General features: G+C 42.6%; 1 protein-coding gene across 6 annotated transcripts; it reads left to right on the forward strand.

The window, feature by feature from the left end:
* The first annotated feature begins 19232 nt into the window (after positions 1-19232).
* LOC126647142 (uncharacterized) lies at positions 19233-35522 on the forward strand. 6 transcript variants are annotated; one of them, XR_007630510.1, is made up of 4 exons: positions 19233-19763; positions 27152-27215; positions 27892-27975; positions 34120-35522. XR_007630510.1 is itself a non-coding variant. In XM_050329083.1 (3 exons), the coding sequence occupies exons 1-3, from the start codon at positions 19319-19321 to the stop codon at positions 34376-34378; spliced, it is 768 nt and encodes a 255-aa protein (XP_050185040.1). In that variant the 5' UTR covers positions 19233-19318; the 3' UTR covers positions 34379-35522. The 6 variants fall into 6 exon arrangements, 4 of the variants coding, with proteins under 4 accessions (XP_050185040.1, XP_050185042.1, XP_050185043.1 ...); XM_050329083.1 differs by lacking the exon at positions 27892-27975; XM_050329085.1 differs by lacking the exon at positions 34120-35522 and having other exon boundaries at positions 27892-28272.
* The last annotated feature ends 36567 nt before the right edge of the window (positions 35523-72089 follow it).

Below are 72089 nucleotides of genomic sequence, written 5' to 3' on the forward strand. Positions count from 1 at the left end.
CCCTCCAGGCAGTTCCTAACCCAGCACAGAGTGCCCTGTCCAAGCCCTGGGCTGCAGCTTTTCCTGGAGTGTGACCTGGGAGACGGTGTCCAAGGCTGTGCTGGAGTCCAGACAGACACATCCCCAGCCTGCCCCTCATCCACCAGGCAGGTCACCTGCTCATAAAAGGAGATCAGGTTGGTCAGACAGGACCTGCCCCTCCTAAACCCTGTGCTGGCTGGCTCTGATCCCCTGTCCATCCTGTAGGTGCTGTGTGATTGCACTTAAGCACGAAGAGCATCAGAACTGCTTCAGAAGGCCTGTCACCTGTTCTGCACACTCTGCATCACTCAAGAGGTACAAGATGATGGAACAGAGGCTTGGGGCAGCTCATCTGACCGTAACACATTTTGAACTTCCCAAGGGGGAGTTCACTGGGCCTGCAAGTCAGGCAGTGTAGGTTTTATCACACACAGGGATCCAGGAGAAGCTGGGCTGTGATGCCATTACTTTGCTGATGAGGGTGCCAGGTTATTGCTTCTCTGGGTGTGGTGCCTGGCCCATTTTCGCGGCTCAGTTTGACAGTACACATCTTGAAGAAACAGGAAGAAGGACGAGGCGGGCAGAGCCAGATTTCAGCCAGGTCTGAAACTGCCTGAACAAAACTTATGTCCTCTTCTGGGTAAGAACATTTTGTTTTCAAAAGAAGCATTCTGGCATGATTTCACTACTGCTTCACATGGGACTGTTTTATGGAATTGGGACAATTTGTGGCATGATTTTTATAGTTAGATTTGCTGGAAAATAGGAGTATGAGGTGGTCAGAAGCGGTTACCACCTTCAAACTCTGCCCCCATCAAGGCCCCTGGTGGGAGGAAGATGACCAACAGCAATTTTGACAATAGTAATGCTCTTGAGTGTGCAGGGTCCTCACCATCTAATAGTCTGCTGAGCAGCAGAACACTCCTCTCCTGTGGGGCCAGGTGCCCAGCTGGTGTAAATTAGCTTCCTAGTGCTGCCATCATTTGTCTCTGCCAGTTTACATCAGCTGAAGGGTTTGTCTCTGGGACCTTCTTTACCTGAAGGCAAACAACACTCCAAGAAGTTGTCAGAAGCCTTAGACCTTTCTGTTTTTCTTTGCCCATCCATCCTGGCAGCAAATCTAGGTGCCAGCAGTCTGCTAGGAAAATGAGTGTTGGTTTTGAAAAATACAACTGTAAAAGCGAAGCGAAAGCTCCCACCTATCTCTTCCCCCTTCTCATTCCCACAAGGAAGAATCTCACCATCCCCTGGAGGGAGAAGGCTTGCTGGACACAACCCACAGCCCAAGTGGGATGTTTCAGCCCACCCAGTGAAGGGAACAGGGGTCTGACCAGAGCCAATGCACAACATTTTATGCAACTATTTTGTGGTGGGATCTAATGGCTTGGTATCTGGGACATCTGCTGGAAACCAGACACCCTTTGTGGGAGTCTGTGCAGCTCAGCCAGCCTCATGCTGCTGGTTGCTGAAGCCACAGCCCTGGAATGCTTCTCAGGTCTGCTTAAGGGCAGGAAAAAAATGATAATAATAAAATAAAATTTAAAAAAAAAAATTTACTTTCAACTGGTATCAATCAAGCTCAGTGTTACTATATTACCTTGTGCAAAAGCCAAAAACCTCCACATGTCTTTCTGCTTCCCCAAATCCTATTTTTGAGTGAGGAGGCAGGGTGAAAGCATGCTTTTGTCAGGACCTTGTGATCTGTAACCTCTAATTAAAGGGGAGTCTGATCTGTATTAATAGCAAAACACCCTCCCCACTCTCAAACACATTCACCGTCATTCAGCTGCTAGTTTCAGGCACTGGTTCCTATACGGCAATACGATATAAATATACACTGAAATAGCCCCAAAGTCCTTTTTATTTTTTTTTTCTTCACCTTTAACTCTCATATTAGTTTCACAGCTGATTCTTAAAGTCTGTTTTGTGATCCGAAATCCAATCCTTAGAGTCACTGCCTTTAACCCAGGCATCCATGCTCTTAAGCCAGTCTCTGTCAGCATCAGCGGATGCTCCAAGCACAAAGGGTGGGCAGGCAGGTAGCTGGTTTTTCAGATCGACCCGCTAAACTTTTGATGAAAGAAGAAAAGCTTGTCACAGTCTAACTCCTCTTCTGCTTGCAGAAAAGACACTTGTCACTTCTGCCTGCAGTGAGATAAAACACACAGATATTTTGTGTTCAGGGATAATGCAGTTACAGGCTACGATAAGATAAGTGTGCAGTCAAGACTTACAAGTCCTCCTGGGCCTTTCTTGTGTTATCTGAAGCAAATATTCAAAACAATGTCAGGGGATTACCTGTGTAAGAGCTGCAGCACCCAGCCCTGGCCTGTAGGCTTACTTACCCACGGATATATTCCTTTATATATATGCATATATGCATTAAGGAGAGAATAACCTTCAAATTCTGCTCTGGACATCTTGTAAAATTCTTCAAGAAATGGCATCTTAATGTCTCTGTGCTGTTACAAAACTATTTTTTGGGAGAACGGGTCTTAGCTGTTCAGCCTCACAGTGGCTGCTTTGGCTTCATGACTCAACAGAAGCCTGGCTTCAAGCAACACAACTGAAGGGCAGAGGGAAATACGTTGTTTACCTACCACAGAAAGAAATACTCTTCCATCTTTTCACTTGCTCATCTGTAGAGTGAGGATTTGCATCGTCTGCAAATCAGCCAGGCTGGAAGACCACCCAGATGATCCTACAGTTAATACCCTCCCTATGATCCATCCCATATACTTTGTGGCTGAGGAGATGGCTCACTGGCCTCTGAGCAGCCTCTGAGAGCCCTAACCTCAAGCATACCGCATCTTTCTTTGGCAGGACAGTAACGTGAGATTGGTTTGCTCTTTGCTGAATTCCAAATCCAGATCTGCATCCTTTGTTCCAAACTATAGTTTACTAAAGTGCAGTAAAACATATGTCATAGGCTATTTCAGATATATAATAACCAAAATGTAGCTGGAAAATCAAAGAAAATGGAAAACAGCTTATTACACTCAAATATCCGACAATTATATGTGAATCTTCCATAATACAAAGTTAAGAAAACAGGAGAGGGCAGGCAGAAACCCCAAGGAAACATAAATCGTCAGGAAAGTAGAGGGGAGGATGGCAGGAATCTGGCAGAGATTTCAGGCCATCCACTCTTTTTCTTAGGACAAAATCACTATCTCTATCATTCACTACAAATGCTTGTATTATCTTAGAAGAGAGAAGATAAACATCAAACACCAGTAATGGGGATTCCAAAGCCTCTCCAGGCAATCTGTCCCAGCACTTCACTATCTCTGCTTTTAATGTCTTGCCTAAGTCTTTCTTCCCTTCCTTTGAGTCTGTTTCTTCATGTCATATCCACCAGGGACAAGAAAATGAGTAGGAATCAATTTAGAGAAATTACACTGTGTTTTGAACAAGGGATAGAAAACTGTTTTCCTTTACAAGTTCACTGTAAGTAGTTCTGGCTTACAACCATGGATTTTTCCCTCTCTTTTTTTTTTTTTTTTTTTTTTAAGGCCAAATTCCTTTCCACAAGCACACTGCTGGCAAAGTGATCTGTTCCAGAACACCATCAGTAACAGTAAAACCCTGTAAAGATGTGGAGATGTGTATGAGTACTGAAATCTTTCCTAAACAATTGTTCCTGCTGGAGGTCTAAATCAGCAAAACCTGGAGGCTTGCTGGGGTCTTTAACCCTGACACTTTGAAAGGTGATTTGATATTCTTATCTGTAAGAATATATGCCGAAGTCTTTAGATGTGTTCTGGTTTGACCAGATAGTTCTTCTTAGGCAATAGGGTTTTTACCACGGATGTAACTGCTTGAGGAGAAGCCGGTAAGAAATAGAGTCTGAGTGCAGGTTGCAGTCTTTGTATTTCATCGCCAAAAAGAAACCAGCTCTTGTGCAGCACACAGTTTACAAAAGTTATGTTTTTGAGAGTGGCATCCTGCCCCCTTGGGAGAACATTAGTCAGTGTGGATGGCCACATTCAGCCCATGCCACATTATCCATGCAAACACCCATTTGCAGAAGCCAAAGGGCAGATCTATTGCAGGGAATGAGCTGTCACAGCTTCACCAACTTCGGCTGGGTAGCAGTGATTTCTACAAATTAAGAAACTTGTCCCCAAACAGTGACATGCTTGATTTCCTTCTCTGTTTACAGAAATACTCTCCACTAAAGGAGACCCTCCATATGTAGGCTGATCTCAGCTTTTTTTGGATGTGTTCCTGAACATCTTGTAGTTGCGAAAGCAGGCCTTCAGCTTGGCATGATTATAAATACTTCAGTACTTGTTAGTAGGTACAGAACAGCCAGATCTTTAGCAACTGAAATTAAAATGCTTTGCTTTGAAATGAACATATTTAAGATGGCATTCCTGTAACTTATGTGGGACAGTAATAACAAGGAAATATTCAGTGTGATGTAAGTTTTTACACAGGAATGGGTTAGGGTGAAGTGGGTGGAATCTTTTCAGACTTTAATAACTACATTATATATCCAAGTAATCATGTTTATACAAAGGCTTTGCATTTGTCTTTTACTGAGATTCTACTCACAGGATTTAAACCATGGCATAAAAATAAAACTGCAAGATAAGACTCACAGCCTGTTGTCACCTGAACACTTCAAATTTTGTGGATCAAAATTCTGTGTGTCACAAACTCTCAGGCTGATTCTTCAAGGCCCAGAGTAGCTGGGCATTCTGATTGACAAGGCTTCCTGATAGAAATTGCCTCCCATCACCTAACTCTGCTGACAGCGTGGCAGTTTGATGGGGCAGGATACAATCTGCTACAAACCCCTGAGCTACAGAAACGTGGAAACACTTGTACAGCTTTCCATTCATGGTCAGATCAAGTGCAGTGCCAGGTCTGTTCTCTTACACAACCCATCCTGAGTTTGGGTTTTGCAAGAACTGACTTTTTATCTTTCAATCCTGTAAATGCCACACATCCATAACTTGTATTGCATAATATTTTCCCCAGACTAAAAGGGGAAAAAACACACAGTTAATAGGCCATTTTTGAGGAGGGTATGTGTCTTCCTTTCTCTTCTCCATGACTTAATGCTATTACTTTCCAAAAGAATAGGGGCAGGTGTCCAAAATCCCACAGCCCTGAGAGACTTTCTTAAGCTCCACTTTATTGTTCCTCAGCATACTGACTCTGCATAGCTGGAGCAGAACGTGTCCTCGAGTCTCTTACTCATGTCCCATCCCTGTGTGTGATTCCTCACCAGCGTTGAAAGGTACTGTCGGTGCAGCTTTAATTTCTTTTTTATTCCCTGCTTGACATTCTTACAATGGCAAAAGATCTGGATGCAAGATCAATATGGGAGGGAACCAGGGCGGGGGGGGGGAGAAGGAGATATTTTATACGTAAAAATTTCCCTGTTGGGTTGACCAAGGTCCCTAGCAGAGATTTCATTTTCACCTTTCATTTGTTTCATTACAGGAACCCTGTATGATGGTTCAGGGCAGGAGAGGCTCCCATACAACCTCACAGTTACGTGGGGCATCCCCACTCTCCTGCCAGCACTGCTGTGCCCCAGCGGCCAGGGCAGCCCATGCCCAGGAGGCTCAGCTCGCCTACCCTGTGCTGCCAGAACACAGGCTGGGCTTGGCAGCTCAGGGCAGGAGTGCCCCAAAAACCTCAGTGGGACTTCCCAGCATTGGCAAAGCCCTGGGAAGCTCTGCCAGCCTCCCAGTCACTCATAGCAACAGGCTGCAGCAAGCCAGATGTAGCAGTGTATTTATTATGTTAACGTGCAAGGTTTAATAAATGCGGCGTAAGGAAGGAGATACTACAAAATAAAAGGTGTGTGTTCAGCTCAAGAGGGCTTCTCCTTACAGTCAGCCAGCCTAACCTTTGGGATTAGTATCACAGCCCTCAGCAATACTAAAGATGAAGGCTTTCTTTATATTTCTCTTTTCCTTGGTGGTTTTATCAACATGCCTGTTCATGCGTCCCTAAAGATTTTCTGCTACCCCCAGCTCCAATAACTGATTCAACTAACATGTCAGCTTGTATCTATCTGCCTTACTAACGAAATACCATATATTACCTGCTCAGCAGCTGGTGGAAAAATGGCTTTCAAAATTCACAAAGAACAGGTGTAGAAGGGTGGCTGAAAGTCATATTAACTTTGAGCTCATATAGGTCTATGAGCACAACATCTCTGACAAAACCTATTTATTTATGAACCCACAGAGAGAACAAAGACTGAAGCTCATTAATGCTGTGTGGTAGAGTTTAAACACGGGGCAAGCAAGTAAGCTTTGACAAATTGTGTCACAGGGAAGGTGATCTCCAGACATAACTTGTTTAGGAACACACGGGGAACAACCAGTGAATCTTCTTCCATGGTAACATTCTCTTCTGCTCCCTGAAATCCTCAGGACTTCCTCCGAGGAAACCAGAACAAAGCAATTTCTGCCCCATGGATATTCTGTGCTGCTCTCTCTGCCCAGGTCTTAGTCACTACTTACTCAAAAGGCAGCAAAACATGCTGTTGCTGTGTAACCATAAACTTAAATGGTCTTGTATCAAATTACCCACGATTTGCTAATGGGGTTATCTTTTCCAGGTGTAATCAGGACTCTCTTCTAAAGTAATGAAATTAATTAGGTTCACCAATACTGTGAGAAGTTTTCCAATTAACCCCCTCTGTAGCATGACAAACCACCTCTCTCGTTCTGTCCCTGTAACTCCTGCCCAATAGGACATCAGCAGCATCTTGAGAGGGTACACCCTGGGAGAGGCATCAAGTGCCTTATTATAATTAGTATCTTATGACACTTAAATTGGAGATCTCTGACTAATGGCACCAATTGCCTTGAGCTAAGTGTTATGAAAAGCTAGAGGAAGGCTAAATTTTGTCCCAGGGAATATTGTTTACTTCTGCTGAGCAGCAGGGGGAAGGGGAAGCCTTGCTTATGAGGAAGAAAAGTCAGAAGAGCAGCCACCTAATTTCTTGTCATTTTTCAATTAACAAAAACACACTTGGGGGCTGTTCCTTTGTATAAGCCAGAAACGAACAACAAATGTGCAAGGCAGTTTAGGAAAGGCCAGCTAACAGTGCCCTAGGGCTGGATGCATGGCATCTGTCCACCTCTCCCTGTCCATCAGCCTCTCTCAAAAGTGAATCACCACCCTTTTTTGATCCGTCCTCTGGTCTGGAAATCCTTGCGTCAGGTCTCTTCAAGAATGGGGAGTACAGGCATATTCCTTCTGCTGTGAAGCTGTTCCAAGCTGTGAAGGAACTGCCAGGCTCTGACCCTGGGTTTGAAATCTGGGAGAGGTTAGGAGCCTGGCAGATGCCCAAGAGTGGCTGCTACACAGCTGCTCCAGGTACATCTGCTATGCCAGCTTTTTCTGGTCATCCCACCCAGGCATATGGGTTAGGGTTAACATATTCACACTTAGCATTATAGGAAAAAACTGATGTCACTTTTGTCCTCGCTGGTCCTCACATTCAGACATGTGTGTCTGTGGAATACAGGACTCCTTTCAAGTCCCTGGCAGAAGACCCTAAATACCTAGATATAGAAAGCTCTGTAAGTCCAATCAGATCCCAGGCACTAATTTGCATTGTGTTGTGCCAGCTTGCGTGTAAACAAAACTGACTTCAACACCATATCACCACCAGATTAAGTTTGCTCAAGCTTGAAGCATCTCCAGCCTCTAAGCAGGGGCAGGTCCTGGAGCCTTTGATCTAGCAGCTGCATAAGTCCCTACTTAACATGACAATGAGGGCAGGGAGCTTTCTCCAGCACAGGTATTAACCAAAAGATTTCTTTGGCATGAGTCATTAGCTCTGTAGGCTGTAACCATAACTCTGAAATAAACTCATTTTCTGAGTTGTTGTGAGAGTAATACACACCTTGTAATACAATGTGTGTCCCATACACACCTTACCTCTAAGGCCAAAGTAAACCATCTTTGAAGAAATACTGTTAATACTTCATACTAAAGAGAGGTACAATTTTTTAAGGAAGTGAAATGGCAGCTTTCCCTGAGGCTGAATACAACAATAATGTTACTTGCCTAGAGGACAGCCTTGGCAGAACCAGTGTCTTACATGCAGAGATCAAAAAATATTGTGTAAGATGCAGCTGTTCACTCACAGCCTTGTAAAGTTTAATGATATGATGTAGAGTGTGTCTGCTAATGTAAACTGCAAACAATTCGTTGGAAGCAATTTATGTGAAGGGACCTTCCAAAGGTCTTGTGTGTTTTTCTCTTCCAGTCAGTCACACTGATCTAGACCAGGACAGCTGTGCAGAGGCTTGGGGGTTACTGGGCAAAGTAAATTTGGCCCAGCAAGAGAAAAACTGAGTTAGTAAAACTCTCAGGGGTTTTAAGGATGGGGCTATTGGTGCAATCGCAATGCATGACACCTTTTTGTGTCAGCAAGTCTTTTTGATTTTTAATTTTTTTTTTTCCCCCTGCTCTTTTAGTAGGGAGAAAAGTGCTGGAAGTCCTGACATTTGCCCAGCTGCTCCCTGCACACACAGAGAGCAGAGTCATTCTCCATCATCCTCCACCCATCCACCCATTTGGCAGACAAAGCCAAGCTCCAGCCACGCTGGCAGTGTTGATGGCCCCAGGGCCCTACGGTGAGCATGTGGTTACTCCAGTTTAGTATTCTTCTTGCTGTTATTTACAAACACCTTTTTCTCTCACAAGCCTTCCATTTGTGGCTACACTTGACCCTTGGTGTCACCAACACAAGAAGCTGCATGCTGGTTTTAGTTCTCCTTCCTTCTCCTTTGTAACTAACAGCAATTAAACGCCTCTCTGGAGCACACTCCAGTTACATTAACTGTAAATACCACCCAGCATCCACCAGGGCAGCTCTCTCCTCATCGCTGCCCACATGCCTCTTAAGGTTCTCCTTTTGTGGACAGAGCAGAAACAGAAGGTGGGATTAGCTGTCAGTGCTACCAGGGTTAGCCTAAACCTTCGCTGTGGTGACTGTTAAAGCCCCAGTCCTAAAACTGGAGGTTTTAACAGGAAAAAGAGGCCCATCTCAAACAGAAGTGGACAGTTTAACTTCCTCTCCTCTACAAAGCCATACAGCTTTAAGACCTACCTTTCCCCCTTCCCCCGCTTTTTAACCAACAGAATAAACACACAGCAGAAGTCAGCACACCCAGATTACTTATCTCTGGTACCACGTTTGCCTTGTGGGGAGACATGCCTCATTTTTCCTCCATGCCTCACCCTTCCTGAAATGGCTGTTCAGGTTTCTCAAAGACCTTCATGGGAAAGCACTCCATTTGAGTTAAATATTATGTTAAAGGCTCCCTGTTCGCAGTCACTGGAGAGCAAGCTGAGCAGGCTCATCTTGCTGATTGTGCTGTTGATCCACCTTGACCTTGGTCACCCTCCTCCAGCTTCAGCCCTAAGCCCAAGCCCTTTTCCTTTCACAAGAGGCTTCATTTCATATGCAGGCTTCAATTCTGAAGCGTTGTCATTGCCAAAGTCTCAAGCATGGTTTTAAACAAGGTTAAAAATGACATTTTGAAAGTTAAAATAATGATTTTTTCTTTTTCCTGTCATGACTGAACCCAGTAGGTAACTACGTACCACTCACTGCCCCTCAAACACCAGTGGTTTGTGAGGAGAATCAGAAAAAAAAGGTAAAAGCTGTGGGTTTCGATAAGGGCAGCATAATAATTGAAATAAAATATAATAATATAAGTATAATATGTAGTGTAATGAAAAGGGGGTCAACAAAAAGAGAGAGAAAAATAAAACCAAAAAAAGACAAGTGATGAACAATACAGTTGCTCACCACCTGCTGACCAATGCCCAGCCCATCTCTCCGCAGCGATGAGCAGCTCCCAGTCAACTTGTCCCCCAGTTTATATACTGGGCATGATGTTCTACCAGATCAAGTCTGCTGTGCTCCATCCCAGCTTCTTATGCACCTGCTCACTGGAAGAGCATGGAAAACTCAAAAGTCCTTGACTCAGGGCAAGAACTACTCAGCAACCACCAAATTGTTGCTGTCTTACAAACATTATTTCCGTACTGAATTCCAACCACAGCACTGCACCAGCTACTAAGAAGAAAACTAACTGCATCCCAGAAAAAACCTAAACATTTGCTTGCCATTTTAAGGCTCCTGCCTGCAAATAATGCATAGATTCATATTTTGCCTTTCCAAAAGGGTAGCAAATGGATATTCCATCCATTTTCAATATGGTGAAACTTAAACCACACACACTTTTAAAGCCCCTTTTTACCCCAGTCTAGGGTCCACCAACCAGACCTATTCTAACAATTTTGGCAAGTCTGTGCCAGATGTTCTCTAAAGGATGACCTGCACATCCCACCCGCCCCTGAAGTGTCAGGGTGTCAGTCTCTGCAGTGCCCTCCTTCCCTCCCTGTTGCATCCTCTGCTCTGTCTGGACACGGCTGCTCAGATCCCTTGGGCTGAGGGCTCAGCCAGGATCTCCATCAGCCCAGGCTGTAACAGCACCTCTGCAGCAGCAGTGCAGGACGTAGTCGAGGGGAAGCCTCATTTACTCAATGAGTGTGGTCATTCAGGAGCTGGGGATGGCATAATAACAACAACAACAACAACAAAAAAGTATCAGCTGAAAATAACAAACAGGGAGTCTGTCTGGAGGATTAGGTATGTATAGGCAGGCTGGGAGCTGGCAGGAAGAAACAGGAGGAACCTGCAGAGTGGCAGGAGAGTGAAGGCTTTTCCATTCTCTGTAATGGGCATCCTCAATGCTTCCCTGTCTGTGTATGTCTTTATTTCTAAAGCTAGAATTTTGGAAGGAACAGTAACAGATGGTTAACGTCAGTTTACATAGAAGTGTTTAAACTTTAATGTATGCGGGATATTTGTAAAAACAAGGTGGAAGCGCTTGTGTGTAATCTCATGTAGTAAAATTCAAACCATCAGATCGTTCTCAAAATTTAAATATTTTTCAGTATATCAACACTGCTAAGCTATGTCATGGACTGAACGTTTCCACCAGGGGAAGATTTAATTATTTTAATCAGTTAGGAAGCACACCAAGAGCGTCAACTACAAATTCATAGCATCTCAGATTGTGTGAAACCTTTATTCACAAGTGCACCCAGAAAAAACAGAAATAATTTACACTGGTATGTGGTGCTGATGTTACAGACAGAAAATAACCAAATAAAGCCCAGTTGTTGCAGTCTTCACCAGGCACCCTTCCTTTGATTTTCAGCAATTTTAAAGGTTGTAACTTGGCTTATATGAAGCACTTAAGAAGCTCAGTGCAACAGACTGGGTTGCATTTTGCACAAAGGTTAATTACAACATGTAAAGTGAACTGCACTGAGAGAGGGAATACTGAACCCATGGCAAGGAGGGGAAGAAAAGAAAGAGTGGGAGAAGGAGGGATGCTTGTGGCCCTCAGACAAGAGTTTGCAAGGAGAAACAAATGCTCTCCGTATGCTTGTTCAGGACGCTGCCAGCCTTCCTGCAGCATGGGATTGATGTGGGGATGGAAAGCAACATGCCAAAGACCAAGAAGGCGTCTAGAACTTGTAGTCTGTCCCAGTATATGGCTCATTAACCACCAGCAACATCAGCCTCACTGGGGTTAGTCAATACAGTACCCAGCACTGCCTTGTTCTGTTTCCTTCACAGGCAGTCCTCATGCTCCCTGTGCTAGTACAGGGTTATTTCTTTGCCAGCACGGGTGTTCCCTGAAATGCTGGTGCTCACCAGGGCAGGAAGCTTAGTGAAGGATAGCAAAGGTAAAACTCCAGCACCCTGTAGGGCTGAGGAGGCATCAGAAATCAGAGCACCAGCAGAGAAAAAAAGGCAGAGTGGTACAGCACCTATGAAGAAAAAAGCTGTATTACAAGTGTAGGCGAGGGACTAATTACAAAAGATAAACAATTTGACATGTATAAATTAATACTTAATTCATACCACTAGTGACAGTGATTTGCAATGCCTGCAAGAAGTAAATATTTAGAAATAGCCTTGTATTCACAAGAACATCTTCCTGTATGAGCAGCCCAATTAACTATTACCAATGCAATTGGCTTGGTAGTTCAGATTTTAGTCCAATGGCCAGCAACTGACTTTCAGTGCCGTACAGGCTGAATGTCAGCTGCAGATAGCCATGCACCAGACCCTGGTAACAATCCCAGAGTCTCTAGCAGACCCAGAAATTAAGGAAAAAGAGGGTGCTTTTCTTAAACAAATGCAGAAATCCTATTTCCACTCCAAAGGGCGTGTGAAACACTCTGGGGCAACGACCCTTGCTGTGTGCCTCCAGAATGAAGCCCAGCAGGGCTCCCTCCCCAGGAGAAAAAAGTGGAGCAGGAGCTGGATGTGAGGTTGGAGTCACTGCCTACTTGGCCATCAGTTGAGTCCTTGTTATCAATGGCCACACGAAGTTCTTAGCTCTGTGAACTGTCTTTGACTTTAGTGCTGTTTTCAAACAGGGGCAATACAGCACATAAAGCATCTGATTGAAGTCCAGTACTGCCTCTGCTCATAGCTTTGCACTGCCCTTTCTTTTTTGCACTTCCATGAGCAATAGTAGCACAGTAACACATCTACAGTGCATGTGGAGACACTAACACTCCCTGGGCTGATTATCTACACTGTTTAAAACACACACACATATTCACAAAATCCTCATTTTTCCCAAGTACTGTATTCAAATTAAATATTCATCTCCCTTAAAAAGCAATTAAATTTTACTGTCTAGCAATTTGCAAATCTAAACAGCAAACGTAGAAAAATAATTAGCGTGCTAAGAAATCAGTTATTTCTCTGATAAGCTCATAAACCCTTTTAATTAAAGTCACAATATTTTTAATTGCTAAAGGGAATATTTTGTTTACAATAGCAAACATTTCTAAGTTTTAATTTAAGTTCCAATCTAATATTGCGAGAACTGAGAAATGGCCTCCAGGGGGCAACAGTATCCACCAAACAAAATACTGCGCATCTCAACTTTATCAAAGGATTTTCTTGCATGTGACTTCTTGGGATGCAGGGAAGATAAGCTGGTCAATGCAAACTCTGATGGGCTTCCTGTGAGCACACACTGAAGGGAACAATCGCCATTCATTTGAAACACCACTTATTAAAGAAGTTATTATTGATCAAGGCAGAAGAGTATAATACCAGTATCCATGCAACCTAAAATTTTTAACAAACACCTAAAATAGACGTTATTTGTCTTTTTAAGCTTTCAGATGTGCTGTTTTGAAGACACTTGAAATATCTTGGAAGTGCTGGTTTTTGTCGCTTTGTCTGTCAACAGCAGCCTAGTGATGTGCAAAAGGCTTTGTGAAACTTTGGGTTTGGCAGAGCTGGTGGCCTGACGGGTCAGACTGACACGACCCCGTGTTCCCCAGTCCAGCCAGCTGTGGGGCTGAGCACAGGTATGTGTCCAAAAGGCCAACCACACACAGAGGCATGCTTAGCCCTCATTCAAACACAACAGTGTCAACCTCATCCTTGTTCCCTTGCTGGCTAGTCAGGAGAGCAGTCAGTTAGTGGGAAAGATACACACCCACATGCACAGTGTGGTTCTCTCTGGTAGTTGGCTCCTGGAGCAGCCCAAGGAGGACGGGGCAGGGACTCTCACAGGGTTCTTGGGGCTCTCCATCACTCCAGTGGCACACTGGGCTACCCTGTCAGGCCCAGGACCCCCCCACAGCCGTATAATTAATCACGTCACCTAACAATAAGCCCGTCAAAGTTGTACATGATGGATGGTGAGAGGCACGTGTCTTGGACACTGGTATTCATCAACCAGAAGAAGCATTTAAAACAAAACACTGGATTTCTGCCATGGGTGCCTTTGAAACTGCCACTCCTGGGGACATTCATCACAAGGTGTTACTACCAGGCCCCCAGTTAGTGGCAGCTGCCCGTTGTAAAGTATTGTCACCCCTACTTCAAGTAACAGTCACACTAAAATTCAGCTTTAATACTATAGATAAAAGAAAGTTGGCAATTATTCATTATTTACTGTGGTATCATGTTTAACAACCTAGTGAAGATCATGCTGTCCAGCTTTTTTTTTTTGTAAAAGGAATTATCCCAGAGGGCCTATAGTCCAAAACTACAAGAACACACATAGGACTGAAGACAAATGCAGGTATTCACCGTGTGAAGGAGTATGAGATATGAGGTTAGGAGCTGGGGGATTAAAAAAAAAAAAAAAAAGGCTTCTAAAGGAGAAAGAATATTGTCATATCTCCAGGTGCCTTTTCCTAAAAAATAAAAGAAAATATAATTAAAGGAGAAGATTTAATATAGGAGGAAATCACAAAGTCGAGAACTGCATATTCAAGGAGACATGACTACCTTCTGGACACTGTCCCTGAAGATCTGGACTGAGGTAGGTGGAAAGAGGAGAGTCAGTTTAGCCCAGCAATATGATCAAATAATGTCACTTCTCCTTTTATTTTTCAAGATGTTGAAGTGCAAAGGTAGCATTTTTGAGTGCAATATGGTCCAGTTGCTGATCTGTCTTGGTTTCTTTTAGACTTTCTCTTTAATGTCTACATGGCAGACAGAGTATAAGCTTAAATTAAACTTTTTCATGTTTAACTTGGTAGTTTTATCTTGGATTTGAGATGCGGGTGGAATATTTTACTTCATTTTGAAAATAAAGATGGAGCTACATTTTGAAACACATTCTAACTTCCATTCATTATGTTGCTTTTGTAGTTTGCCATGTCCAGGCTTGACAAAGTGTTGATCAATCATCCATTGAGAACATGACTCAGACAGCATAAAGCACAATGAAAGCTGTGTTTCTCTGACTGCAGGTTTTAATAAAAGGAAACTGCTCTTTGAAGAATGCCAACTTTTTTCACCCTACAGTCAAAGCAAGGTACAATAAACCTTAGAGTAAAACAAGTCAAAATAACTATCTTCTTCCCTATGAATCAGTATTTCAGAGTCCACTCCAAAAGCCTTTAGCTGAAATACTTCAAAAGAAGTTGTATAAGCATCAATTAGAGTGGTGTTAGTAAAGATATCCTTAATAAAATAAACATTTTTAGTTGTTGCTGTTAGCTAAAAATGGAAATATTCTCATTGTCAGAAGAGGGAAATTCTGTGTCATGCAATTATTTAAAATTATTTTTACATTTTAACATAATTCTCTGTAATAAAAAACTTTTACTATTTGGTTTGGGGAAAAAAATATTTTAAGAAGATATCTAAAGGTATAATTCCATTAAGAAAAACATGGGATAATAGTCACAAAATTGTTTAAGTGACTTTCTGTGGACGTTATTAAAGTAGAAGTTTTACTTTGAGTTCAGGTCCTCTGCAAACCTTTTCCTCTGGAGAGCCATCTCATTCATCTTTATGAATCGTACTGGCTCTCAAAGCTCTTATTTCCTTATTTAGTAAACTAGCATTGTTGGCTAATAGAAGAATATCTATCTAATAAAAATTTCCTTTTGGAAATTTCTGATCTGCTTTGGTGGGTGTGTCCTTTTTTTTTCTTTTTTTTTCCCTCATAAGATCTGGAAGCATCTGGATTTGTTTCTTAGCAACACTTTTAGTTTGCCACTTGCTCCTGTTCAGCTCACCCAAGAGTGCTTCTAAGGCTGTAGTGATGTTGGACATTTCAGAGAAGTTTTTATTTTTCCTTTTGTATGAATGGTGAGATCGTGCCCAGATAGCACAGCCTGACAGGAATCTTCTCCAGTATATTAAAACCTGTTCTAGAAACAATGAAATACTTTAAAACTGAGATAATAGTTGAATTACTGGCAAGAATACTGATAACTCAGTCTATTGTGCTTGGCAAGGACACAAGAGGAAAAGGACAGCTAATTACTCAGTGTTCTGCATAGATGTTTAGTTTTGACTAAACCATAGCTTAGGCATTTATCTGAACCTACAAAGGTACTTCTCACATTTTTTTGTCTTACCTATCCACACACAGAGGGTAGCCTAGTTATCTAGCACACCATGCAGTGGTGCTTGGAAAGCCCTGCATATTGATAAACACCAAATCAACAGCATAAATTTCACATGTAGTGAGACCAAATGACCTGAGCATTACCCCCTTTGGACACTGTAGCTACCACAAAATATACATCACCCGTGCAAACAGTGAAAGTCCTTCCAAATAGTTCAAGGCTGCTACACTGATTTCTGTCTCTGTACTTTACAGTTTCACCCTTCATCATGCAAAGAAGAGTTACACACAGTTTCAAAGGTGAGGTTTTTTACAGTGTGCTCAGGTAGTGGTAAACATGACTCTTTCAAGTTAATTTTCAGTGAAATAGTAAAACAGAGCAGGACAGAGAGTGCTACAATGGAAAGCTTGTGCCAGCAGAAGGCTCTTCACCCATTAACTTCTGTGGAAAGGCCCTGGTAGATACAATGGGCTGCTGATTAAACAGAGAAACTCTGCTGCTGCTCACTCACTGCCCAGAGTCCCCAAACTGTATGGTGCTCTCTTTTGCTCTCTGGTACTCCCCCAAGTTTAATGGGTTCCGTGCCATCACAGCACTGATCAGTTTATCTGTATGCAAACATATTTCAGTCAAAAAATGTTCAAATTCTGTATGGAGGCTTCAGCATACTTTTGACCTAGAACATTTCTGCCATCTCCAAATAAGTACATTACCAGAACCCTGCAATAAACAGTCTCTTTGGGTATGTCCTTGTCCTAGTCTGTTCTCCTGCTGTTTCACCAGAACATTGCTTGAATCAACTGACATTCCAAAAATTGTAAGACTGATAAATCCTCCTTCTTTAGTCACACTCAGGTGAAAATCTAAAGATCCATCAGAACATTTTAATCTACAGAGAACCTGGGATGAAACCATCTTGTAGGACATCTGACAACACTTGTTTTGTTTGTTTAATCTCTGATTCTTGTGCACACAAGTCTCGGCCTTACCCTCACTGCATCTATTGATAGGGCTGGCATTGGGACCAATAGCAGCAGAAGGAAGGCCAAAATGGAGATGTTAATTGCCAAATCTGTAACTTGTGTTGGGTCCTGTGATACCTGCCAGCCCTGCTCGAGATAGAACAGTTGTATCACACCATCACCTGATACAACACAGCGCAGCCACAAATATTGCACAGTGTGAACGTCGAGCGCTCACTCAGAAAAAACACAAAATGGAACAGGTAGACAAACTGGAGGGATACTCAGTATTATGTCTGTGTTTCCCCCCTTTACACAGACATTTTACATTTATCAGATCTCCAGGCATTGCTCTTGCACTCCAATGGAATAACAATTTTAACTTCTCTCACTCTGACAGAATTTGCTGCCTCTGAGATGTTTTCCTCTCAAAACTACAAAACTTTGTGGTGTAATGTTGTTTTTTCTTCCACTTAAGACCTGGGCTTTCATATACTTCAGGAGACACTTGGTGGCACTCATTCAACATCCTTTTTACTTCCCATACCACAGATTCTCTGGGTTAACATAAAACCCACAAAAAATTCCCCTTAGTAAGTTTATCCTATGAACTCTGTCACTAAGACCAACTCCTGCAGTCATTATTCACTTTTGACTTAATCATTAATGATGTAAAAATAATTTGTGTTTGTAAAAGAAAACTAGAGATCACTTTGTGATAGTGAACTGATCACTAAATTTGAGCTGACAGGTTTTTGCCTACAGATTACTCTGCAGAATCTTTACTTTTCTGGTTGGATGGGTACCTAAAATTTACTCCCTGTGTAAAGTGCAAATTCTTTTTCCCTGCACATTCCTATTCACTGCAACTTGTATACAGCTGCTTAAAAAAAACCAAAAAAACACAAAAACACAAAAAGAAACAGACTCTGACTGAACCATCTGTTAACCAGGATAGCTGCTGAGAGACAACTGCAAAGGAGGTAGAGAGTTGTCCTTGGTTGTACCCAGTAGTCCCTTCAATTGATACTTCTGGGTCACAGTTATCTGCAACCCAATATTCATTCTGTGTTTTGAGAAAGACAGATGGGAAGCAGCAGCACCGTGACCCACTTCAATAAACAAATACCTATAACTGCTTTTTCAAATCCTACTTTTCCAGGAATTACTCCAGTATCTCATGGACAGTACCCTAAAGCTGACACCTAGCAGTTATTCCTATCCAGGCTGCTGAAAGATCTGACAGTCAGTAGAGGACTTATTTATTACCCTCAACATCAGGGCAGTATTACATGAGCTAAGGATAATCCAACACCGTTAGATAGCCCAAAGCTTGACTGAAGGTGCCTCCTTTGTGGGAGGGGGAAGATCATGCCCAGATATCCCTGCAACTCTCCACTTCACACACTCAGAATAAAACTTCTGCAAAACACAGGTTAGAAATAGGCCAGTAACCACTGGCAGCCAAGATATCTTCAGTGGGGAACATCTTAAAGCAATGGAGCACAGCTAAGCACACAAAACAGCCCACTCTCAAAACACAGAATGCTCTCACTGAAGTTCTGAGAAGCCTTCCTCTAGAACACAAACAGGGCCACTGCCTATCCCCATCATCCTTCAACAATCACACAGCCAAAAGAGTGACCCCTAGGCCTTACTCCAGGGTCACAGTGCCCACAGAGCTTGATTACTCCATGGTCGCCCATTGGTCCTGGACCTATGAAATCCATGCTGCCGAGAAACTCCTTTCCCAGCAGTTCTGCTCTTGTTCCAAGTTTTTCTAGCTGCACCAGGGAAGCTTTAACTTTTTCAGGAGAAAATTGCCCATTTCCTTATCTGCATGTACTTGAATCCAATTTGTTTGTATACTCAGACACGTTTATATACTTGAGGAAATGCTTTGCTGACAAGTTCTGTAGTTGTCCAATAACCTTTGCTAAAACCCAGAAAGCACTTTTCAAAATAGGTAAATATTTTTGTACCTAAAAGGTGCACACCCAAGCCGAATCTTTAATTCCAACGCATTTTACTTCTGGCCTGTTTAGGAAGAGTTTTGTATTTTAAAATGTGAGAGCATTATCTTCTCCCTTTTCAACCTTCTGTGCAGCTAAAGGCATTTTCCTCTAACATTCTTCTAAAAAGAACAAAAGAGACCCCAGTGTTTCAGCAGAAATTCAGAGAGGTAAATCACAATCCAAAAGTGAGTTAAAATTTACCAGCTAGAATATCACACTGAGCACCATTTCACCACTCTTAAGTACATGGTCAGATGCAAAGCACTTACATGTGCTCTTTGCACTAAGCCAGCACTCAGTGTATGCTGCAACAGACGAATTTTGTCACCATAATCATACACCCTTTCCCAGACAAAGTTCCAAGAGCATCAGCCACCAAGGGCAGAACCTTTCCAAAACGCTTTGATGACCTGTGCGGTTCCAGGAAGGTGGGGCCGCGTTGCACAGAGGCGGCAACATCACCATTTCTGTGAATTTCAGTTGCTTCGTATTTCACTGGGGGATAGCATTTGTTTTGCTAAAGATTCGCTGCTGCGAGAATTTCGGGGGAGAGCCACTGGCGGCCGAGTGGACACCAAGCCCAGGGAAGATTGGGGCGGCAACCGAGCGAGCAGGACCCGTGGTTCAGAGGGATGCGGCCGGCTCGTGTCCGCGCATCCCCGCGGGTGGTGCTGCGGGGACAGCGCTTCGTGGGCCAGCCCCACAAGCCGCCACCTCCCCCGGGGACCAGAGCGGGATGAGGGGATGCTGCTGATGATGATGGTGCTGCTGCTGCGCTCCGAAGGGTTAAAAGCCGTCGAGCCCCGTGCGTGGGAGCGGTCTGGGCAGTGTGGGGAGAAATGCAGAAAAAGTAGGTCAGCTGCGCCCAGCGGCGGAGCGGGACGGGACGGGACGGGACTGGACGGGGAGGAGGCAGGGCAGAGGGAAGGGGAGAGGGAAGGGGCTGTCCCTCGCCGGCGGGTGCGGGCGATGCCGCCCTGGCTCCGGGCGCCTGCGGGCGGTTCGCTCCCAGCCACCCGCAGGTACACTCGTGGTATTTACAACCTGATAGCTCCCGCCGCTCGGCACACGTTTGTATTTTCGTAAACACACAGGCACATTCAAGGAATTTCGGAGGGGGAGGGGGGGGGAGGGGGCAGGGAAAGGCGCTTGGAAATTAAAAGTGAAGCACAGTTTGAAACTCTGCCCGCACCGCGGCTTTTATAATCAGCTTGTGACATGCTTGGCACTACGCACTGTTTATGCCCGCGATTAATGCAGTTAATACTAGGTTAGTAGCTGTGGCAGCCAGCCACGTGCGTCGCCTGGCACATGGGTGCCCGCTCCCAGCCGGAGAGGCAGGATCTGCTCCTCGGTGCGCACAGCCGGGCCAGTCCCAGCACATCTGGAGCCGCTTTAACCGGGGCCTCCCTCCAACGCAGCGCTCAGCACTGCCAGCGTATTCTTTCAAACAGAACGCTGTATGTAAAAAGGGGAGAAGGGACTGGGACAAATATTGGGAGTGAGAGAAGATTAAAAAAAAAAAAAATGAGAGTGTAAAGCCCTTTCCAGTTGAAGCCACTCTGTCGCAGCAGGTTTCATAGCTTGCCTGAACAAGACCCAGCACCAGGGAGCCCCTAACTAAGCCTCTATAACCAGTTTGTCCAGTTCCTGTTTCTTGTATCTCCCCATGTGGCTGGATACCTCGGCGAGCATTACACACCTGCAGCCACTGTGCTGTCCCCACCTGATGAGGGACAGTGTCAAGGCTCTTCTCAATAAAAGGTGGTTCACACAAGGGGCTATAAACCTACCGAGCACAAGCATGCAATCCCAAGCAATGTTCTCCAAAAAAAGGCTTTCTCAAGACAGAGTCACCATGTTGCAATGCGGCGATGAACATTTCACGGGCTGGTTGCAAAACCTCATTTGTACTTTTTTGGGTGGAAGGTGATTTTTTTTTTTTTTTTTTTTTTTTTTTTTTGAAACTGAGTTTTTACAGAGCCTGGAAGCTCTAGCAAGGCTTCTGCATGCAAGTTCGGGGCTTTCTTGGGAAATCAAGCATCTTTAAACATTGTGTCTGTGTCAAGCCGTATGCCTATGTACCTGCTCACTAATGCATCGGGCACCTCGGTGTCATTACGTGACCTGTTTTTCTTCTGCAGCCACTCATAACTTCAGTGAGAGCAGAATATACGTGCGAACCAGTCATGCATTAATTAACGTCACTATCGTCTGTCACGTGCTTGTTTCGCTTATCTGTTCCCCCGAGGAGAGGAGTGTTTGTTTTGAGATTTTGCATGCTCCCAAACATTAACGCCAGGAACGCCAAGGTCAAAGAAAGGTGCTCCTCACTCGCAGTAGGAGCTGGTGAAATCTGAGATAAAGTCCCAGAGGAGAGGAAGCCTACTTCACAGTCGTGGCCTGGCCATCAAAAGCAAATGCCTTCTGCACAGAGAGACCTCACCCTTCATCTGGAGGGCTACCTCGTGCCAGAAGAACACCCCTGTCAACCCTCGTCCTATAACCCAGTTCTTCAGATAGTCTGAAATGATCTGTCATATTAATTCCTGCTTCCCTCACCATGGTTACATTTAGAGGCAAACTCTGCGTCTCATTTCTGTTCAAGCCAAGTTCACAAAATACTAGAGGAGTAGCTTCTTCAATAATATTTTAATCAAAATTATAACTATTCTCTTACTTTGTGCTGACCAACAGGGAAAACTGAGTTTGTTGTCTTGTTTCTGTTTGTTTTGTTTTGTTTTGTTTTAATTAAGCTACAAATTCAGTAACAGAAAATAATATTTCATGGTATACACCATGCATGTCTACTGTTACTGTTCTCCATGTTTCTTTCTTTTATTGCAGTTTTTGTCACCCATTTTTCATCTGCTGCAAGCTATAAGCAACAGGGTAGAAATTAGATGGCAATACATGCTTGAAAGTGTGAAATTCTTTCCTATTTCAAAGTTTGAGAAGTAACTTCAATGCACAAGTCTCCAAAATGCACCAAAAAACCCAAAATAAGTGGCTCTTAACCAGAAAAAGAAGGAAATACATAACTGATCTCCACTGAAAATTGTCTTCAGCTGAGACAGGTTTCATTTTGACATGCTTAAATACCACAGAATTAACACTGCATATAGACAACAAAAGGGTCACACAGTCATCAGCAATTAAAAAAATGATCATTAACAATGGAAAAATGCAAATGTACAAAAAAGGATTGTGTCCAAACAATGCAAGGATTATGAGGAAAGAAACTTCTATACCCATTGAAGGGAAATGACGTCCTACCCAGGGTGCAATCATTGAGCATACTAGAGTGATATTTTATCTGCTAAATAATGAAGAAGGGGAATTAGCTGGAGTTCATTTCCTTGTTGAGTAAAACAGCTCACCTTTTCTTCATCATCTCGAGCTCATGTTTAGGAAGGCAGGACTGTGTAGGACAGACCCTCCCTCCTCCTGCTGTTGAGCTCCAGCTATACTAATCCAGTTAGAGAGACTTCACACTGTTTAAAATGTCTTTTCTATTCATTTGCCAGCTGAGGAGAATCAGTGTTTCATTGTGGTATGTAGCCCCAGTGCTCCCCATTCCTTGGGACAGGGATGGGCTGACCAAAGCCAAAGGAGTGGGTTTGTAAGTAGAATTCCTTGGACTCGCTGCTATTTATTATAAATTTTAAAAAATTTAAAGATGGAAATGGACGAAGGTGAGAGTGGGCATGGAATACATGTGGTTTTGTTGTTCAAATCCCTGCATGTCAGTTATCCTCCCTATGCTAATGAAGTTGGTCAGTCCCTCTCTTCTGCTTGCAGCTGGAGGGCACTGATTGCAGGTGTAGTTCTCTTGGATGACTCCTTGTGGGAAGAAATATGTGGGGAGCCATGGTTTCAATACAGTGGTGAAGCCTACGGAAGTCATTGCTATCAATTGGCACAGAGATAATTTTAATTTCTAGTGAAACTTACGAGTAAGTCTGATGCATTTATGTGTTCCTAGGGAGCATTTCTCCCTACTCAGGTGAGTGCAGCATGCTTCATTTCTTAGCAGCATACTCAGGAAGTATCAATGAGTGCGAGGGTAAGTTGAAGGACACCTCGGCATTGGTCAGTGGGAGTGGAATGGAAATGTGCAGGGCAGACAATGCCACTACTCGCAGCCAGACTATCAGAGTCGTGAGCAGCTGTCAAGCCTCAGAGCAAGCACTGCCAGTCAGTGAACAGTCAAACTGTACTCTACCAGCAGAAAGAGGAAGAAAGGGGAATTTTAGTCACTTTCTACTTCTTCATCCTGTTTCCTCAGATATGCAGGAGCTGTGAGAGCAAGGGATCATTATAAGATAGTCTCTTGCCCACAATATGGAATAGCTGCCCTGTTGATGGCAGTTGTGTTATCTGGGTTCTGCTACACACTGTGTGAGGGAGAGCTGACTAAAATGTGTGCCTTCAGTCATTTGTTGACTAACCCAGTCTTTGTGGCCGACTCATGCACATTCCACTGCAAATGCTTTTGATAACACTGCTATAAAGGCTTGTGAATGTCAGTGTAGGAGGGCAAAATATTTTGAGCTGCTCAGCTTCACTTTATAAATATTTTTGGAAGCCACCAATGTGAAATGCTCCATTCACACTCAGCCCTGAAAAAAATAATGGCTTCTTCTAAAACAAAGACACATCTGTCAGTGCAGTAGAGTATATGAATTTACATAATCTGCAGCACAGAAAAAGTACTTTCTCAAACAAATTAAGTCAAAGCAGGCAGAGAAAGAACAGCACGAAGCTCTCTATGCAATGTCAACAATAATTAACAGAGTACTTTATAGTCTGCCAGTGCTTCCCTGAATAAGGTACTCTCAGACATTTGGTATGAACAGGCTGCCCTCCTGTTTGTCTGCTCCTGCAACCCAAAGCTGCAAGTCTTAGCTTTTAACAGCTACCCTATCATTAACTTTTCAAATGTTGTATACCACCCAACATTTTTCCTTAGAAGGACAAAGGGCAGAGGGCAAGAAGACACTGTTGCAACTGCTGGAGGGATTCATGGGGTTTGCTTCGCTCTGTCATGCTGGGAAATTTAGGGAATTTGCTTCTTTCTCAGACGCATCGAGATAAAAATAATATAGCACATTTCACCATACAAGGCCTGTTAATGTATTTGTTCCTGGGTTTCCCTGCTGATACCCTGGGAGGAGGCAGCTTTCCTGTTTCCCTCACAGAAGCATGCAACATTTGAAAGTTTACTTCAACTCCAGCTGATTCTCCAGGGACACAGACTGCAGACATTTTGCAGCAGAGAGTCTCTTCTCTTAGGCTGCCTGTATACAAAATGCAGAACTGATGTGAGCCTGCTTTCACACACAGCATAGCATTGTATTGCTCCTGTACCCCTGATTTAATCACGTGTCCTCTGCATCTACACACAGATTAAATTCCTAGTGTTGCCACAAAACGGGACATTCCTGACATCTTTTTAAAGATGGCAAAACTGCAGCCTTGCCTAGAGAGGAGGGATTTCCACAAGTTTTTTTTTCCTTCTAGACTGACGTTGACCAATTTCTTCCACGTGTAAGAGGGCTCACAGGGTTGTCAGGGAGACAACTGTTGACACAGCTTTACCCTGGTATTTGGAGGGCTCGTCCAGCCGGCTGCTCTTCAGCGGGTTGTGCATTGGTGCAGATGCAGGCACGCTGGCAGACTACAGACCTGGCTTCTCCATTTGCCAGTTGGAGCCCACGAGCAAGCACCATCTCCAGACTACAGCTGTGAGAGGAGGCCAGCGTACCTCAGCTAGTGTTATTCGAACTAGTTTGAGTAGCAAACAGCAAAAAACCCGGTGCCCTAGAGTCACGTGCAGCCAGTGTGAGACACAGGACTTATTTGGAAGGTTGGCCTGCGCTGTGTACATTGCTCAGCTGGTTGTTTAAACTCATCCAGGCCAATATGAAACACTGTAATAATGCTTCTCTGATGCCAGCATCCTTTGTTAAGTACAGCCCTGAGCCCAGAAATTCCCACCAGCCTACAATCTGTGCCACTGCGTTCAACTCCTCTGCAGATCTCAGTGCTTTCTTCCTTCCCCCCCCCGCCCTGCAAGCTGTTACCAAAACTAAATAAGAAAACAGCCCTCATGTGCCCTGAACTGGTGTAAAGGTTGAAAACAAGTATCATGAACTTTGCACTCTTTGCACTGACTGAGGCTAATTAGCATACCGGCAATCATTTGTGATTAAGCCACGCAAAACGTTTGTTATTAGCACCGGAGCTGAATGCTACAGTACACAGCAAAGGTCCAGGGCACAGAGAAGTTAAGTGACTTGAGCGGTTTGATGCAGCAATTCAGTGACAGAGGAAGAAATAGGCTGCTCAGTTTTCTCTCTCTAAACAGGTCTAATCTCTGGATCATACTTTGATCTCCCTTTAGCAGCAGAAAATAAAACCCCCTCTGTTCATGCTATAAGTCTTTACAGAAATTACTTTCAAGTTACAGACTCACCATTATCACATCACTGCAAGATCAAACAAAAAGGGGGCCAGTAGGAGAAGGAAAAGAAGGGTTACTTTGTGTCATTTCGTTCCATAGTCTGCTCAACAAAGCCAGAGAGGAAAAACATTTTTTTTTTTTTTTTCAGACAGATGTCTTTTACAGCACATCAAACACTTCTCACGGGCGTATGTCAGAGACATTTTACTACAAAGGCTTTGTCCTCTGCATTCACAGCAGCCCGGATGTTTATCAGGATTTTCCATTCCCTAAAATTCAAGATCAGATTGGGGTCTGCACTAAGATGGCAGCAGAATTACATCAACAAATTCCAAAATACAAAATTGTTGTATAAAAACAAAGCATTAAGCCAACATGTTCCTATGCTAAAGCTGTGGTGGGGGGAGTTTCTGTCATGTCACAAGGAATGCCTGGAGAAGGAAACAGCCCATTTTCAATGCTCTGGCTTGGATAAGGCCAACAATTGCCTTTCCTAATGGATTTTACTTCTAGTAAATGTTTAAGTCCTCCATGCAAAGCATGTGGCCACAATATCATGAAGACAACATCCCATTATTTACTATATAACATCACATGTGCATATTGTACTCTCCCTGTGCCTGCAGCAATGCTCTGATTTGTTTGTTCATAAGTGCAGTTTGTAATTCTCTAAATTATCTAGCACAACAAAGAACATTACACACAGAGACAAACTAGATTTAGTGTTACTACATATTCTTCCACTCTCAGGCCAAGACCCAATAGCATCTTACATTTCCTCTCTCAGAATCACAGAATCACAGCATATGCTGAACTGGAAGAGACCCACAAGGATCATTGGGTCCAACTCTTAGCCCTGCACAGGACCATCCCCAAGAGTCACACCATGGACCTGAGAGTATCATCCAAATGCTTCTTGAACTCTGTCAGGTTTGGTGCTGTGACCACTGCCCTGGGGAGCCTGTTCAGTGCTCTGGGGGAAGGACCTTTTTCTAATATTCATCCTAAACCTCCCCTGACACAATTTCAGCCATTCCCTTGGGTCCTGTCACTGGTCACCCCGGAGAAGAGATCAGTGCCTGCCCCTTCTTTTCCCTCACAAGGAAGTTGTAACTGCAATGAGGTCTCCCCTCAGTCTCCTCCAGCTGAACACACCAAGTGCCCTCAGCCACTCCTCCTACATCTTCCCCTCAAGGCCCTTCACTATCTTCTTTGCCCTCCTCTAGGTGCTCTCTAAGAGCTTCGTCTTTCCTATGTTGCAGTGGTGTACAGAGCCTTAGTCCAGGAATTACTATGGGGTCCTTCCAAAAACTCTGGTATCCTTCCTGGGTGAGGTTTTCTCCTTTCTAGGAGAAAAAAACAGGTCAATGAATGATGTTCTAAGGCAGTACTCCCAGACCCTCTGCCACCAAAATGGGCCAGTAGAGGATGGCTCGTGCTCCCCCAGCAAGCTGACCTGCTCTACTCCCTGGGAATGGTCACACCTGAAGGTTTTTGAGTCACCGAGACACATCAGCAACATAGAAGCACATGTCCCCAAACCCAACACCCCCACTCTTTTCAGCTAAAGCGACACTGAGCTTCCACAAGACATTCTGTTCCCTGAGACCATCATAGATTTTAGATGCCTCACTTTTGAGTGGAAATTTCACTGTAAGCCAGAAGGACAGCACGCTTCAACACTTGGAACAGAAAAAAGAGGAGAGGCAGAAATAGAAGCAATGTCTGAGGTCCCTTCCTCACAGTTCTTCTCTGTGTCATTTCTCTCGTAGATTGGAGTAACTGTTTTCCAGTTCTAGTGAGTAGCCCTGGTTTCTTGAGGAAGCAAGGCATCAGGTAAGCCCACACTTTACTGTCTTGTACCACCCCTGCTGCGCTCCTTCCCCAGAGAGTATCCCAACAGCCCCCCTCTCCAGGTTAAATCAAATGGCTCTGCTTCACCCACAGAGATGCGAGTGAAGGGATGTGCCACCCCAAAACTCCCACCTCTCAGATCACACCCTGCCTATGTGAAAACAGTGGGTAAGCTTCTGGCAGCTCTTCCAGTTCAAAATAGGCCCAGGGAAAAGCAGCATGCAATTTTCTGGCAACAACAGTGGAACAATAAAACTAATGAGACCCTACAGCTATTCCCACCTGTTCTTAGAGCAATATATGTATTGGATGTATTACCCACCCATGAGTCTATCTGTGATGTTAATTCAAACTATAAAAAACCAAAAAAAAACCAAAACCAAACCCAAAGCAACCCAACCCAAACCCCAGACTTCCCTGCATAGGAAAAAGGACTCTAAAAGAGCAGGTGGACGTTTCACCTGTTTTCACATCTCACTTGTGCTGGGTGCAAGCCCCTTCCACAGAGGGTAATTAGAGCAGGACAGATGTGTCAGCAGCAACCCGAGGCTGACGCTGACCAGAGATACTGTAATACACAAATATGAAACAAGATGAGGGTGAGTCAGCAGATGTTTGTCTCCTATGTGGTGTCCTAAAATTTGGCTTCCTCTTACAGGAAATTACACTAATATTGAATCACTGTTCTGTACACACCATCGTTCTGTACAGATGTTTTCCACGGTGAGGAAGTTGTTGTTAGGTAGGTTTTACAATTTTTATGCCGCAATTTTGTTTCAAGACATGTCCTAGAGCATCCAACTGACCTTGTGCAGGACAGTATTTGAAGTATATATGACTTCTATTCTCTCCAGTATAAACTTTGACCAAGACACTTCAGGGATAGATGCAACAACCCTTTCACATTCTTCCTGCAAAAGACAAAATAATTTGCAACTATTCTCTAACAAAACACTACGGACAAGATGATGAAAAGAGCTGGAAAGGACAAGAGGAATGCTCATAAAATGGAGATTTATCTCATGACAAATGGACTAAGATTGCCTGGAATTTTTCTAAGATATTCCTAATTTTTTCCACATAATTTGTTTGTTAGTGGGCATATCTTCATAGGGAATATTCTCATTATGCATTATTTCCATAATGTTTGCATTATGATTAGAATAGCTAAGCTTTCTGTGCTCCAGAAACTTTAAAAAAAAGTCCTGGCAAATTACTGTTAAAAAAATCCTGAAGATTTTAGAGATTGAGAGGGAGTTAATCCGAACTCATCTGTGGCAAAACATGTTTAAAATTTGTTTCTTTTGACAGCTGTTAAATGTTGAAAGTGCAGTACAGGAGATATGCTGATAATAGAAAGATCATCCCTTTTGCAAGTAATAACAGCAGTGAGGCATTATTGCACAAGGGGGAAAAGAAGAAAAGCATTTCATCCTGGATCTTCTTCCCCTTGGACAACATGGCCTTTGGCAAACTTGATCCTACCCAGGCCTCTAAACAGTGAAGTTTCCAAACAAAAGATTTTGTAAAAAAAAGATTTTAAGATATATTTGCAATTAATGATGGAACTTGGAAGAAGCCAGACAAATGAAAGCAATTCTTGTTTTTTAACCTGGAGAACAAGCTTTCTATAAACACTCACAGGGAAAGAGATTACCACAGTTATGAATCAAAGTGATGAAGTGAAACAGGGTACACATACTACACTTGAAAAGGTTTCAGACTTTCAGCTATTCTCAGCCAAGATGCAAGCTATGCATCACAGATAGATTTGGGATGTAACATCAGTGAAACTCTGTGGAGACAGCCTTCCCCCTACATTAATACAGCTTCATGCTCCCAAAATGATCCTGCTTCCTTCCATAACTAGTTCTGGGTGGAAACATTCCTACCATCTTTCCAATATTCCATAAGTCAGCACTGCATAGAGTAAAGTAGATGAACTGCAGTTGTTCTTTTGGTGTTTAGTGTTTTGTTCCTGTACTGTGTGCTTTTTTTATACGTTCACTGCTAGTTCTTTGATTGAGGCTTTAGTCTAACTACAGGGGGAAAAAAAAAAAAAAAGGTGGTTTTGGTTTAAAAGCCAAACCAAAGCTGTTTCAGTTCCAGGTCTCATTTTTTCTGAGCCCTGAAAGTTAAAGCCTGGATGGTTTGGATAAGTGCTTCTAATTCTAGCATACCCTTATTTAAAATAAGAGAGAGAGTTTGTTTTTAAAAAGCCAAAACTAGCATGGTCTGGAATGAAGTCTCTGAAGACATTTAGGGAGGATTCAGATAAACAATTCCATTTCTCCCCCACCCCCTACATGTCTCATTAATTTTTATTCTATCCCTTTCTTATCCCAGTTTTCCTTGCTGTCTCTCAGATATTGTTTGCTTCCCCTCAATTTCCAATGGAGCTTGAAATTAGATTTCCTTTACCTCCCTGTTAGTGAACAAAGCTCTGAACTGAACATTAACTTCCAGACTGAGTCACTGGGTTATCTTCCACCTCTGTACTGGAACTGCCTGAAAACATACTACAGAAATTACCATGTATGCCTTTACCCATCTCACACCGTCATTATTTGATTTTTGGAAGGGTAACTCTGAGTTTAGTTGGACAGGAACAGAGCCACCAAATTGTAATGGTTTTAGTCTCCACTTGTGGCAGCAGAAATTGGCCCACAGTGTGACCCAAGATAGAAACAGCACTCATTGTTGCAATTTATAACTTCATCAGGAGTTAACTTGGGAACTGCAAGCTGGCAGCAATAATTCATACATTGCTGCAAACTCTGTTTTCATAATTTCTGTTGATACTGGCAAAGTGCTTGTTTTGGCTTTCTGCGTGTTGCAGTCATTAGTATAATATAACATAGCCACTGAGATATATTTAGGGGAAGGTCATTTTTATACAACTGATTATGTACTGGGAAGTTAAATAAACAAACAAGTTAAAGACATCAGCAATCCCACTCCCTGGTCCATGCCAAAGTGAGTTCTAAAAAGTAGTTGGTTCAATTAGAGGAAAAGTCAAGCAGCAATTATGTCAGTTGGAAGAAAGAGGACATCACATTTCCTTTTACTGGAGGACTTACCTGGAACACTACTCGCTGATAATTGCTAAATATATCCATAGAACTGGAGGTGTTCAAAGGCAGTCCAGAACATACGTGGTCACTACACCATTAGCAAGATTACTCATTCTGTTCACAATAATGAAAATTTCCCACTGAGATTTCACCGAGCAGAAAGTACAGAACCTTGGCTATTTATTTACAGCTCATTAGATGCTTTTCCAAGGCCCAATAGGACACTGCCCCTGGAAATGGTATTTGAGGGGAAGTAAATGTCCAGGTTCTTGATTTTGCAAGTTTGTAACTGTAAAAGTTACAAAACAAGTCACTTTTGAGAAGTACTCATCTTTTACGCTCATTAGATTGCAATCCAGCGATGACTGAACATGATATTTAAACAGTAGTGTTTTTGCCAATGAGTTACATGATCAACACGAACTGCTAATGTTTTCTATTCTAAACCTTCTCAAAATGTCAAGTGTTCTTGTCAGCTGAGTGGAAGTGGCATAAAAGTAACTTTTGAAGTTGTTGTTGATGAGATACCCTTGGGAAACTCAGTATATATACTGAAAGCATATTCACAATATGCTCTAATCTCCCCTTCTGCAAACGAATTAGGCTCCTAACTCTCATTTCCATTGATGGTAATGTAGCACAGTCTGGGTCTTCCTTCCAAAAAAGACACTGAGCATTCTTAAATAACATAAGTCTGTTCTGTGAATTTTCTCAAGCAGCAAGAAAGAAAGAAAAAAAAAAACCCCAAAAAATCCACCAAAAAACAACCCAACACACTAAAATAAGCCACAGAAATTCCTTTTGAAAGCCTAGACCTGGTAACTAAGTCTGTTACAACCCTCATAATTGAAACCCTGTTAATTTTTATCATAGTTTTTTTTTCTTTTTACACAGCAGATCACCAGAACAGCAGAGAAATTCATAGTTGTCTGAGTCACACTGGCTGTAGCAGATCTGCTGTTTCTTCAGTCCCAGTTTCTTTTGTGCATTAAAACACCAGAAAAGGATAAGAAAGCTTTCCAAGGATGTGGAAGACCTGGGCTCACCATCATGTGTGATGATGTAAAAGCCATACAGAGCTATTTCCAGCAACAAACTGAGGCAAAGCTTCGACCTGTTTGTCCAGACGTCTCACAGGCTCGGTCAGGTGCCTCCAGAGCCCTCTTGGCACTTGCAGGTCACAGTTGCCCCTCACTGAACTTGCCCAAGGAAGAACCATGGGCTTCTAGGCTTTTGCCCCAAATGAGTGCTGATGGTGCCTGTTACACCATTTAGAGCAAGGGACATGGACTAGTTTTCTTCTAAAGTTTCAGTGAAGTAAGATCACCACTGACACCACTCTGTGTCCAGTCCCGTGGGTTTTACGTATTGCGGAATGCCAAGATCAGGTGCTTTTTGGAGTCCCATTTTTGACCAACGAACGCATTTCTTTCTTACTCAAGTTATTTTACCTAAAAAATCTAGTCAGACAGGTGGATCTTTATGGACCACTAGCAAAGGAACTGCATACCTGTGATCAGTGTTTGCTGCTTTAACCACACAGCACAGAATCACAGGATGGGTCAGGTTGGAAGGGAACACAGTGGGTTATCTGGTCCAACCTCTCTGCTCAAGCAGGGCCACCCTAGAGCCTATTGCACAGGAATGCATCCAGACTGTTCCTGAATATCCTCAGAAGGTGTCAAAAAATGCCCCAAAGTTTCTGTTTGTTGAAAGGCACACTGGTATTTTACGCTGTTGTTCCATGCACAGATGTCTGATTGCAGGAATGAACAGTAGTATTTTGGACAAGGGAAACTGGGTTTTCAGTTGTAGCACACCACAGCAACTACAGTGGTACAAAGTGTGTGTGTTTATAAAGATGAGCTTTTATACATGGCGCTTCCAGGACAAAGTGAAAATAAGCATAAAAATCAGAAAGCAGGGTAGCATTTGGTATGTACTTTTATTATATCTGATTTTGTGATCACATTTTTTCACTTGACCTGTAGCAGACATTAGTTAGGATACTGGCTCCATTAAATAAACATTTCAGAATTTGAGTGCTTTCAAACTGCTAACTGCTCATTTGTGATCATTCAGTAACACTCAGTGATGATGTCTCTATAACAAGTAATTCATGTCTAAACTGACTTTCACACTGCTGAAACGGAAAAGTTCAAGCATGCTGGAAGAACAAGCTGGCCTCCAGAAAACATTTCAGGGTCATTTCACATTTTTTGATCGCGTCTGATCTCGTAACTATGTTATGGCACTGCTGGATCTGAAAGCCTGCTTTCACACAGGTAATACACAGCACTGTAGCCTCATTTACACTGTATTCACAAGCATGGAGAGAGGGTTGAAAAATGCACGGGGATATTCAGCAATTAGGTTAAACCACATCCAGAGATATCCAGAATGTGGGTTAAACACAGGTAGTAGGGTACAGCTGCCACATCCAGGTCAATGAGATGCATCTGGGTTCCCAGCCCATCCTTCCCTCAGCTGGCTTCCTCTGTAAACCAGGCAACTGGGCCAGTTGGTGATGCTGCTTAGCAGTTCCTCTTGCAAGCAGGGCACTTTTGCTCTCAGCCCTGACTACTTATACAGCCCTGACAGTTGTAAAGCCTGGCATTTTGCAATATCGACTCACTACCATGAAGTATGAAATTAATCTTTAGAACATCACATAAGGTGGGAGCTTTCTTAATTAGTAAAGAGGATCAGAAAACCCTCAACGAAGTACAGAGCCATAAGTGAAGCAGAAAACATCCTACCAGGATGAATTTTTAACTGAAACATCGGAAGGCAGCGCAGTGATTAGAACCAATAGGCTCCTGATATTTGCATGAAATAAGAGTAACTTTAATGCTCATAATCTTCAGGTGATTTATTTAATCTTCACACACACCAAAATGAAGGAAGGCAAAACAATTCTGTCTGTGCTGCATGGGGACAACGAGGCAGCAAGAATACAGAATTTGCCCAAGGCCAGCATGAGGAGTCTGGAATGCCTGGCTGCAAGCCCCATGCTCAGAATACTTCTCTCCTTTCTGGAGGCAGCAGCCGTTTGTTCTCTGACACTTTTAGAGCATCTGAAATTATTTCCATTGAAGTTAATAATCTGTCCAGTAAGTACAAAATTGTGTCATGTATGTTTGAGCTGGTCCAGCTTCACTGAAGACTCCCAGTACAGTCAGGATTACACACAACACTGTAATTATCAGGCTCAGTTTGGGAAAGCTGACTGGCACACTGGGAAGGCTGGGGCAATAACACAAAAGCTGTGCATTCAGCTCTTTTTTTCTGCCACAAGAGCAGCCAATCTTCTGGCCAGGGCAATTCCTGTAGCCTGAAATGCAGCTGAGGTTGCACACACGCCGTGCATCCTCCTATGCCATCACTAGAGGTGTGTGTCTCCTGCAAGGAAAGGGCAAGCACTTCCCCAGCCCACCACGGGTGCATGCACTGGGGACATGAAAGCACAGTGGCTTGGGGATAAAGGCCTCCTCTGGCACACAGGGACATCCTTCTGCATTTCAGTTGTCAGGTTGTCAGTCCCATCAGAAAGGGGACGTGGTGAGGTCCTAGGGAAAGTGGAAAAAAAAGGGGGCATAAACAGAAGAACTGTCCCAACAAGGAGAATCTAGATCTGAAGCCCCAGGTAGGACATCCTTATTGTGGTCTTTTTGTGAGACCTTGGGCAAAATGTAAACATTTAATTTTTTTTTTTTTTTTCTTCACAACAGAGCTAGGGAAAATAATTAATTTTTTTTCTTTTTTTTTTTTTCTTTTAATGCTACGTTCACCAAAATTAAAACATTTTAAAGCATCAGAACAGCAATTGAAGCCGGTGGACAGTATCTTGTGACTGCAAGAAAGACCTCAGGACTTCTGACTTCCATTGAGTTCCTGCACAAGCGGGACACAGAATCCAGGAGCCAGGAGCCACTGACATTTTTATATCAGGAAGAGCAGCATTTAAAAGATCACTCCCATTTCACTGGGGAAATTTTGAGTTGCTGGCTAGCCCCTTTGGACACCCTTACTGTCACTGAAGAAATGCAGGTACCACGAAGGGATGATTAAGGCCACCCAAGAATCCAAAAGTGTGTCAAACAGTTAACACTGAGTCTTGTGTAATAACCTACAATTAGCATGCAATGCCCAAGGCATTTGCCCCCACTGACAACGTGGTTTAATCCAGCAGTAAAGTAGGCTAAAATGATTATTATAGCTAATAGTATTTTTAACAGAAGTGAAACTGTAGAAAAGAGGCTACACAAATACATTGATTTCAGCCCTGCCTCCCTGACAAGTCTGTATGGATTTTGTTATTTGTGGTTCATTTTTTCAAAAAGAACCCAGGGCCTGCAAATGTAGAAATCCCTGGCTGTATGAAATGGTTGTGCATCAGAATGAGGGATTTGCATGTTCAACTGCCCATATTTGTATCCTTCTATCCAGTTTGCATATGCAAAGATTGTTATATTTATCAGTGCATAAATAAAAGGAGGAGAGATAAATGACCTGGTTTGCAGAGGTGCTGAGCACATGCAGTTTCCATTTATTTCAACTGGAGTGTGAAAAACAGGCCCTAAGTGACTGGCTCAGGCTCACACAATGCATGATTGTCAGTGCCAGGAAGAAAACCCAGAAATCCTTCCAGTCTAATCCTGCAGTTTAAATCCTCCCCAGTCTAAACTCTAGACACAGTCTCTCCAAGAAATAAAAAGGAAAAAAAGAAAAAAAAATAAATCTGTGCAGTAGCCTGACCACACTCTTATTCCTACCTTAATTTTCTAAGAGAATAAAAAAAATGGGACATGAAAAACTCCTGCATAATATTTAATGACTAGCAAATAATGCCAAGTAGGGCAACTAAATATGTGTGAAGCATTGCTCACACACCCATCAACTTGCATGTGTGTCACAGATGGTTTTAGTGAAGAGCCAAAAAGAGAAGGAGAGAAAGGAAAAGGAAAGCAAGGCCAGATAAAGAGTAAGCTAGAAAGAGAGACAAAGACATTTTCTGCTGTTAAAAAAGAAAAAAAAAAAATCCCTTAAAAATACTACAAAAACTAATGATAAAAAAACCCAGAACCATTCCATCTCCTTGATAACGTGTAGGCTAATCTCTACATAAATAGAAATAACAACCCTTTGAAATGGCAATGATTTGCTTGGAAAACATTCATTAAAAACGTCCTGCAATTATTGACTCTATCATTATTTCTTGGCAGCAGCTGAGTCTCACTGCATCTTGTGTTATTTTTCCAATGAAAAGCAGATCATTGTTTGGGGGGAAAGACACACAAAAACAGAAACACAAAAAAAAAACACAGACCAAAAAAACCCACAAGGACATTGTATTTGAAATATGTGCTTGGTGACATGGAGCTGATTGCCCAAAGGAATCAGGATACATATATTTGTATTATTGTACACGTGAGTAGCTTGAATCATGTACTGCTCGCTCTCTTTGTTTGGATTATGCAGCTTGGCTGGGCAGCCATCCAAAAGATTCACATTAAATTCCAGCTATATTCAGCACAAAAGTCATCTAGCATCAGAGGATCAAAGTTACATCAACCAACAAGCACTAAGGAATTGATAAGCCACTAAAATTAGGTCATCTCCTAGCAGCTGCTTTTGATGGATGAAGTAGAATTTAGCCTCAGGTTTTCTATTTAAAGATCTGTTACAGCATCTTTTCCTGCAGCTACAGTGAGAACACAACAAAGTATAATGCTTCTGATTAAATGTTTAATCATTACTCTTTACTCTTCTGATTGTTTCTGCCATGGCACAGATTTACTGCACACGCTATTTGCAGGTTTCCTAGCCCTTTTAAAACTGACATTAAAACAGTCAAGATTTCTAATTCCCGAGCTGAAAAACCTAAGAGATGATTTTTTTAAAAAAAACGTGGATAGAAATCTTTCAAAGCTGTTTACTTTCCATACTTAAAGAGATAGACTGTCGCTTACTGGAACTGAAAATCAATTTCTAAGCAATTATCTTACCACTGTGCCCACTGGAAGAATCACCACATGACCAGGAACCGTATGAATACAACAGTATGTATCTGTGTGTAAGTACCTGTGGGCCTGTAGAAATTTTCATGTATTATGATACAACACACACCCCACCAAGACATGCTTGTGGTATCAGGGTGATGCAAACAGTGCCATCATTAGCAGCTTTAGGAGACAGCTCAAAAGGAAATAAACAAAAAAAACACCCCGAATTACTTTCACATGCACAGAACTCGCCTTTGACTTGTTCAGAAGGTCGGCTGGCTGCAGCCTGTGTACAACACTCCTGTGTCATCCTTTCATAAATGAAACTAATGGAGGACCACATGGTCAGGGCTTTCAATATGACATCTCTCATGCGCGTTAAAAATCACCAAAATCTATTTTAAAAACCCTTGAGGAACAGAGGAAGGGAAAAGAAACAACGCCCGTCTAATGGAAAAGATTGGGTCAATAGTCTTCTGCCTTTTTTCCGAGTAAAAAATTGATGGGGAAGAAGGACTGAAAAATATCGTACATGACAATGCCCCATCCTTCTACATTCTGCTCTGTAGCAGTCATCCTCTGTGTTCCCTCCTCAGTGGGCTGTTGCTGGGTAAGTTTCACAAGGGGTTGAAACTCCCTGTTGTTTCCACTCCAAATTTGGTGTGGCCAGTCTTTATTACTTGAGAAAGCAAAAATTATGCACTGTAATTCAAAGTCTAGATCTGGCTTTTTCCACATGCATATTTCTTCTTCAACTGGAAAAACCTAAAGTGGGGCAAGGGAGAGAATGTGCAACGTGTCTGGAGCAGACAACACATCTGAAACTTTTCCTTTTGAAGGAAGAATCTTTATGAGCAGAATGTAAATGAGTTTAATTTATCAGTACCGCTTAGTACTGCATTCTGCTTGGATCTCAAGCTAATCAGCTTTGTCTTTTGCTCGGGGCCTCAGAGAAAAAGCCAGCCAGGGAGCCAGCTTGTAGGTGCCTATCTGGCTCAGGGAGTAGGACATCTGGTGAGATAGGGATGCTTTGATGCCACATAAATTTCTGACAACCTCATCTGAAGGCTGTCTGTCATAGCATCTGCTGTCTTACTGAGCTATGACCACACTATGCGTTGAGCATATCTTTTATTATACACCATGTAAATCTTGGGATTTCAGTTTTGGCTGGCCCAAGTAGAAGAGGGACAGAAGTGTCTTTTCTGTCCTCTAGCTGGCCTCCTTGGCTCACCTCCGTGTGAACATCCTTTCTGTTCATTTGTTTACTAACAGAGTTACTTCATCATCTACTAATAATTGTGTGCTCAAGGCAAAATAGGCCAAAGATGCCAGAACATAACAGGAGTTTGCTTACTTAGTGATATTGCATCTCTGCATCGATCTAGGGAAATAAACACAACGCCCTCTCTTTTAAACAAAATACCCAAACCTTTTTCCACTGAATAAGGCCGCATATTTTCACTAGAACCACAAAGTTTGTTTAACTGAGGACAGGAAAGAAGAATAACATTTGTAGGAGAAATCGTATTATCCTGGTAACTTTTTCTGGCAGTGGATTTAAAGTTAAATCAATTACTGAATATTTCCTTCTTTTGAGATATTCTTGACAGTGACAAACAATCACAAATGAGAATGGGAGTTTAGTACACATATACTGAGTCTGATACTAATCTCGACACAATACAACATTACTTAACCCACGACCATAAACTAAACCTTGATTGTTCAAAAGCAGACCTGAGGCACTTTTAAAAAGTACAGTGGGCCAACTTACCATTTGGCAATTTGAAAAATTACTTTCTTTTCTGCTTTTAATTTGTAAAATTTTTCATTTCAAAAACTCCTTTCTTTCACCCTCTTTTATTCTTAAGGTCATTTGCTGCAACAAAGTGTGTGATGATCAGAATTTGGGGATAATCTAACACGGAAGAGTATCTGGCCTTCTCTTTTGTGCTGCTACTGGCTTTATCAAATGTCAGTAACTTTGAAAAGATAAATGGGGATAGAAATGAAACATCAGGAAAAAAATAACATAAAAAAAGGATTCACTGAAGTCACTGCTCCTTTTATTCCAGCTATTCCAACCACATTCCTTTACCCTTCCCTTCTCTTATTTAGGACATTTGTTTGGCATACCTGCAGTTTTTAGTTATGATAAAATACTGTGTTTTTAAATATCAGATTTATCATTATTATTATTATTATTATTATGAGAAACTGTATTTTGTTACTAAATAAAGTGAGGAGTGATTGAAAACAGATCAAATAACATCATTATGAGCTGTAGCTCTATTCACCAGGTATGAAAGCACTAGTAGTTGTAACTCTTCTTGCTTGCCCACACATGGTTGCTATGCAGTATGTTCCAAAACACAAACCTGCTGGCAAGAGTCAGTAAGAAGAGGAAAACTGTGGTTACACATCTTAGATGAGAGGATCTGCTCCTTTTAGGCCTCCTTGCCTTTTCCTGTGTCAGAAGAGTTGCACCATCCTATCCATGTCTTCTTGGAAGGGCAATATGTCCTATTTCTACTTAAAGGTTGAGGGTTTGGCAAGGAATGTTCTGATCTTCTAAGAGCGAACAAACATTGTGCAAGATCTCGTTACAGAGATCCCTAGCTGCCAGCCTAAAAAGCTTTACCAGGCAATCTCTGTTTCTTGGGTATGCTTATGAACCGCAAGGAGCTTGATACTTATGCAACTCGCAGTACGCTGTCCAGACAGAAAAATCAGCTGTGAGAAAACTGTTTATAGAAGAAAAGGTTGGTACAACACCGTCACATTTTGATGGGCCACTAGTTCTAAGCAAGCCAAAGCAAAGACTAATGCAGGCTGACAGTACGAGGTTTGGTTTGTGGTCATGTGTTCTGAGGAACCAGCTGTGCCAGCTGTCTTTCAGAAAGTGCTTTCTTTGTTTTCCATACCCATGAGCTGCACTGGAGAAGAAAACTGTGAAAAGAGTAATTAGACTCACAAAATCAAGCCCTTGAACATGGGTAAATCGAGCAACAGCATTAAGGTTTTTCTCTGCCTCTTAATTAAGCCCCCCCCATCCTCCCCAAACTCAGTTCCTGTGGTGCCGCTCATTTACACATCTCATACCTATAGGTATGAGATAACATAAAACATGGTCAGACATTCCTCTGCTAGAACCTTTCCTTATTCCACCGAACAGTTACTAAATACTTAAATTTATCTTACTCATTCAGCATGAGATCTCAGGTGTCATTTGCTGGATGACATTCAAACCCTACAAACAGAGAGATTTTTTTCTTTTTCTTGAGTTTTTATCTGGCTTTTAGAACATGTTCACTCTGTTTCCTCTTCGTTTTTATTTTCTTTAGAGAAACCTGAATGCATTTACCAAAAAAACACCATTTTTTAGATGCACAAAAAGATGCACAAAATTTCAGTGAGAAAAAAGGCAAATTTGTCTATACAGTAAGCTAATTTGTGTGGCCAGTTTGAGATGCCAGCTACAATTCTCAGTACTTGGGAGCACTCTATATTTGCCGAATATGCTTCTGCTGTGAGGGTTTAGCATTTCTGCAAATCAGATCAACAACCTCTAAACATGGATATCCCTAAAATCAAGAATCTGCTGTTCTTACCCATCCATCCAGGATCCTTCTCTTCACCTGCTGTTTCTCACCCTTTCAGTGACTACTGCACCAAAGCTGCCGTCTTCCTCCTCCTACCAGGCCAGTAAGATCTGGATTGCAGGAAGGGCAGCATCTCTACTTTTGTGTCTAGTTTTTAACTCCAGATAACTGCTGACAGCAGCAATTCCAAGGGAAATTTGCAATGAAAAGTCTCTTCTCCACAGTCTGTGCACGTGCACTCATGTGTGCGTAGCAGAGGTGACTGAAGTAGAAAACTACCATTTTCCCTTGCCTTTACCTGGTATCTTGTGTATAACTCTTAGATCACATCTCCTTTTCTATCCTTGTTGCCTTGCAGCTTGTTGCCTGGGTTGCTCTACCCCCTTTAAACCTTTCCCCCACTGCTTTCACAGAGATCTGGGCTGGGGTTGCTTAGCTAGGGCCGAGACCTGCAACTGTGAGTGGTTTAAAAGGTATAGTGAGATTAACATGAGTGAAACCAAGAGAAAAGAAGAATGTTCACATAATAAAAAGGAAAAAATTGTCATTGTCAGGAATTTATTAAAATCCAGACCAGGCTTCTAAGTTTGATGGTGGAAGATCCGCACTTGAGACCTTTGAAATTCAAGTGGACAAAACTCATTTTGAACACATCGTACTGGATCTTTTCCTGATAAGATTTCTGGGATTAAATCTTACTCTTGTGACGCTTCCAGCAGCCTGTGTAGGTTTTGTCTAGCTGCAGTGGTCAAGAAAGGTACATTCCCAGCTATATCAAGGTCTTTCCAACTTCTTTCCAATAGCAGTAATGAATATACAGAATATTCTACTTCCCTTTTCCTTGCCATATATAGCAATTATTCTGTCATTCATCAAATGTACACAAATTTCTTTTCATATGTAAATACACCATTTGCTTCACAGCTCTAGCCAAACAGTTGTGCAGTTCTTTGTTAAGAAGATAATATATTTAATCATGGAGTGCCTTGTTTCCATTGTATGGAACAGGTGTTGTTTAATGGCACAGGCATTGTAACATTATATTCATTTATTAATGTGAGTGTAACGAACATATTGTAGAGACATGAATGTACTGGTCTCATGGTTAGGGTTAGTGGTTTCTTATGATGTGGTAAGTGTAGGATAGTGGCTTAGATTCAGACTGCAGAGAAGCAGGAGTTCATTACAGCAAATCCAAGTGATGTGGCTGGTTTTGGCCCTTGTTCACTTTTGAAAAGCATAGAATACATGAAAGACTTCATTGAAAATGTGTAACTTATTCAGTGTGGTTAATTCTACGTTGGCTTCACTCCCACCTTCTTTCAAGGCCGTGTATGTGAACATGTTTTTTGAAACAGCAAAACCAATTGCAATGGACTGACGTTGCTTTTGGACATGTAAGCAATCCCTGGTATCCTGTTTCATGAAGTAACCTGTCGTCAAATATGAAGGAGGAATCAGTAGCTGAGCCACTAAAGCTGTGAAGCACTGCTTGCTTGGACAGTGCAGCTACACAAGCTCTGTCCTTTGCTCACTTTCAGACTTGCTGCCACATTCAGAGTTTCTGCTCTTACCCAGACTCGCAGGTCAGCCGACTGGCAAGGAAGCTGCAGTTGCACAGGCAGATCAGGTGAGTGAGTGGAGTAACCAAAGCACATGATTTTCCTTGTTGTGTCAAATCTCCCATTTAGTATTGGTCATGGGCCAGAATTCACAGATGCAGGTAAGTGCCTGCAGCTCCCATTTGATTTATGGAACACAAGTGCCTGCTCCAGTTTGTTTGGACACAAGTCAGTCTGCTGTTATTAAGTGTGTTATGCTAACTGTGATGCCCTATATCACTATTATGCAGTATCTTTCTCCCCCCCCCTGCCACCATGGTATGTAATTCAGTGATTTGATTAGGAAAAGTTAATAAATGTGACTAAATCCTCACCTCTCTACTGTACCTTCTGATATATGACATATCTCGGACTTTGTTTTGTCTGGCAATTAAATAATCTTAATCTTGTTCATCTGTATTTCACTTCCATCCATAATGCTAGCTGGCATTTCTATCAGGTAGCTACAGCCACTTTCCTAATAAAGCAAGTGGCAGTGTCTCATTAACAATTTTCACTGCTGGCTTTCTGGGCTCTCTCAGTTCCCAACATTTTCAATGGAGGAGAAAGAACATAAGAAGGTAGCTAGGAAATGAAGTGTTGATATTATTAAAATATCTTCTGCATTCTTATCTTGACTTATCATAATTTTTTAAAAGAAATTGAGCAAATGCCCTTATGAAGTTGCCAAGCTTTTCCTCTGGTTTAAACTGAAAAACATACTGGTCTTTGTTTTTGTTTTTTTTTTTAATAGCACCATTTCTGCAATATCCCAACTCCAGCTGCAGCTGAATTTCTTTACCCTTACAGCTCAGTAAAGAAGAGGAGAAACTGATTATATTTGCTTTCCAGTTTTCTCCCATGAGACTTGGGATCAAGGCAGGAAGCATTCGATTACAGACAAAGGGGAAATCACTTCTGCGTTCATGGTCAGTCACGAGTTGAGCTGAGCACAAGGACCCCATGCACGAGGATTCCTAAGACCTGCAGGCTCTGCCCAGATAACTGTGCTTGAGCCTGCCAAGGCTACAGAGGATGGGCAAAACATTTTGGACTCTTGCTTGAGCCACTCTATGATTTTGCCATCTCATGTTATGTGAGTTGCAACCATTGTGCTTTTGCTCTCAAACCAGGCTCTGCCCTACAATCCCACATCTCTTTTACAGAGTTTCATCACCCTAGCTCAGGCAACAGCATCAATTTCTTGCCCTTCTCATTTCACTGTCTCTTCCAGGGAGGCCCGATTTCTTCTGTGAAAACTGGTTTTCCTGACCCAGTTCCCAAATCCTCTGCAGGTTACAGAGAGAGCAGGGGGACTCATCATCCAAGGGCACACCAGTTCATTTTGCGCTGTAAGAGTGACATGTAACACTACATGTTAGAGGTTCCTGTCTCGACCACGGCCTATCTGGACATTGCACACACACCCTGAAATACAGTCTCTTCCCAAAGCCAGTTGTCTGTCTAAAAAGCAGGACTGACAATGGATATTTTTTTGAGTGGACATGGAAGCAATTTCCCTACTATTACAAAAGAAGGCTGAGAAAACTGGTAGCAAAAGCATCTTTTGGCTTCCTGACACAACGCTGTATCTGACAAGCCACGTCAGGCTGTTTTATTTAGATAGCTTTTGACTGAATTTATTATTAACCAGAACGAATTTTATAACAAGATGGGACTAGTAGCCAGCAGCCAGCTGTGGCAGACCACACAGCCTTCTCAGAGGCCTGGCTGCTGCTCATCCCTCTGAGGACACAGACCACAGTTCTGAGGATCGATCTCTCAGGTTGCATTATCACCTCTCTATTAATACCTCAACTTTATCACCCACCACCAGAGACCTCAGGACAGGTTTGTCAGGAGTGCCTGTAATGTAAATCAGATTTTAAAAAAATCACCCTCTCCAGGGTGAAACTGACAGCACAGCCAGGTTTACCTACTGAATCACCCTGCGACCTGGGCTTCAAAAGGAGGGAAAGCAGGGGCAGTTAAATCCATGCATGGCCTTTGAGTGGGCTTTGCTCAGACATCTTTGCTACCCAGACTTGAGGGCTACAACAGTGGCAGCTTCATACCCGAAGTGATCAATAGAAAGAGGCAACCAAGTTCTGTTCACAGCTCAGCGTCTGTCACTGATACTAGCCAGCTTACTCTGAATTGTCAGCAACGTAGCTCAGAGCAAAGTCTGGCCAGTGACTATGGTGCATTTTATCTTACTCCAAACAAAATTGTTAACGTGCCAAGTGACACCAAATCACAACAGCGTGAAAATAGCAGAGCAGTTAGGTAGGGAAGACAGGTGATAGGAGGTTTTCCAGACATAACTGACCCTGAACAATAGAGGTTCTCTGTGCAAAACCTTTCTAATGGGGAGATCAGTATCTTTCACCTGTTATTTCAGTAACTTTATTCTTCATTAATAGAATAAACCTATTAATATTGCCTTGCGTCACTTAAGTGACAATAAAGGCAATACAGTATTTTAAGAAGAAATTTTCTGTCTCCAAATTCATGGTTTTCACCCTAAAAGAAATAAAGTTATTAAAGAGAATCTGTACAGCCTTCCCTTTAGGAAAATCTGAACACTTTTTCTTCAAAGATTTTTAAGGACCAAAGAGGGCTCAGGCATCTGTGCAGTGAATTTAGAGCCTATACAGCTGAGGGAGATGCAGTAATCCCTCTTTCTAAAAATTTGACAGTGCCTGAAGTGATGGGACATATATGGGTACAACGCAGCTGTTGTATGGTCTCAGGCAGAGTGCAAGGGAGAGTCTAGTCATATGGGTGCTAAAATGATGTCACTAAACATAGCTATCATTAAATTATTTTTAAAGTTTTAACACGGAAACATGATCCTACTAGTCAACAGTTACTGGACAGACCAGCTGGGAGGATCCACTAGCAGCATAATTCAGGACATAGACATTCAACACATTGCATACGAACCTTAAAATAAGCAGAAAGAGGGGCAGGATTCCAGAATTATTTTTAAAAACAATTTCATAACAACCCTCTCTACCGTGCCAGCTACTCTACGCTCCAGGACACTCCCTGATAACTGCTGTGGTCTTGCTATCATGATCCCATCTTGAATTCTCATTACATAATGAGCTAAAAAAAAAAAAAATCAGGGTGGAAAAAAAAATAATCTTGTATTCTACACAGAAAAACCACTCAAAATTTATACATATTAGCTGCTGTACTTTCTTCCATCCACTTCCCAAAAAGCTACTTTGTAAGGAAATCATGGGATTCATCTTTTCTTCCTTGCCTGATGACAGCTGCCGGATGGTCAGCAGGGTAGAACAGAGCAAACAGCACAGCAGGAGTTCCTGCAGCAGCACCACACCTGTCACATCCAGCAAGGGAACTCAGAGCAGAGGTTGTGTTGTGCCAAGGTGGAGGATGAGCGCTGGTAAGTGACAGGGCTCCGGAAACAGGACACTCCGGAGCAGAATAATTTCCTTGCAACACCCACCAGTACCTGGAGCTACCGTGATGTTGTACTGTGAGAAGAGCACTTAAGAAATAAAGCTTTTTTTTTCTTTTTTTTTTTTTCCCCCAGTGATACTAATCATGTTTACGTGTCCTCACACTACAGACTTCTAGCTAATGAGCTATTATGTTCCTCAAGTTATGCAACACTCCCATAAGATCTTTCAGATTACAAATGGATTTTTTTTTTTTCCAGGCATCATATTGCATGTAGTCCCAAATCATCAACTGACCTGCATTAATTCAGAACTTCTGAGAAGTCATTATGCAACACAGCAACAGAGGTACAGGAGCAGAGGTTAGTCATTACCGTGCCCCTAATTGGAGTGACAGCACTAAAATCACATCAGGGAAGAAATTCAAAAGGCTACACCTACAGTGTCTAAGTAAAGAACATAAATGAAGTGTTAATTGAAAGTCAGAGAAGTAGCAAGTTATGAAAATAAGATTAGAATAAGAGTTACAGAGGAGAGACTCTGCTGATTGGAGAGAAATTATTTATATGGCCAACTGCTGGAATTTGGAAAAAAAAAAACCTCCGGGAGCAGACAATTTGATACTACCACATTTAAGTTAAATTGAACACTGTGAGAGATAATTCCTGAAGATGCTAACTGCACACGCTGGGGAACTCACCAGGGAATGCTGACCATGCCTGACATTTAGGATAAAATGCCATGAGGTTGCACTGTTCTTTTCATGTACCCTCTGTACTCTTCCATTACTGCCTGCTGGTGACATGCTCAGAAGGAAACCTGAGCTGCCCTGAACAGTAATGAAGTGGTGTTGTGTTGTAACAGCATGTTGAACTTATATATTTTTACTATTATTTTTGGCAGCCATGTCATAAAAAACCAAAAACTCCGTGTGTGCACACACACGTACATTAAATTCAAGTCACATGAACAGCAGGCTTAATTCTGCCCCAGAAATGAATGCAGTATCAAGGCTTATGTTTCCTAAAAGTTCTTCCCCCATCTGATGCTCATTTGGGCAAAGAGAAATCAGCTTGTCTCGCTGGAAGATGCAGCCGCAATCTGCGGTAGTGCATCTGCCTGCCCCCCTGCCCCACACCCTTTAGCATGTTCCCAGTGCCACTGCATCCCTATATACAAACTAACCACGCTATAGGAGCGATTCTCGCTCCTTGCCTCCTGCACCCCAGCACCCAGAGTAGCCTACAATCTGTCATCGACACAGAACTTCGAGGGGTGCAGAAGGACTAAAGCAGTGCTCTGCACACAAAGGCAGTGCCATTCCTAATTCAAATATAAGGTGTTTGCAAACCCATCTGCACCACTGCTGAGAAACCCAAACTGCTGATAAGCTTTTATCCAGGCAGTGTAGCATCTGTGGAATGTCTCCCATGATTACTCCTCGCCATGGTCTCAGAGTTTCCTTCCTGTGACGGACAGGTCAGGACAGAAGAGCAGTATGAAACAGCAACAACTCTCAGCTGCCATTTCTAAGGCAGGTGAGCAGGGTAGGATGCTACAGACAACCCCCAGTCAACTCCAAACAAAACTACCTCAGGTACCAGGAGTGCTTTTGTCTGTACTGCCTGGAGCTCTCTGCAGGCTACTTTGCAATCCTTCTTCAGCAGCATGGCCTCATTTCTGGCAGAAAAGCAAAACAACCAGTGGCATTTGGAAGACGTTTTCCTTGTCATGGCAACACGTACAACAGCCTTTGTGGATGGCAAGAAATTGCTGGGCTTGAGCAGGGAGCACTCTCCTCTTGCAATACTAGAAGATGCAAATGTCCTTTAAATGTTAAAGGACACTAAGAGCAACCCAGAAGTCAGGAATGGGGTCCACTGACAAGCTCCAGGGTCTTGAGGAAGGAGAATATTTGGGATGGTGAGGACATGTGGTGGTTGAAGATCTGTGTAAGCTGCTGGACACACTGGTCAGGATGAGGGGCAGTGACCTTCTCCCTGTACTCAGCACTGGTGAGGCTTCATCTCCAATCCTGTGTTCAGTTTTGGACCACTCACTACAAGAATAACATTGAGATTCTGGAGTGTGTCCAGGCAAGGATAACTGACCTGGTGAAGGATCTGGAGCAGAAATCTTATGATAAATTACTTGAGAGAACTGAGGTTGTTCTCCCTGGAGAAAAGGAGACTCGAGGGGGATCTTCTCACTCTCTAAAACTATCTGAAAGGAGGTTGTAGCCAGTTGGAGGTCAGTCTCTTCTTACAGGTTGTAAGTGACAGGATGGGAGAAATAGTTTCCCTCCTCAGTTTGGGGAGGGATTGGATATTGGGGAAAAAACCTTCAGCAGTGAGGTTATCAAGCACTGGAACTGGCTGCCCAGGAGGTGGTTAAGCCAACCCCATTCCTGGAGGTACTTAAAAGACATGTATATGTGGTGGCCAGGGGCTTGGTATGCTGGTGGGCTTTGGACTGCTAAGGTTATGGTTGGACTCAACAATCCTAAGGTCTTTTCCAACCTCAATGATTCTGTGACTCTAAGCTACCTTAGCATGTCTGTGTGCTGTACCTGGTGGCTGCTGAGTCATTTGGTGCCTTTGAGCAAGTCAAAACTCCGTGAAGAAAGTTTCTCAGTTTCTTCCCTTTGAAAGCAGAGCGATGTTTATTTAGCAGAGCAAACCTCAGAAACACCAAAAGACTGCCCTGTGCTTTGAACCTGACAGATATCACCTCACCACACAGAGTCACCGCCTCTTCCCCTGCTGCTGTTTTCCATACGAAAATGAAATTATTCCATGAACACTGAAATGAAACCTAGTTACTATTAGAGGTCAAATCTTTGTCCCTTCAGGTTTCTTTCCCCAGTCACCTCTGCCCAAACCTCTCTCATCAGTCCCCACTGTATCCCTGTATGCACACAACAGTGTGTACTGTAACAAGGACCCCCCCCGTTGACTGCTTATCTGACAACTTCTTTACCTGCCTTACCCTCTGCAGAGGAACTGCCTCTGGCTCTCTGTTTTTAAGACAGAAAGCAGCTTCAACAAATCCAGTCAAAACATAAGTTATCTGCAAACACTCTTCAAATCCAGCTGATGACTGAACAAGTTCAGAAGCGGCTTGTGAGGGCGACTACCAGACAGACAGACTGATCAAAAAGAAAGATTGCATAAGGCTTGTTTGCTTATGAAACCAAGCTACAGCAGAATTAGGAGATTCAACACAATGCTCCACAAAGATTATAATTCATCCACCTTATACAACTTACTGTAGACCAACATTATTCATTTTACACAGCAACACAAAATATTACACAGGAAAAAGAAGGGCTGATCCCTCCTTATAGCTGGTCCAAGGGTCATGAACCTCATTATGTGTCTTGCAAGCAAATATTAAAAAAATGTAATGATTGAATTGCAGAATTTCATTTAGAGTTAAAACCTACAGAAAGCTGAGTGAACAGATTTAACAACAAATCACTATAAAGCGAAGCTACACTATTTTAACTAACAAAACCACCAGTGATTCACAGACACTTACAGGAATACTGGTCACCCTCCTAAATTTCAGTAGATATAACATGGTCTTCCTCATAAACATTCATGTCTATACACCTAAATGCAGTTCCCACAACTGAGCTCCACTCTGCAGCTGGTTTGTGGTGTGCGTGCTTTACATTTCGGTGTTATGCACACTTTATAATGTGTGAGCTTTTTGTTTAATGTAAGTTGCTCATTCCATTTGTGGTTGCCATCAAAGTATTTAACCTCATTTAAAACTCTTAATTTTACACAGAACTGAAGAGTTACCTCAACAATATTGAAGCCTATGCCTTTCTGATGACCTGCATCCAGCCATTTTAAATCAACAAACATGTCTTTTCCCTGACCCTTTTGAGCTTTTGTTCAAAAGTTTGAAGGCTGCTTACTGACAAGTGATTTGTTTCCATTAGAACATGCCTCATTCCAGCCATCCGTGACCATTTTGTACTTAGGGTTTTATAACCAGCACGTCTCAACATTCCTAAAATCCCAGAGAGGATCTGAAAATAGAATAAGAAATGAGCATTTAAATTAAAAGCAACAGCACTTGCACGAAGCTGCCAGGTTTTTATGGTAGATAGTGTCTTTTTGCCCACCCCCACTCTCTCTACTCCCCCTTCTTCTCAGGGTTGTAAGCCGTATTTTCCATAATATTTTGCAATGCCACCTAGGGTTACATTCATTCTATTTATAGGGCTCTGTTTTAAAGTGAAACAGGTGTCAGACTGAATGAGGCTGTTGTCAGCATACATGTCCTCTTGGGGACGGGATGGGAGGTTTACTAATTTCTGCACTTGGGGGATTTACGGTTTGATCGCTAATCTCTCTGCAGGGCTCAGGGGGAGGAGGGGGAAAACCAGAAGAACAGTGGAAAGAAAAGTTAGCTTTCTGCTGGAGCTGTGCAGTGCTGCCTCTTCCCCAGATCCACGCAACCAGACCTTTTCTTTTCTTCATGTGCCGAAACTGATGTGAGGGTTTGCAAAAGGGGGCCAGACAGCCTGTTCTGAGGAGCGAAACCCTTTGAAGGGGCGTGAAACAGGCAGAGCTCAGCTGAGATGGGGGGGAACTGAGGAGCCCTATCCCATCTCCATCCCACCCACACCTCCCCACTGGTTGCACCAGAGACCACTTCCAGGGAACTAAGATCAGCACAGTGCCTCCATGCCTCTCCATCCCGTGCCCCCTTTGCCATTACTACGCCCCACACAGCGAAGCACTCACATCACAGTCAGGAACTCTGGGAGTTACACATGTTGCAGCGGCGAGGAAAAGATTCACGACTTGTTCAGGAACACACCCAACCTACAGAAGTCAACTTGACAAACGGAGGGAAGACAAAAGGTAACGTGGTGAAAGTCGGACAGCTGACAAGGCAGAGGGAAATGGAAGAAGAGAAATCACAGCTGAAGCTGTCTTTTCTTGCTGAGAGCACTTAATACAGAAATTAGTGTCTTTTTTGGCATGGTGTAGAAAGCAGGTCTTTGGGAAGTTCTGGAATGAGAAGCTCACAAATGGCATCAACGTGTAGGGAGAAGCTGGGAGACGTGCAAAGCATCAGTGCCAGAGGCATGGTGTGCACCACGAAGACTGGAAGCAGAACTGTCAGGATGAAGACAGAGCCGTGGGGAAAGACGATTAGAGAGACAATTTGGTAACTTGTGACACTGTTGGTAATGATTTAGAGGTGTCTTTGACTCACCTGGCATCATCAGCATACCAGTCTGGCCTTGTGATGTATATTTTATTAAGTATTCACAGGTATCCGACGGGGATTGGAACCTAAAAACTTCCACAACGCCTGAAAATGGGAGATCTCTCAAGAGGTAAAATCATAACTAAGGAAAAATCTGGAGGAGAGGAATATTTAGTGTGGTTAGGCCACCACACTGATTTCCAGTGGAAGAAAGTAATCTGTAGTTCTTGGAAAGATATAAGTCACATAAAGCTGTCATATTTATCCAAGGAACAAGGCGTTAAGGCAAATGGATTTACATGTGCAAAAATCCCAGTTCAGCATGTGTTTGTGGATTTACTGTGATTCATCAGTCATTCATGTTAATTGGCTGTACAAATAACAACTTACATTTTAAATTTAGTATTTGTACTTGGAGTTATCACTACTGTGTAACTCATCATGGTATTTGCGGTTTCTTTTGTGCGCTTATTTATGAACACTTGGGGTTTAAATATAATGAAAATCACAAAAATATGAACAAATAATCGCAAAAATGTGAAAATCCCAATACACAGAAATGCAGTGGGACTCTTGCAGAACTATTTAGTTTTGTTTCTAAAACAAGGAAACAAACTCTGAAAATAACAACGAAAAAATATCACATAACTTCACGGAAAATGGGATTGGGAGAAAACACACAAATATTTAAGCACAAAAGGTTACGCTTGCAGAAGTGCTCACCCGCTCCCGTTCCTGAAAATGAACACCAGACCCACTGGATGCTGAGTGCTGTCAAAAATCTAACCACTTCACTGAAGAGCCTAACTGGGAACTGAGCTGCCTTTGTAATCTGATCCATTTGGGAGATGTGGCATACCGAATTCTTTGGAAAGAACTAGATCTTATCGCTGCCGTTCCCGAATAAATAAAACACAGTTGAAAGAGCACTTTGTGCAACATAAATAATTTTGATAACAAATTTGCATACCGCAAAAAACAAACAATCAAATAAAAACCGCCGAAGAATCAAAGGGTTTTTTTAGCGGGTTTTTCTTACGTTTGATAGGGGACTTCAAAACAGGCATTTGGGTAAATCCCCTTGTGCTTTCAAGCCCTGGGCATTTCGCTGGACTTCTCACTTCCCTGACCTCCAGGTCTCTTTCCCCTCAGGCACAAGAGCAAAGGGACCATGCTGGAGGCTGTAACAACAGCCACGGCTCTGCTGACTGCTGCTCTGTCTTCCAAAGCCTGGTGCAACCATCTCTTCTGTTCTGCCATCCCTGAATCTGCTGGGCCCAACCCCCTCCTCATGGCAGGATTCAGGTGTGCACTGTGTATATAAATAGTTGCTTTGCAAGGGGAAGCCTGTATTAGACCCCTCTCTGAAAAGCGCTTGAATTCAGCTACAACACTGGAAATGCTTCCCAAGCAAGGTGTGCTACCAGTGGCCTCCATCACTCCAACATCTGTCTGATGTCACGACTCTAACCACCAGGAAACAGAGATGGCAATAGCTGTACTTTCCTGTCATTCTTAGGTCCTTATCCCCAATATTGTTGGCGGCTGATCACCCACTTTAACGTGATCGCTGTCTCCATCAATCTCATTAAATCTGCTGTCTTTTAGCTGTAGCTCTTCATTTTACTCTGCTCTCCTACAGGCTCAGTTCATTTTGCATTATTTCTCAGATCACAGTTCTTCACAATTACTTCTGCAAAATGTCCTTTCTGTTCTTCAGCATCACACAAAGCTGCATTATAATTTCATTGTGTGACAGGGCCTTGGTTCTTGAGGGTCACAAAAACTGCATTTGCAAATTCGTTGATGGCTACAGCAGAAGCATGTACACCACTCTTTGTGCTGTACAAGAAACAAAATAATAAAAGCATCCATTGTGCAGCAGGAACTTCATGTTCACCTTTTAAAGGATTTGCCACCCTTACGGAGTTAATTTACATTAACATAAATATTCCATTAGTAGCAATGTTTATAACATACTTCTCTCTCAAGAGGCATTCTGCAACATGATTCTTCAACCACTTATGTTTAACTAATGTGTATCACATTTGAATAATATAAAAAGACAACTGAGTTAAGTGATTGAATGCCTGGAGAAAACCAATGTTAATTTCCACTAAAAGCAAAGCACATTCCCCTCATTTTGCAGCTTAATTACTGCAGTGTTTGGCTCACAAAAAAAAAAAAATGGTTCAAGAAAAAGTCTCCAATAATAGGTTGCTGAAGCCTTTTTTTCCCCCCTCCCACGTAACTCTAACAAGTATTTTTTCACAAGCATTATTTCAAGCCTCTTCCTGTGACGCAGAGCAAGGCTAGTACTGTTGGATACCTGCTTCCCAATGTGTTGTTAATGTAACCTGATGCCCTTGCAGGAGCTTGGCCTGGGGTGGCTTCTGCGTCCCAGGCTACGTTACTGCCAAAAATCCACACAGAGGATTTGTAAAACGATGTTCTTCTCCTAAATTCTGATAGGAAATTCTCCGTGGTTCTCTGGAATTTTTCAGAAGCAGCTTTGTAAGTAAACTTGAGATATGAGCTGATGCCCATGCTACTCTGCTACTGAACTAACTTGTTGGCCATTTGCTTTTAGCAATAGTAGCAGTGACTTCCTCAGTGCAGTTGGTTAAGACGAAGGACATACCGTGTTTCATATAAATTTCACCTCAGTGATATCCAGAATAGATTAAATCAGCTTTCCTGCCATATAAAAGGCAATCTTTAGAATAAATTCCATTAAAGTGAACAGGAGACAAAGGTAAGTCGGTAAGTAAAGATAATATTGAAAAAGCTTAACAAACCTTCTAGTTTATGCATGGAAAATGTATCACTGACAAAGTACAGACAAGTTCAGAACAAACTCATGGGTGTGAGCAGGACCATTGCTTTGAGTTTAGTAGGAAGAGGGCAATTTACTTTACCTGGAATACAGCAGGGTCCTGATGTCTTACATTGTTGCTCAGTGAAGTAGTGACCCAGATTTCTACTCCAGGCAGCTGGAAACTTAACATAAGGGTCAGTCACAGTGTAATTATTCCTACTTTATCATGGTTATAGAAAGTTGACTTGCTTTGTGCTGAACTTCTGTGAAATTTCTAAAACCCAGTTGGCTAAAAATTTAGTTCTAGAGAGTGGTGTTCAAGCAGTCAGATGAGCACACAACAGAAAAACTGAGAAAGATTTATTTGAGCTTTGTAAAGCTTTTGTTCCTTCTTTTAATGTCCTGCCTGTTTAGTATCTCTTTCTGTGAGTAAGTAATAACATCTTCTATTCTCCACTAAATTATGTGAAAAAGAATCCGCAAAATAGCATTAGCAGGAAGAGTGTGTTTAATTTCAACTCAAACTTCAATGACTTTTAAGAAGAGAGGGTACATTTCCCTGAGTAAACCATATGATCTCATGTGCTCAGTCCACCCCGATTCTCTAGACCTTTGTGCCTAAGGTGCACACAAGGGTACCATTGCAGGACCATCCTTTCATCCCAAGTGGACACTCGCCTTCTAGCAAGGCTTTTTAAATTCCTGACATCACTGTATGTGGTACACTGAGATGGCTGGATTATATTACTGATTTCTGTGGACAGTGTACACTGAGAACTGGCTGGGTGGCAGGTCTCAGGGGGTTGCAGTCACTGGCACAGGGAGAAGTGACACAGCTTTGTAGTTGGAGGCCCATCACGAGTGGTGTCCCCCACAGTTCCAAACTGTGCCCAGTATTGTTTAGTTATCCGTGGCTTGGATGAAGGGGCAGAGGCCTCCTCAGCAAATTCACTGATGACACAAAGCTGGGAGGAGTGGCCAGTACCCCACAGGGCTGTGCAGCCCTGCAGAAGGACCTGGACAGGCTGGAGGGATCAGCAGAGCAGAAACACCTGATGTTCAACAAAGTAAGTGCAGGGAGGAACAACCCCAGGCACCAGCACAGCCTGGGATCTGACCTGCTGGAAAGCAGCTCTGTGGAGAAGGACCTGGGGGTCCTGGTGCACAATGAGCTGTCCATGAGCCAGCAGTGTGTCCTTGTGGCTCAGAAGGCAAGCGGTGTCCTGGGGTGCATCAGGGAGGGCGTTGCCAGGAGGCTGAGGAAGGGGATCCTGCCCCTTTACCCAACCCCAGTGAAGCACATCTAGAGTGCTGTGTCCAGTTCTGGGCTCCTCACAACTACAGACATGGAGCTCCTGGAGTGGGCTCACTGGAGGGTAATGAAGATGATTACAGGACGGGTGCACCTCTCTTACAAGGAAAGGCTGAGAGACCTGGGCCTATTCAGCCTTGAGAAGAGACAACTGAGAGGGGAACTCATCAGTGTCTGAAGTATCTGAAGGGAGGGTGCCAAGAGGATGGATCGGGCTCTTCTTGGTGGTGCTGAGTAATAGGACAAGAGGTGATGGGCAAAAACTGATGCACAGGAACTTCCACCTGAAGATGAGGAAGAACTTCTTCACTGTGCAGGTGATTGAGCACTGGAACAGACTGTCCAGAGAGGTTGTGGACTCTCCCTCACTGGAGATATTCAAGAACCGTCTGGATGAGATCCTGTGCCATGTGCTCCAGGATGATGTTGGACCAGATGCCCCACTGTGGTCCCTTCCAACCTCACCCACTCTCTGACTCCGTAATAGACTTATGTAGCACGGGCATAAAAAAAAAGGTCACAAGGATAATACCCTTAGGGACAAAGGACAGATTAGAAACAGTGCTTCAAGGACTGCCTTGAGGATCAGCAAACTCTGAAGCACAAGAATGAGTGTTAAAAGAATACCTATAATTTTATTGTAACAGCCTCCTATTTCTCACATCTAACATTTGAGGTCATGATTATTACAAAGGCATAGGCAATTTAGGTATTTGCCTGCTCATACAAGGGGTCATTTGAAACAATCAAGAGTGGTGAGAATAACTGCTATGCCCATGGAGATACTGCACACAACTGTGTGCTAAAGCAAAACACCTCTTTAAGGGGATTAAATACAAAGGTACTCTAAATTATAGCTTTTGTGTACATGAGTGGGAAATTTTTCTTATTTGTACAGGGTTCCACAAGTTCAGATGTAATTCTTATCTCCAGATGCCATGCCAGCTATTACCTGCTGAGTGAAGGAGGTGCCTTGTTCTCAATGGCCTTTGTAGGAAACAGTTATACCTATGTGACACCTACTTGGTATTTTTGTCTTGGGCACATTAATTACATTAGAGCCCAAACCAGCTGAGCTGCTCTTCTGAATATCAGTCCAACAAGGAATCTAAGTGTATACCTGATTTTGTACATGTAAATATATTAATGAAAACTGCTCACATTTTTGGACAGGCACTACAATTCCCTATGTGAATACAGTTGCTTAATGATGATGGATTGAGACTAGACCTGGGGAGAAAGACTGGGGTGTGTTTGTGGATGAAAAGTTCAGTGAGTCGGCAGCGTGTGCCTGCAGTTCAGAAAACCAACCACATCCTGGGCTGAAAGAAAAGCAGCATGGCCAGCAGGGTGAGGGAGGTGATTCTCCCCCTCTTCTCTACCCTTGTGAGACCCCCACCTTGGAGTACTGGGGTCCCCAAAAAAGGAAAGACATGGACTTATTGAATGGGTCCAGAGGAGAGTCACTAAGTTGTTCAGAGGTCTGGGGCACCTGACCTAGCCTGGAGAACTGAAGGCTCCAGAGAGACCTTACAGCAGCCTTCAAGTACCAAAACAGGTCCTACAAGTAGGCTAGAGAGGGACTTTTCACAAGGACATGCAGTGACAGGACAAAGGGGAATGGCCTTAAGCTGAAAGAAGGTAGATTTAGATTAGATATTAGAAGAAAATTCTTTATTGTTAGGGTGGTGAGGCACTGGAACAGGTTTCCCAGAGAAGTTGTGGGCTCCTCATCCCTAGAAATGTTCAAGACTGGGTTTAGATAGGGCTCTGAGCAACTTGGTCCTAGTGGATGTTGTCCCTTCCCATGGCAGTGCCCATGTTTCATGGCACTTCTGTGGACTCCAGAGACTGCTAATCTGCTAGCGAGCTAGTAGATGAACACTGCTTTCTTTTGCAACTGCAAACATCTTCTCTGCATCAAACAGAAAACACAGTTTCTCTAGTGATTAACAGACAAGTCACACATGACATCCAAATTCACTTCCTCGTCTTCTCAACCAGGACTCGTCAAAAAATGTTGCCCCAAAAATGAACAATGATACCTGCATACTGAAATTAGATAAAAACTGCGATGTGGGTTAAAGAAAATAAACACTGGGTTATAGAAAGGGAGAAGTCCCGAATCTGATTTGGTAAAACCCAGGGCAGCAGAGCAGAGTGGAGGGATTTTTTTCCGAGTGTGCAGGGAAGCAATCGGTAGGAAACTGTTTGGGTGAACTTCCCATGCTTGGAGAGATTTCTAGCATCCTCCACATCAGAAAACATGACAATACAGCAGAGAGATGGGGATGTAGCAAGCCTCAGAAGAGCCATGGGGCAAGAAGGTCTGTGCCCACATCTCTGCGCCACGAACCACGCTCCCCCTCTCTGAGAAAACTAACAGTGAGAGTTCCCTGCCACAGTTACAGCACCATCCACCAGACGTCAAAGAAAACACATCTGAAATGTATAAATATAAAATAAAATGGCAATTGTAGCACTTACATATATATATATATATATGTAACCAACATTATCATGTGGAGTCACTCTCAGCTCTGCCCACAAAAGGAAAGGATAGAGCTACCTGACCTCCTTTCACTTTCATATGCCAGCATAAACTTTGCCACTGGAGAACCACAGCCTTAAGAAGAATCACCCAAGTGCCCTCCTGGACAACAGTATCTATGGGGAGATATCACCGAGAAGCAGCTATCTTCCTAATAAGCATACTTCTTTTTTTTTTTTTTTTTAATTATTTGGGTTTTTTGTTTTGTTTTGTTTTACAGGAAAAATATATTCTTAGTATTCACAGTAGTACTTTTTCAAAGACAGGTTATATAAAGCAATACAACACACACACACACAGAGGCACGCAAAAATAAAATGTGAATGACTCACTGCACTTATGCAAACTAAGTTGCGTAAGCCTGTTTTTCTCAGCTCTTAAAAAACCCAAAACAGCAAATGCACAACCCTAAAAAATGAGCTGAAATTCTCAGTTATGAAAGTTAAAATTGTTGAATAAAAGCAGAACCCCCTTAGTTTCTCAGGGTCCTTCACACCCACATCTGGTGTAGTGTTTACCAATGGATAAACATAGAAAGTTGAAACTTAGTAGACCCTAACATTTATCACAGTATTTAAGAGTCAAAGCAGAAAACATCTGAGAAGTGGCAAAATAACCCTGAACAGGGAGAGATCAACAGCTACATTTTGAAGGGGATCCAATTAATCCTCTCTGAAATATCACCCTCAGGTACAGGGTAGAAAGCAAATAATCAACAGTATTTCTTCAACAAGTAGGTAATTATAATAATGCAACCTGAAAAGAATGTAATCTTTTAAAAAAACTTGCAGAATTTCCTCTAAACCATTACATACTACCCACATTAATTGTTGGCAGATGACATCACAGGAGTTGGTTTCTTTAGATGTGCACAAAATCCGTGCACAAAATCCATCTTTCTTGCTGAAGAGCAGGAGTATTCCCTTATCTGACAGAACCAGCAGTCAACAGCAGGGATGCTAGAGGTGGGACACGAGCACATGTGTCACTGTTCAGGGGTTCATCCTCTGCCACAGGCACATGGCATCCCCGATCAGCCCGTAAGCAATGGCTCTTTGACTTCAGATTTGGAGAAGGCATCAGTAGCTTGGCACACCAGCCTTGAGAGCTGCCAAATCATGCCTTTGAACAGATAGGCTACCACAAAATTTAGATAAATTAAGCCCTGAATTAAGGAAGGTGTAGCATAAATGAACCTTCTAATGTGTTCTCAGAAGTGTGATCCACAATAATTTAAGAGAGCGTTTGCAAGTAATCCTTCTTAAATTGCAGTAGTAGCATTATTTTGGTAAATTATTCAAATCTTCTGCTGATGAGATGGTATCAGGCCAGAAAATTATGAGTCAGCTAACTTACAAGATCCTGTTCCCTCTCTTTCTCCTACACAGCACACAGACACACAGCACACAGGCAGGGCATGCCACTGACCAGCCATTGCATCCTATGAGCACCTCAATGTCACAGAATCATAGAATGGTTTGGGTTGGAAGGGACCTTGAAGAACATCTATTTCCAACACCCCTGCCATAAGCAGGTTGCTCAGAGCCCCATCCAACCTGGCCGTGAACACTGCCAGGGATGGGACATCCACAACTTCTCTGGGAAGTCTGATCCAGTGTTTCACCACTCTCACAGTAAAGAATTTCTTCTTAATATGTAACCCAGATTTCCCCTCTTTCAGTTTGTACCCATTACTACTTGTCCTATCACTGCAGTTCCTGACCAAGGATCCCTCCCTGGCTTCCCTGTAGGCTCCTTTCAGGCACTGGAAGGTTGCCATGAGGTCTCCGTGCAACCTTCTCTTCTCCAGGCTGAACAGCCCTGACTTTCTCAGCCCATCTCCATAGGAGAGGTGCTCCAGTCCTCTTAGCAACTTCATGGCCTCCTCTGGAGCTGCTCCAACAGTTCCATGTCCTTCTTACATTAGGGGCAACAGAACTATGCCCTGTGCTCCAGGTGGGGTCTGACAAGAGCAGAGCAGAGGGGGAGAGGGGTAGAATCCCCTCCCTCGCCCTGCTGGCCACGCTCTTGTTGATGCAGTCCCACTGCTCATTCCTGCGTCTCCAAGGCTGAGCAGAGCTGTAATGCCAAGGTGAGGCAGGAGGACCCTGGGATGGGGCATCCCACAGTGGGGTGGAAGAGAGTGGGAGAGAGTGCTGCATGGGTAAAATACAGCAAAGAAGTGAACAGAGGAGGGAAGCTGGGGCTTGGCTCAGAAGGAACTTGAGGCAGGGCAACAAGAAGTTTGGAAGGTGAGGCTGCTTTACTGAGGACACCGAGTAGGCACTAGAATAGTAGATATTATAAGTAAGAAGAAAACCCTCAGCATACTTTGAGTTAGAAGCTGCAACTCTATCTTAGGATTCCAGCACCTCCATTGCAGCTTTGTGACTGCAGAAAGAAGCCCATGATGGCACCCTAGTCTCACAATAGAAAGAGCTGCCTGTTTTGTTTTACATGATGCACAGGACACGAGTCCTGGTCCTGTGCCCACTGCCTGTTACTTATTCAACATGACAGGCACATGGAAAACAGAACAGAGTATATTTAGAGGAAATAAAAGCCTAGACTTTAAGGCCACAAGACACTGCTCAGTGGTTCTATAAGATATCTTTAGAAAATTACCATTTTCTGTGCTGTGGTAAATTAACAGTTTCTATTTGAGGAAAATATTGACTCTTTTTGAACTACAGAGTTGGTGCTACAGATGATAAAAACCCAAATTCTTGCTGTCACAAGAGCAATCAAAGCAGCCCTGATTATCAGAGAGCTCATGGATGACCAGACTTCAGTTTGAAACTGTTGCCAGTAGATCAGCTTTGAAGTACAGGTTTCAAGCACACTGGTAACCCAGCAATCTGCCTGCACTACTGCCTCAGCCACAGAGACAGACAGCACTCAGGAACCAGTTCTGTCTGCTCTGGAAGACAGCCCAAGGCAGGATCAGCAGTTCCACCGCCTTCAAGTTAATCTCACTTAACACTAATGACGCCAAGAGCAGCTACATTCACAGACTCCAAGATGCTTCTGGTGCTAGGGTGAAATGTCCTTCGAAGCTGAAAACTAGCCTAGGTTTGGCTTCAGAAAAGACTCCCAGGTGTCACACAGTGCCAGCTGCTGCATGGCTCTGCCCTCCACCCCACCACATTTTGGGTCAGTGCAGGGTCAGGTTGAGCTGGGGGAAAGCACTCCCCGCTGGCCATCCACAACAGCAGATGTCTTGCTAAGGACCAATCAGTAAGACACCGGCAAAACAAGTTTCAGTAGCAAAGCCACTGCAAAATATTCCATTCTGGGAAACCAAATGAGGACAGTTTGTATCGCTGACTGCCCTAACGTGCTTTAAGCAAGTTGCTGCAGGCACCAGAAGCTTCGAGCACTGCAACACAGGACTTTGAATGGGTCACATGCACTGTGCCACATAACCTGGGTCCAGAAGTCATTTAACCTTGTCAGATAAAACAAGCAAACAAAATAAATTTTAAAAAAAAAAATCTGTCTGTTAAAGGAACTGAAGTGCATAATCACTGATAAATTCTGCTTGACTGGTATGAACAATACTATGGTTGAGAAAGACACAAGAAGGAGCTGAAAGAAATCATGTGACACAAAACCTACCCTCTAATCTTAACTCTATCCACTCTGTCCCATCAGAAGTCATATCAATTAACTTTCAAATCTGAAGGTGCCTTTTTATTCTGAGGAATACAAAAAAGCAGAAGAAATTTCCAGTCCTACAAAGTTTTATGTGGGTAGTTAACTTTATTTCCACAGTTTGTCAAGTCACATAGAGTCAAATCATGTGTAAGTTTTTGCATAATGCTAATTCTTCCTTGTTAGCCTTTTCAGAAGAGGAATCATTTTGAATGACTAATACAAGCCAGAATACTGTGCATGTACAATTAATAGTTTCAGTGTATTTGGATTTCCATTCAGCTTTTGTCATTCGACAGAGCCATAAACAAATGAACCAGTGTATTTCCTGCATTCTGTCCTTCAAACAACACGACAGAGGACAAAATGCCGCATCAGATAGGGCAACATTCAGTTTTACAAGAAGCTATTTTCTTGAAATCTGCTAAAAATATCTACTTGGGTTTCACAACTTCATCCTGACCAATGACAAGGAGCTCTGAATTCCACTGGAGATGGAGAACATTACATGCTGGTACTCCATACTGCTGATAAATTAAGTTTATTTTTAGGAAGCACAGACTCTACTTTCAGAAAGTACCACCACTACTACACCCAGCTTCTTTTTTAAGGGACAGGCAAGAACATATGAATTCAAGCCAGATTAGTTACACCACTGATCCAAGGCAAAGGTAGGGATCTTTAATCCTGTGTTCTTCACCAGCTCTTTACAACTTCCTGGCCTTCCTTCCTACTGAGCAGGAGGATAAAGAGCAAGAGTATCACTTCATTCACCGTGAGATTACGTGCGTGCAAAGAAGCAACGATGACTGAAAAAGGAAGCTGGTAACGACTCAGAAATTCTGTTTTACGTATTTGCAGGGGACAAAAGCACTGTTCTCTGCAAATGACAGTCCAGCTTCCAGATCATGCACAGGGCTTTTTGCTGAGGCTGTAATTTACAGACTGGCTTTGTAGCTGCAAATGCGAAATGTCGAATGACTTGCCCAAGTCAGAAGGAGGATATCCCAGCCCTGTGAAATGTCAGCCTAAGTGAAGCCCGACAGCTGGAGCTCAGTAACTCACACTCACAAGGCTTCTGAGCCAGAACCTGCGTGCTGACCATGTGAAACGCTCTGATGTTCCAATCCAGCCAGATTAGGCAAATCAGTTCCTGACCAAAAAGCATCACTGCTGGGCACCCTTCTCGAGCCGACAAGCCCAAAAGGATAATGATGGGAATGAAACTGTTCTTCCAGCCCCAGAGGCAGGGCTGTGCCACACTGGCAGAGCTGCTCTGCAAAACTGGAATGACTCCTGTGCTGCCAGCCTTGGTGTTAATGGAAGATGCTAGGCTCAGCAATTACACCAGACGAGTCACACATGATGCCCAAATTCACTTCCTGGTCCTAACGAGATAATTGAAAGTCAGATACAGAGGCTGCTTTCTTTTCATTAAAAAAAAAACAACAAAACATTCAAAATACACTTCATGCATGAGGGTATGATGAGCATACAGGCATATAAGTGACTACATTAATCACATATTAACAGAGACATATTAAACATATATAAATGTGACATGTTTATGTGGCTTTCACGTGTGTTTCACAGAATCACACATAATTCCTCTCTGTAATCACCACCCGAGTTATGCACACAGTTACTGCTCACCCAAAGAGTGCTTGTGCCAGCTCTTCTAAATTTACTGTGAAAATATTAGTGCTAAATTTAGGTACACTTAATTTTTAATATTAATTACGCCATTATTAAATAGATATTAAATATGTTAAAGCCAATGATATCTGCTAAAACTACCAAACGCTGTGTCCCACGCTACATTTCTACTGTTTAAACAGACCCTGTGTCTAACAGGGAGGAGATGCAAATGAACACTCAGATGCTCTGCACAGGACACTTCTTCAGAGTCCTGCTGGCAGCTCGAGCAATGCCATGCCCCCCACAGTTGCTTGTGGAGCTGGTGAGTTGGTCTGGAGAGGCTGTGACAGGAGGAACGACGACAACAGAGAACACGCCTACAGTTTAATAAAAATTTCCCGCGAAACAGTGTTTGGTTAGCACAGACACAACGTAAGCACAGATGGGTTTGTTTTTTTGCTGTGCTACCCTAGAAGAAATCCAGCAGCATACAGCCACAAACTGGCACGTGGACAGTTTGATCCAATTCATAACCTGTGGCGTAAACTTTAGCTGTGGGTTTATCAAAATTCCAAACTATAATGGCTTGGAGGGCAAGAGAACAGCAACAGTTTGTGCAAATTCTAGCTTCACAGTTATTAAATAGTCATAGGCATACATGCACTGCCTCTGCTGACAGCTGGTCCATTACATGACATTTTTTAATATACAACACCTATTTTATCCTCATTTTCAAGGATGAAATCCCTGATAATACAAACAGTTGGTACGAGGAGGTGTCATCTATATGACTATTGAAATAATTTTCAAGTGCAGCCCTTCAAGTCAAAGCCCTGTTTCAAAGAACACTGTAAGGGAAGCCTACTCTGAGGAATGGTAATGAAGGGGGCATGTGCTGGCACACCATATGTGCTGTACAAACAAGACCCCTCTCAGCTGCTGCATCTCTCAACTCCCTTCAGTCTCTCACAAATTAAGTCCAGCTGATTGCCAACTGCAGTTGGAATTGCAAGTCCTTTATCAGGACTTCTCTATTAGTACTCACAAGGTAGCAACAGGATAGAGGACATAGATCAGAGACGTGAGAAATATCTGGGTGGCATCAGCTGCCACCCAGTTTAAATCTGTCAGAACCGTGCAGAACTTCTAGTTGTGCACTTCTGCAATAACATCTCCAGCTGCATTTCACAAGAAGCCTGTGTTATGTGGAAACAGGTGAGCGAGCACAAGCCCAAGCTATTTCCCAGCTCTGCTCTGCAAAAGCAGTATTTACTGGTTTTCTTTGAATTAGAGAGGCTGGAGGTGACACACAGGAATTGAGCCCTGTCATCCCTCTGGGGTGAAGTATCAGCCCTCTTTGCATATGCAACGCAACAGCAAGCTCAGAAGCATCTTGTGTATCCTGATTGCTAGTGTCACCTGTAAAGCTCTAGGCCAAACTCCACATACCATAACGACCCCTTTCTCAGCAGACACAGTTCAGCTGGAGGCAGCAGAGCACACACTTGATCCCAAAAGTCGCCTTGCAACACCTGACCAAGAAGGGACTTCCTGACCTGCGAGGGGAATTCCTCCAGCTAACACTGAAGTTTCCATTCCACCAAACTAACTCCCCTGTTCCAGCTCAGCAGGTGAGGCTTTTGGACGGTGGAACCATGAGAAAAGGAGGTTATGGACAGCATCCCCTTGTCTGTCACCCAGAGCCTGTTCTGCCCTCTGAGAACACTCCCTTCTACTGGTGCTCCATAAGAGGGGTGGAAGATCCCAAGCAGGACAGAGGACAGAGGGTTCCAAGAAGGACAGAGGGATAGAAGGTCCCAAGTACCACTTCTGGGGTGTTAGAGTTTTTTTGTTGTGTTTTTGGGTGTTTTTTTTTGTTTGTTTGTTTTTGGTTTTAGTTTGATGGTATTAATCTAGAATTCTGGAGAGGTGCATGAAAAGCCCTAAAAGGCACTTTGAAAAATTATGTTTTGCACCACATGCATGTTTTAACTTAAGAATCTTGAGGGTCCATTGCCACAATATGCTACATCTCCCACTGGTACACCTCTCATTGTCAAAACAGTCAGCTCTTGTCTGTCCATGAAGGCACCTGAACAATTAGAGGATTGTGTTGGATGTTGACTCCCAAATAATGTAAAATTTTCTCATTCTAGCTGATCAGACACCTCATTCAGACCCAAGCCCCAGCCTTAAAAAATAGAAACTAGGTGTTCCCAGTGAAGGGGCTAAGTCTAGCATGTATATGTCAGCATACTTCCACTCCACTCACGGGGTTGTGCTGATGTAAAAAAATAATAGACACCATTTTCTTTTTCAGCACAGCTGGAGCTGATCTGGGTTTTACCCTGAATGTGTGACAATCAGAAGTCATTGATTCTTCTCCTGAAAAGCTGCAGGTCTTCCTTCCACAGGAAAGCATCCTGGGTGCCTCAGCCTAGAGGGCTGAATCTTCAAAACCACTGAAACTTCACTCCTGACCAGCAAATTACTGGTGTGAATGCAGGACATGCATGAACACACATGTAAAAAAAAATGAGCCTCCATGGTCAGGAAACTGGGAGACCCACCTGAGGGTGGGGAATCCTCCAGTTTGGCCACCAAATGAAGCATGGAAGCACTCATATGTGCAGGAACAAGAACATGGTTCTTTTTCTTACCAGTCTTGAAAAACAAAATAAAACAAAGGTTTATACACTAAAAAAATCTCTAACATGGAAGAAAGGATATGGGACATAGCCAAGTAATTGTACTATGGCCTAACAGCAAGAAACAAATGTGGATTTGAACAGAGGAGACACGTAACTGAATCAGTTTGTCCCAAAAGTCAGCAACCCACTTGCAGTCTAGAGAATGCCAAAGTTTCAACACCAGCGCCTGGATTCCCAAAGAGACCCAAATATCTGCAGCCCACCAAAGTCCTCTGGTAGTCTTTTACACAGCTACTTCCTCTCCGAGAGTGCTGCTCTCCCCTCAAGTTAAGAAGTGGTTCCTATCACTCCAACAAGCTCATTATGATCAACATGCTTTCTGCATGGCTTCTGACATTCTTGTCTGTTGAAACTCCTCTGACCTTGGGGCTGTATCCCACGGATCCTGCTTTAATCCACCCCTGCATTCTTCCTTAATGAGGTTCATATACCCCCATGCACCATACACAAACACACACACACAGACAGCGTTTTAAATAATTAGTAGCTTTCCCTTAAGGGTAAAAATGTGCTGTAATAGGATTTCTTTTTGTTATGAAATAATGTAAACGATCCTGGCGTGGTAATATTTCGTAACAGGTCTGTGTTATGCAATTAAGGCTGCAGGATTCAGATGACTTGCGTGCACCTGGAGACACTGGGAGATGCTGGGGAAAAGCACACATCCCCTGTGCTTACACATGCACACACATGGATAAACACACGCACAAAATGACATGGGCATCATCTGTCTACATCCTTCTACAAAAAAAAAAAACCAAAACAAAACCAGGTACAGTAAGGTGTGTGTAGTTTAATTTCTGCTCATTTCCTGTTCCCTTTAAATGAAGATCTCTTTGTAAATCTTGTGCCTCTTTTTTAAGGAAGGTAGATCTCCTGCCATCTCCTCTGTTAAGACATGTAAACCTCGTTGGCTTCAGCAAGGTCAGGGCAACTCAAAATCCTCAACTTTGAGGATTTTTATTCTTTTCCTCAGATTTCTATTTAGCTTGCAGAGAAAAATGTAGAAACTTGCCAAATGCTCATGTTTGCAAAGCAAATCCTACTGCCAAGAACATAATTATTTATTTGTTTAGTGACATTTTTCCTCCTTCTCCTTTATCATCGCTGGGTTAAGATAATGCGAATGACAGCATTCTCATGAAAAAGTTTCACACTTCATCTTCCTCTTTCTTTAGTTCCAACAAAGGCAGTGGCTGACTTTGCATAACCAAAAGTTTATCTCAAAACCATCGCAGACCATGTGGTTGTGCCTAGAGAAGTTCACCATCAGCGGAGTTAAACATCAGACTGTTGGTTGCCTCAGCACAAGCATCACAGTAAATCGCACGCCTGTCGTGACAGCATCAGGAATTTTTTCACACTTTCCATCATCCCACAGATTCTTCCATCTCAGGATTGTGGGACAGTGTGTAGGAAAGGTAGGGTTTTAATACTCACCAAAAAGTTGGTGTGAGAAGGGAAGTAATCTGTTACTGCAGTGATAGAACAGAAAGATCAGTGTCTGGGGGACAAGAAAGATGACAATAAGGCTCAGGATCAGTCTTATTTATAAGGTAATACTGAGATAATGAGAATTGTAGTCAAAAAGTGTCAAGCCTGTGCAAGATTGAAATGTTTTCTTGAAACAAAATTTTACTATCTCACCACTCTGAAAAGAAATTGGACTGTTTCCATGTGATTTCCTTTTTCTCCTCTAACTCACTGTCTGTCCCATCAAGGCCCAGGATGCTGTACAGGGCCAGACCCAGGACAGGCCACAGTCCAATTCCACTGCATGAGTGAACACACAGAAGTGGCTGGCACTGGATTACTGCACAGTTAGAGATCTGAAACACAGAGCAACAAACTGACACCAGAGCATCCATATCTGTACGGCACCAGGCATGACCAGTCCTGGAAACAGTCTGTAATCTACACACTTGGCTGACATCATGCACACACAATCTACCTGTCCTTGTGGCAAGCAACTTCAGGCTCCCGTAGGGAGGATCTCAAAATGCACTCTACACGCAGTGCTGGACACCTTGAGGCCAATGTGACACCAGGTCTGGGCACAGAGCTCAGGGTCTTGGGGCACACAGGAGGTTAAGTGTACTCTCCAGCACACTACAACAGAATGTGTACCTGAGGCTCCTCTCCCACCTGCCCTTTACATGACAGTTTGCATCCTCTAGAGCTTGTCTGCAGGAGTACTTCAGCCAATTTTATTCCGAGCCCAGGGGATTCTGCCTCGCACCGCCACGGCTGCCGGCGTTACCGACAACACACTTACAGGGAGACAGGTTTTCAAACTGGGCATTGCAAATGAACTTCAGGGCCTCGAAGGAAGGTCTGCTACAGAGCATATGCTGAACTCTCTGGCAAGCACGTAACCTATGTGTGAATGAAGACCGAAGTGTGGAGCTTAAGCCACCTCTGAAACAAGAGAAAGGGGTTGACGCCGTCACGAGGGATGATCCAGCACACTTACATCTATCTGGGAACCCCCAGATAGGAACTGAGCATTCATACCACTTAATCAGTAAAATAAAGTATTGGTCTGGGGAATTATTGATCCTGACAATCTCCAACAAATAGTAAGAATTCTTAATACTTCACAGGATTTGACCCTAAGGAGCTGTACCTCAGATACACAAATGATGCCAAAATATTTTGCAATGATATTAAAATGAAATCCCTACCTTAGAGATCTGGTTTTGGTTCATCTTTCTGCATCCATCATTCTAGGATATGTTCATGTGCTACAGAGGTAACAAATAGTACATCCTTTTACCTAAACCCTTACATTTCCTCCTTATGCCAACAGTTATGCCAAAATTATCTAACACTGAAAATACTTCTGAAAATACTGCAGTGTCTTTCACCTGTGCACGAGAACCCAAAGGTCTTTTTCCTTTTCCATTCAGTAACTCTGTCAAACCACACTTTTAATCCAAGCAATGGTTGTAAGGCAAACACAAGAACTCCATTTGAGTCAGATGTGCTATCAGTGCTTTTTTTCCCCCTGCATGAATAACTGTCACTCCCATTTTCAATCTGGAAATTACAGAAGATGGGCTGATTTCTAATGTTTGTTCCAGCAGAGCTGAAGGTGTTGATTTCATTCAGACTTTAAAGTCTAATTCATGCAGTTGATCCACAACATTAACCAGAGTGCAGGTTTCATCAATTTGATAAAGTGTCTTCATAACAACAGATGGTAATTTGTTGATACTTAAAATCTTTAAATGGACTCTGTTCACTTTAAATGCTTTATTAAAATAAAATAAAATAAAAAAATAACAAAAACCCAAAACTCAACAAAAATTGCCCCCTCCCAAGTGTTCAGATACTTTAACCCACAGAAATTGCTGACAGATTTGTTTTCAGCCCAGCAGAGTAAAAAGCTGACAACATATTTTTTGCTGGATATGGTAACTTAGGTTTATTTTTAGGGTGCTTTTTTTTTTTTTTTTTAAAGTACACCAAAATAGCAGTGGGCTTAAAATTCACCATCTGCTTCTAGCAATGAAATAATTCTCTGAAGAATAGATAACAGGCATAAAAAGTCAACCGCCAACTCTTTCATTCCTCCACAGCAAGACTGAAAGTCAAAATTACATATTGCTTTTAAGCACTATTTATTTAATTAAACAATACTGCAGGGTCACAACAACCCTGTAAGTGTTCAATATACTATTTATCAGTTATCACCAGCATAAACTATTTACATTCCAGTCAGGAATAACTGAGTGGCAAGCGCTACCACTATTGCTTTTGTGACTTAGAATAAATCTGCCAACATTTAGAGCATAGTAAAGACTCTCCCCTGTTTCTTTCTTTAACTTTGATTTAGTTCAGGTGGGAAAGATTCTAACCTGTAGGGATTTTTTTTTTATTTTTTTTTTTTAATGCCTATTACAGCTATTCTGCAATTAGTATTTGCATGTAAAGAAGTTCGAGCTGGATTGTATCCAGCTAGTTGGGATCCTACTAACAGTGAATCGCTATGTCAGTTCAAGATGGTGCATCAACAGCCTTAGAAGACAATGTGGTGTTATCCCTATCACCCCTGTATCTTTAGAACTTTACACAATGTCCACTCAGCTCGAAAGAGATGGAGCAGGATCCATTAGTTTTCCATGAAGACTGGTTTGATGAAACTAAAAATGCTCAAGTTCCACCTCCCTCCCAGATGAAAACTCGCACAGCTCGGTCGTCGCACATTCTGTGAGCGCTCCAGCCACAAACAGCACCTACCCGAGGTTGGACGGCACACACCCCCTCCCCTCAGCAGGCAGTGCCAGGGAAGTGGGAGCACCCACTGTAGGAAGGGATGGGCAGAAGGTGGCAAAGGCCAAAGAGGAGGAGAAAACAGATTTCACCACTGCGAGTGCTGGTGGGGCTGCATTCGCTGGTTCTGTGATTTCGTTAAAGATGACAAATTCTCAGTTGCAGTAACCGCAGCTTAAAACATTTCAAAGTTCTGAACAACAGAACAGCATTTATCTTCTTAGTATCATTTTCAAGAAAGGTACTTTGGTTTGTTTCTGTCCCCCTCCCACCCCCCCGAGAAATTCCATTAAAAATCATCTCTTTCAGAGATTAGGATCAAATCTTCTAAAGATGTTAAAATGAGGTAAACCACTGCAAGATACTTCAAATAACACATGAGTTATAAACAACTAAGTTTATAAAATGAAGAAGTTTTGGAAGTAGTAGTATTTAACAAGTACCATTTCTGAAAAACATGTCCTATGGTATTTATTTACAATCAAACCTCACAACAGCAACCATTCAAAAAAGGAGATGCCCATAATTCATACTTACACTTCCTGGATCAGAATTTTTATGAAATTAAGTGTCTAACATTTAAAAGACCTGCTAGTGACCACTGCAGCAACAGTTTTTGGGCTGACTTTCACATTTTAAGAGCAGAAAAATAATGAAGAAACATATGCTCTGTCAGTATATCTTGCGCTGGCAAGGACAGAACTTTTTCACAGTTAACATGCAATAATCATCTGCCTCTAGAAAACAATTAAGAGATATTTTATTTGTGAGGGAAATTTGGTCTTATTTTTTTTCTGAGTCAGTAGTCAATAACAAGAGAAAGGAACTTTTCCAAGAAAGGGGAAAAAAGAAAGTGATTAAGGGAAGTGGTGGGTTCAAAAACTCTAGTATTCTCTGGACATTTTCAAAGGGGACCCTCTTCACTGAAGAACAAAAAAGAAAGAACCGACTATGAATAGCCAAGATTCCTAGTGATCTCACTGGGAATTACACATTTATTTGGAAGGCATTAAAGGAATAAAATTGCAGAAGTAAGATCTTATCCAAATTTCGTTATGTAAATGGAAAAAGAAAATTTGGTTGTCTTAAAAGGAAATTGAATTAAGCTTTTCGTTCTCAGTTAATGAGGCACTAGTAAATGTAGAGAACTGCAGGGGAAGTGATAAAGGAGAGATGCCATTTTGGGTTGGGTTGGGGTTTTTTTTAATATTATTGCGATTTACTCAGATTTATCATCATAAGACTCCCCCTCCAACTGACTGCATCTCTCTAAAGTGGCATTCAGACACAGTGGAAATGGGGCATATCATAGATTGTAGGTGTTTCACTAGAGTCTATAGGTGAGCAAAGAGTGCCACATAACCTGCACAGGATCCACTGGTTATTCCAGACAATATATTCCTTTCTTCAGAGTAACATATAGCTGGTTCTAAAGGTATTTCTCAGTTTGAAATGAACAATTCATAGATTCCTCTTTCTCTCACAGTCTGGGTGCTCTCATGATTTGTTTGATCCCACCAAAGTGGCTGTTGTTAGTGCACGGAATCACTTAAACAAGCACCAAAATTATCTCACAAACAGGTATCCCCATCACTGCTAAGAAACACTTAGCTCAGCTGAGCTCATCCTGCGCACATGTCCTACCATCTGAACCCAACCCAGCATAAAGGATTAGCCTTTTGTGCTGCAAAGTTCTGAAAACTCTCAGCTTTTGCTGGACCCAGAATGAGTTCAAGGCACTCAGCAACTGAGTTTGCACAGCAAGACCCTTTTAGCACCATATCACAGGCATGAGATTTTTTGTTTCTTCTCTCAAGTTATAGGTACACACAAGGGACTACAGATAATGCAGATTTCAAGAAAGGAACTGATCCAATTTGATCTGCTATTTTTCTTTAAAATTAATACATTCAGGCCACGTATAAACCATCCAGTCATATCCTGTAAAGGTTTAAACAGTGAAACCACAAGGGAAAATAAACTAACATCTCTTCCCTTTTTATCTTAAAAGTGTCTGAAATGAATTGGTTGCTAAAGAAACCTGATATAATTGTGACAGAGTGTTTTGAAACCCTTAGTGGAGTTCATCTGAAACCTCAGCATAACAAGTGGCCTCTTATCTGCGTACTATTCCAGGAAGAAATGCATGGCATTTCGTCATCACAGCTGAAAGACTAGCTGGCTCTGCACGTAGGCCAGGCGAGAATAAGAGCCCTCAGCCATAATGAGGGCACGCTGGTAGCTAATGCTTAGTCAGAGGCCATTTCCTTTAGCCTTTGCTACTGCTTGTAGGAACTGGAATGCAGGAAAAGGCAAAAAAAACTAAAGTGAACACACTGAAGGTCAATGTTTACCTTCCCTAGTTGTTCTCAGTGAAGATTATTTCTGAAGAAGTGGCACGCATGCATTAACGTGGTGGCATCCTAAACCACCTCCCCCCTATTACAGGGATTTCAAATAGCTTTATTTAATGTGGCTGTTCGTGAGCAGGATTACTTACTGGAGAGAGAATCATAAAAAAGCAGATGCCTTTTTCTTTTTTTTTTTTTTTTCCAGTCTGACATTTAAAGGCAAATTAGTAAGTGGAAGTTTAATATAGTTATTTCCTTGTGAAAACTGATCTTGAATTTCCAAGCAGGCAAAACAACTTTCTCCTTAGTAAAGCTGTTGAAACACAGATAACTTGTAGCAATTACTTGAAACCAGAGGATGAATTTTCATATGTGAAGGAATTTAGTATGGAATATTTCTTTTTATAGGCTTTTCCTCTTTCGTACATTCTGAAGATGGTAACATGAGTGATGCACTGTCATCATGCTTTTTAACATAGGGATCTGCAAAATACGAGCATGGAATGATTAATCAACAGAATATGAAAATGTTAAATGTGAATGTGTAGCAATGTTGAGGCTGTTAGTCTGCAAGACACTTCATTCAGGACCACAT

Source organism: Myiozetetes cayanensis, unplaced genomic scaffold (assembly GCF_022539395.1).
Source record: "Myiozetetes cayanensis isolate MyiCay16 unplaced genomic scaffold, myiCay2020 scf4, whole genome shotgun sequence".
NCBI classification, from domain to species: Eukaryota; Metazoa; Chordata; class Aves; order Passeriformes; family Tyrannidae; genus Myiozetetes; species Myiozetetes cayanensis.

Coding starts and splice junctions, on each gene's coding strand:
- LOC126647142 (XM_050329083.1), top strand. CDS start 19,319: ATGACCTGTGCGGTTCCAGGAAGGTGGGGCCGCGTTGCACAGAGGCGG. Junction 19,764..27,151: donor TGGGGAGAAATGCAGAAAAA/GTAGGTCAGCTG, acceptor TTTCTCTCGTAG/ATTGGAGTAACTGTTTTCCA. Junction 27,216..34,119: donor TTGAGGAAGCAAGGCATCAG/GTAAGCCCACAC, acceptor AACATTTTAAAG/CATCAGAACAGCAATTGAAG.